Consider the following 71,270-nt stretch of genomic DNA (forward strand, 5'->3'; position numbering starts at 1 on the left):
CAGTGCTGGAATGCAGGGGGACGGAAATCTACTGCTCTGGGACCTAAATTTTGTGAGAAAAAAAATTGAACATGATAACAAAAACTCTCTTTTCAAATTAAGAGATTTCCCATCTGAGGTGAAAATCAACCTAGGTAAAGGAATTACAGCTCTAAAAGATTTTTAACAGATATTTAACAAATAAAGGACAGCACCTTAGATCTATCTCGTTCAAGGAAAGAATGGTATATAATCTGTGTTCTGAACCCTGTAAAGTAATTTGGGAACACTCTTACGCATTTTTACTAGTTCATAAAAGCCATAGCACCAGGTTCTTGTGAAGCAGGTTAGCTTTTTAGAAGATTATGAGTTCACCAAAATATATGGTAGACAACTGAAATACCGAGTTTTAAAATGTGAATGTTTAGGGCAACCCTCTGGGGTCCCCTCCCTCTTTGGGAGCTCTGTGCTATCACTTTACTAATACCCAATAAACTTGGCTTTGCTGCCCACCAAAAAAAAAAAAAAAAGTGAATGTTTGGGGTGCCTGGGTGACTCATTTGGAACAGCATATGCCTCTTGATCTTGAGGTTGTGAGTTCAAGCCTCACGTTTGGTGTAGAGATTACTTAAACCTTTAAAAAAATGTGAATGTTTAAAGTATTCAAAAGCTATATGTATTTTGCCTATGTGAAAATTTGAAATGTGGAAATACAGCTAAAAATTAATAATCTGTCATGTTTCCTCTACTGTGTATCAGTTTGAAAATGTCATTTTTACAAAGTATTCTTTAAAATGCTTGAATTTCAAAGAGCATTACCATTTCCGATGAAACTTAACATTAAAACTTTAAAAGTCTCCAAAAAAACCTAAAACAAAATATGTATTTTAGTTTTCTATATAATGAAGAGTATTCTAAGAATGTACTTTAGCAATAAAGCTGCTTGTTAAGCTGTCTTTAAACATTCCCATTGTGTTTTTACTCTCGGTTGCAACTGGACTCTTTACAATTGTCACATTTATACATGTGATAACAAGATAGTTCTATTGTAGGCTGGTGTTTTTAGGTGTACTTATTGTTTTTGAGTCACTTGTCTTTATCAGCAATCTAATTCATTCCAACTTTTACATCTATTGGCATGAAAGCAAATGAGTTTGAATCAATAGACCAGGATGATCTAAGTGTGAATGGTACTGTATGGCTTTATCTTGGGGCTCTCTGTTTAATAATAATAATACTTCCCCTGGCACTACCTGTGTTTTTCTATATGAGTAACCTGATTTGGCAAAAAAACAAAACCTCAAACCCCAAACACAATTAAATATGCTGTTCTCATTAGGAAGCTATCGTTCTGTTAAAGTTACATATTACGTTGGCTAGTCCACTGAAGCAGTTTTTAAGGTTCTACTGTATTCAAATACAATAAATACAATAGTGCTAGCTGCATTATTCTTTAGTTTTGAATGCACAAGCACTAATCATGAGGGCACATAGTTTGAATAATAGGTTGTTGAATAGCTTCATGGTACAAATGATGTTGAATTAGGCTCAGGTCCGGTACCTTCCACTTGAAAGAGTGGTCAACATCCAATGACTTCACTTCAGCTACTCCTCAAAATTCACTTCTGTGCCTCCCACTCCACTGAAATTACTCAGTGAAAAGTCACAGATAATTTCTTTTCAGGCCCTTATCATTCTCAATGGATCACTACAATAGTTTTCCAAGGGTTCCATCTGCCATGTGCTCATAGCCTTTCTTTTCCCCATCCTCATGTTTTCCTTTTTCTAAAATTCAGAACACTTCCACGATTGAAACTTTGGGACAAAAAGCCAAACCTAACATGAGCTCGGAGTTTACCAAGGATTTGCCATTTGCCAGAATCAGAACCCTCTCCCCATCCTGTTTGAGGGATTGGACGGACATCTTGATCACTTGTTCCCTCTCCGAACACCTTCCTTCTTGCATGGCTTGACATTATACTATGTCTAAGTACTAAGTACTACTTCTCCTTCTACTTCTCTGGCTGGTCCTCTTGGTTTTCTCTGCCAGCTTCTCCTCTCTGGCATTTTTCAGGTTCCTTTGCTTATATCCCTTTTCCTACAGACCTCAACATTTCCTTAATCATCATGTCTATAGGAGAGGTTCCCAAATTCATAGCTGAAAGGGCTCCAGATATCCCAATTTCCAAGGGCCTTTGGGCCCTTTTTACATGGATATTATATCAACACCTTCAACTATGCTCAAAGCAGGCTCATAGTCTACCCTCCAAACTGGGTCCTTCTATTTCTACCCATGTTCAGGATTCCAGAATTCTCCCTGTTGATTAGCTTAGTATACCCAAATCATTTGACACCTTCTTATCCCTCTTGACATTCAAGATTACCTTCTCTTCTTTCAATGCCTTTTCCCTCCCATCCATTCTGAACCCCTTAGTATTCTTAACTTTTGTAAGAGTATCCTTTACTGTGTCTTCCAAGCTTTCTATTTTCAAGACAACTGATGCCAGAATTATCTTTTAAAAACATCTTTGAGTATATTATGTCCCTGCTTAAATGGTTCCAGAATAAAGTCCAAGCTCTGATCACTTCTTGATCTTGCCCTAACCTACCTTTTCAATCTCACTAGCAGCCAGGCCCCTATGTTGGAGCCAGAAAGCCCACTCAGAGTACTCTAAACTGGCCCATTTCTGTGCCTTCTCTCCCTTGGTTCCCTTGTCTAGAATATCTGCTCTCAAAATCACTTTTTCCCAATGTCTGGAACATCTACTCTCAAAATTTATCACCAGCTTTCCCCAGAAGCCTTTCTCTCACTTAGCTGCAATCATTTTCTCCCTCTACTAGAGTCTATGCAGCATATTACTTATTTATCTGTAAACAATCCAATTATTTTGTGTAGTTGTCTTACTTCTCCTGCTGGCTTGTAAGCAAGATTTCAAGTAGCCTGTTCATCTCTAGCCTACTCCTTCCACCAGGAGGTCTAGTAAAGTGCTATTTATAAATGCTCTGAATCAAAAAGAATTTTTAAAGGATGAAAGGGAAAGTCAAGATACAGCAAAATGAAATATGGAAAAACTTAGTGAAGAAGAGTCCACAGTTCCCGAGTTTTACCTAATACTTTCCTCCAAAAGCCCACATTTCAGCTTTGCTACTTTTCCACGCAGGAAAGCTCTCTCTCTTCCTTCCTAATTTACGATTTATTAATAAACTACACTGCTGCTCACAAAATAAACTGAAGCTGGGGAAGAACGAAAGAAAAATAAAGGTCTTAATCTCATAGATCTTAACTTGGGAGTGATGTGTAATACATTATTTCATTTGTGTTACTGACTCTGAGTCCCAAGGATTTAGCATGAGAGGACTCAAAGTTCCTGATCGCTAATCTGAAGGCATTCTTGAAAGATGAGAATAGAAGTTATGTAGGTCGTACCACGTCCCCCAGTTAAAAAAAAAAAAAAATCTATTATTAAGTAGTAAAATAAAATGCGAAAACGAGGTGGAGGATTAAAGTATTGTGCGTTTCCAACATCAGTAATGCTCTCTCCAACACGGGTCCTTCATTAATAAGGACTGGGTGTGACTGCACCAACCCTTTAAATGAGGACACAGAGGCAGAGGCCACACTCCTTAAAAAAAACGACAGCACCATATTGTAACATACAAGCACTGGGGACATTTTCACGCGAGCACAAGGCTCTGTAACCTCACTAGCACTGGGCCCACCCATCCCAGCCATTAAGGAGAGCGGTGCTAAAACCTCACCCTGGGAGGCCAGTCCCCAGGCATAGCCTGGGGAACCCTCAAATAAAGTAGTGCTTTCGAGGGGGGAGTTCGGGCGAAGGCCTTCACAGGCCTCCCTTACAGCCTCTTCAGGCAGTGCACGCGTGCCGCCGCCCGTGGCCCGGACAACCCCCCGCGTCGTGGTCGCCAGAAAACCGGGCCCAACTTCCAGTGCGCAGGGGCCAGCGACAAGCGTGAGCGTAGGCGCCTAAGGGGTGGACGCGCGGGGCGACGCTGCGCTCCGACCCAGGCGCGTTCTCTTCCTTCGACCGCCCCCATCCGCGCGCCAGGAGCTCCGCGGGCAAAGCAACCGCGGCCCGCGACAAGGCGGGAAGCCACCAGGCGGTCGGCACCTGCACCCGGGGTCGCCCGTCCTGCCCCGCCCCCTTTCGCCCCCCCTCAGCCCCGTCCTAGTCTCACGCCTTTCTCTTCCGCTCCCTCCCTTGGCCCCAGGGCCGCAGTCCGGCTCCGCCCAGCTCGCGCGGCCGCCGGGCCGGCTGTGACGTCATCAGACCCCGCCCCTTACTATAAATACTGGCGTCGCCGGCGCCGCCTTCCCACACTCCGGCTTTTAGCTCGGCTGCGGTGTTTCTTTTTTTTCTCTCTCCTTCTCCTGCCTCTTCTCATCCTTTCTCGTTCTTCGGCTCTAGAGTGTGACGAGGCCGAATTCTCTCCCCACCCAGTCCTCGCCATTCTTTTACCCGCGTTGTTCTATTTCTCCCTTCGGCCGCCGCCGCCACTGCTGCACAGCTGGTGTCGGTGCCGCGCTTTTTCCCCCACGTCGTCCCCGCAGCCTATGGCCCAGGCCGCCTTGGGTATTTCTGCTCAAGGTAACCACATCCCTCTTTAAAAATTCCGCCGAAAAAGAGAAGACGCTTTACCCGACTCTTTGGGCCGTTATCTCACGTGAGTACCGACCTGAGGGGCGCTGGGGCGCGGGGCCGGCCGCGGGAAGCTGCCGGGTACCTGCCGGCTGGGCCCTGCCGCCCAGCCGGCGGCCCCGCAGCGCCCCGCAGCCAGCTGCCTCGAACATGGCGGACGGCGGTGTGTGTGGCGGTCGGTCCCTCCGCGGCGGCGGCGAGGCGGGCTGGGGTGGCGGGCGCGCTTCGGGGCCCTCAGGCGGCCGCCTGCCGCTCGACAGAGCTGGAGCCGCAGCGGTTAAAGCGAGGGGGCGTGTGCGTGGGGGGGCGCTCGCGGGGGTCTCCGCCGGGGGTCGCCGGCGTCTCCAGGCGGCGTGCGGCCCCCACCCCTCTCCCGTGGTGCATTGCTGTTTCCGGGGAGGGGGCCGGGCCGCAGTTCTGAGGGGCCCTGGTCTCGCAACCCCGGTCCGGAGCCCGGTCGCGCGGTCGCCTCCGGTATCCCCGCAGGCGGCGCGAAGGGCTGCTACGGCTGGGGCCTTATGAATGGAGTGGGGCGGGCCTGGCGGCGGCCTCCTATGACAGCTGCCGGAGGAGAACGGGTTCTTGGGGGTGCGGGGAGTGCGGTCCCCCTCTGGTGGAGGAAAGTTGACGCCACTCGGGGCCGGAGGCAGGGAAGCCCCGGTGTCAGGTAGCGAGGGAGAGGCCTTTGGCCCCTTCTGGAAGCCTCGCGGCTGCTGCTCCGCCCCCTGCGGCGCTCCTGATTGGGCCAAGTCGCCTTCACTCACCTCAGTCACCTCTTGGAGCCTGAGGATTAGTCACCATGGCTTCGTTTTCCCGTCCGCGCCACGATTCCGCGGCAGTGAGAAGGAGAACGGTAGGCTTGGGTGGCTTATCAAGTACTATTTTGACTGCCAGCCGGAATGATGGTGACGTGTTTTAACTCTGGCCCCAAATATTTCTTGAGCGTGTATGTTTCTCGGGCTACACTGCTGGCTCGGAAACCTGAGGTCGGGTACACAGTTTACACCCATGAGTTCAGATTACCTGGGTTTCTTAGTGGCACCTGGGATCTGTTAAGATGTTTTCTGTTCCGTGGTGTTTCCACCTTTAAGCCCCCAGCTTGGGTGGGAACCTGAGGACTCTTAAGGGAGAGCGAGAAGTGCTCTATGATGGGGAGGAGTTGATGGAACGAACCTGGCAGAAATATAGCCAGTGATTGTCGGGCGGGCCCTAATCTTTAATTTCTTTTACAAATGTGAGAGTGTAGGTGCTGGTCATGGAAGACAAGCCCTGAGGAGTTTACATTTAGTAGGAAAGATAGGCTCCTAATGATTAAATATGAGACATTAGGTGCAGTAATCAAGTAACCAGTGTCTTCTTTTTTTGCCACTCAGGTTTAATTTATACGTTTTCTTTCGAACATAGAAGGCAGAAGATTTATACCTTCTCCTAGATGCATTTAACAGCATTTTATTTGCCATCCTGATGTCCTTTTCATCAACTCATCTCATTTTTCCGTGTATTTCAAAGTTGGAGATGCCAGAATACGCCACCCCTCTAACTTCAGTTCATAAGCACATATCATAGTTTAATACAGTTTATTCCTTTAAAAAAAGCTTCGGATAAAATTCATGTAACTGTAAAATGCACAGATTTAAGTCTATCATTTTATGAGTTTTGACCAAAAAAAATAGAGTTGTGTGATCCAAACCTGTCCAGATAATCGAACTTTGCCCTCACCCCAGAAACTTTTGTGCCTTCAAATGCCGCACACCGTCCTTTCCAGAGGCAACCAGGATTCTGATTTTTTTTAAACCGTAAATTAGTTTTGTCTGCTTTAGAACTTCCATGTAAATGGAATTAAACTGTTAAGCATTATTTTGTGTAAAAGGCTTTAACTCAGCAGATTTTTTTTTAAGATTTTATTTATTTTTTTGACAGAGATCACAAGTAGGCAGAGAGGCAGGCAGAGAGGGGGAAGCAGGCTCCCCGCTGAGGAGAGAGCCTGATGCAGGGCTCAATCCCAGGACCCTGAGATCATGACCTGAGCCTAAGGCAGAGCCTTTAATCCACTCATCCACTCAGGCGCCCCTCAGCAGGTTTTTTAATATTCATCCATGGTACATAAATCAGTAGGTTGTTACTTTTATTTCTCAGTGGTAGTCCATTATATGAATACTTTGCCTGATCTTATAAACTATTTTGGAATAATTTTAGATTTATAGAAAAGTTGCACAGGTAGTACAGAGCTGTGTACTTCTCTCGCTGAGTTCACATTATTAGCTTCTTACTGTGGTACATCTGTGAAAACTAAAGGAGACTTTGATGAATTACTATTAACTAAACAGATTTTATTTGAATTTCATCAGTTTTTAATGTTCTTTTTCTGTTCCAGGATAACCCATGGTACCACATTATGTTCATTTGTCATGTCTTCCCCAGTTCTCTCTGATCTGTATGACTGTTTCTTAACCTTGTTTGTCCTGTCCTTGACAGCCTAGAGAAGTATTGGCCAGATATCCAGTAGAATGCCCCCCTGTTTGGCTTGTCCAATATTTTTCTCATAATTAGACTGGAGTTTGGGGGGGGTTTGGAAAGAATACCAAGTGGCAACTTTAAAAGTCATTGGTAAAGGCAATTGCTATGTGTCATTCAGAGAAATACTGATAATTTGGGGCCACTAGGCTTTGGGATAATTACTATAAAGGTGTTGGGAGGGTTTTGAGTTTTGTGTGTGTTGGAGGGGGTTAGTAACCTACTGCTGACTAGTTAAGACTAGTTCTCCCTGTGCTTGCTTATCCAGAAGTAACAAGAGACATTTTCTTCAGTTAAAGAACTAGATTGTAGTCTTGTTCATCATACAACTGATTACACATTCCATTCTAAATGAGAATAATTATCTTTTCCTATACCTCCTTTTCTCCACATCTTCATTTAATTTCTTTTTGATTTAATTATACAAATACTCTATTTATTCTCTATGTAAATGGCCCTCTTACCCTGTGTACCCCTTTTATTTTACTAAAATGTGTCTTTCATATTTTAGGGCCTTCATTTCCTTCTTTTTGTTAGATGGGAATGTTTTAGAGATCATGCTGAAGAACATTTTTGAATGTCTGAAGTTTAATATCCTTAACATCATAGTCACTGCTCTTGGGTTGCATTAAGCAAAATAGCTGTGTGGATACTTGGGGGAGGGATGGAGATGAGAGTGTCTTACCCAGGATACTTATCCTATTCCTTAGAATACTTGAAAATAAACTCTGTCTCTGTCTCCAGCATGTGTCGGCTTTTAATTTATTTTTAAAATTACCTTGGTGTGCGAAGAATCAAAAATCTTTATTTTGTTGGGAATATATTATTTGGATTCTAATCTAACCCCTGTTACATGTTGGTATGGGTTCTTGATTCATCTGGGTGTATGAGCAGATTCTCTTAGTAGGCTGAAAGAACCACAGGATGCAACTATCCTGGTGGAGATGAGAGATGCTTTATTTTTATTTTATTTTTAAAATATTTATTTTTTTGAGATGTTTTAAAGATGTCTAGAGTACTTCTGAAATTTCTCTGATCCTTAACATGCTAATTTCTAGTTTCATTTTCTGGTTTCCTCTTTACCACCCTTTCTAGCAAATTCTGTCAGGATTTATTGCTTTAAAGTAGCAACCACCTGATTATGATTAGAAGTACAGACTATAGCAGTTTAGAGGTGAGAAAGTCCATCTAAGGAAACTGTAATAGGTAATAACCATTGCTAAAACTTAGCATTTTGTAACATGCTAAGCACTTTAAACATTCGTATGTTCTAGTGATTGTAGACTTAAGTCTAGGTAGGTTAAGGTATAAGGAAGAGAGGTGTATACTTCAAGTTACTTGTCTAATGTACAAAGCAGGTATCAAGTGTTATTTCACATACATGATGTATCCAGCTAAGTCGTAGATCTTTTTGGTATGTAGTAAGATTTTACACTTTAAAAAAATTTGGAATTTGGAGAGTAAGAAATGTTCTGAGTAGATCCAAATTATAGATCATTCCAGAACATTGTACATCAGGTTAATAAGGGTACTTGGAAATTTTCAATTTTAGGTCACTTAGAAATTTGGGTTTTTAGAGGATAAATAAAAGTGACAGTGAAATTAGATGAAGGCTGGAAACTGAGTAGGTAGATATACCAAGTTGGGAAGTGGATCATGACATCTGGCTTTGTGAATTTTGTACTGTAGCAGTTTGGAAATTTTTACTACAGGGAAAAGTGCTTTGGTAAACCCTTTGAAAACATCATTTGTGCAATGTAATTAGTGAAACGCTCTTCTAAAACAAACTTATTCCTAGTTAATTTTTAAGTCAATTTAATCTGCTGAAGCACAACCTTTTTCTTTTTTAATTAGGACTATTTACTACTGCTTCTATTTCATTCTTTAGGGCGAACTTTCTGACCAAGTATACAACTACCCAGAGGGCCTAGGAGAAGTGCTGTATAGAGAGCAGTTCGACTTCAACGCTGAGCCACCTTGGGAACCTAGCTGATGATAGGGGGGTTCCATCTCCTAACTTGTCCATGTAAGTATTTTCACATCTAAGCTAGGGGTCTTGTAAGATTGAAGTAAAGGAGAGTTCTTGTTGCTCAGTTTTTTTCAAAACCTGAAAGTGTTCTTATCTCTTAAAGTGAAGTAACTTTTAAAGATCTTTTTTATAAGTTCTAAAAATAAAGGCTTGACAATTACAGGGTATACTGATTCAATTTTGTATGCATTGTTTACCAGTGATTGGATCACTTAATTTATTTTGAGTATGTAACAAGTATTACTATTCTTAAGTATATACCACAAGCCCAAGTTTTAGGAAATCCAGATTTTAATATAAGTTGGAGAGATTTTGTATTCTTGTTTGTTTTTAATTTAAGGTGTAGGCAGTGGTTTGTTCTATCATTCAACTGTTAAACTTCGTGAATTTTTAAGTATTTGGGCTTAATTGGAAAAGAGAGACATATTTAAATAGAGCAAAAGATTCTGTTCTTCATACCACTCACTGAAGCTATGTGTCCCCACAGCATGAGATATAAGAGGTGAATCTAATTGTTTTAATAGTTTGAGCATCTTGCCCCAGGTATAATGTGATTACCTGAGTTTATAATTGTTTTATAAAATGACTTTATGTAATACTCAGCTTGTGGGGAAAAATTGGTTGTTTTTAGAGGACTTACTGAGAGATGATAAATGTATGTCTCCCAGCATGTCACTTTCTGAACAGGTTTTCTTGGATAAATTTGGACTCTACTTAAAACTTGGTGCAAAATATAATACTACAGAAAAATGTTCTTTTAATTTGTGCTGCTATATTTGTATAATTTTTTAAATTTATTATAGGTCTCTTACTATTGACATTTAGGTTTTAAGGTTTGTTTCTAGGTTGTCCGGAGACTTGGAGGAAATAATTGAAGTTTTCAGTAAGCTTTAGGGTATCAATTTAGTGTTTCTGTAGTCTAATGTTAAATAGATTCTATCAAATAAAAATGTTCTATCTAATTAAGTTAAATTAGACCTTCTCAACACATATTTGCAAAGCTAAAGAGAGGGGGAAATAAACAGTTTAAATAGTAGGATTTCTTGAAAGTTCTACTGACAAAAACCTGACTGGAGGATTTCTCATACTGGCTTTCTCCTAGCTCTCTGATTTTGAGCAAACTGCTTATTTTTTAAATCATAGCTATAACTAGAACAGTTCCTTTAGCCCTAAACTGGTAACAATGATTTTTCATTTTTGAGTGTATTAAGCACCTCTTGTTAATGTAATGTGGGTTTTGGGATTATAGTATCATCTGTAACATGCAGAATCTCCACCCTACCCAAACCAGACTCAAGCTGCGTGTTAACCAGGTGGCTTGCAAGCATGGTAGAGAGAAGCGCTGTTACTGCCATCTCAGTACCAAGTCAGTTATTTCTTAATTGTTGTTAGTCATCTGTTCTGTTTCCAAAATATCTAATATTTCACCCTCATTGGCTTGGAGATTTAACTTTTCTGGGGTGGGGTCTAGTTGGCATCTAGTAGGCAGGCATTTAATTGAAGTCTCTTTAATGTAAATATAATGTATTAATATTTTTAGCTATCTTTCCTCTTAAGCTTGTATCTGTGAACTGATACAAGGTTAATAAATGATTCTGCCAAATCTAGGAAAGTAGTTTTTATTTAAAATAATTAATGTAGTATTGGGAAAGTCCATAGTTTACTCCTTTTGGGGGTGGATGAACACAGGTAGAATATACTAAAGATTTATTCTGCAGTTTCTGGCAGCCAGAGTAACTGATTTATTATGTCCAGGTACAATGTATACTATTGAACAAAACTGTATTTGAAGCTTTGCTATAAAGTTACAGGTCCATAATCCTTCATGTATATAATTCTGAAGTCTAAAAGTTACTTGAAAAATTTTTCTTTATAGCCTTCTAGAAGCAACCTAAACTGATGTGGGAACAAAACCTTGAGCTGAGCTGGTGCTGTTTTTATCTTACTCCATTTAGTGCCGATATTCCTAAATTTTGTTGTAGAAATACTGTGATTAGAGGTTGTTAGCTTGGCCTCCTGGAGAATGTGTGTGTGTGTACACGTGTACTATAGTACCATTCTAAAATCTGAGAAATTTTAAATTCAGAAAAGATGTGACTCCAAAGGTTCTTGACTAGAATTAGTAGAAATGGCAGGAGAAAATTCTGCATTCCAGAAATGTCCTTAGATAGCAGTTATACTAGACATTAAAATCCTTGGGAGCAATAGTACTGTTTGGAAAACCAGAAGTCATTAAAAGGTCTTAACACACTGGCTTTTGTGGAAAATAACTTGGCATTGCAAAGCATATAGCTATGTGAACTCTCTCTGAACAGTGTAATACTCCACTAGTTCTATACAAATGGTCTAAGCTCTAGGATTTCCCTTCAAAGTTTAATGCCTTTAAAAAAGTTCTTCAGGGCTTTATGCTGGTGTGTTTTTTTCCTGTGGGGTGATTCTCAAGTTATTTTAGCTGTCACTGTTTTATAATTAATAAAGTAGCCTAATGGAAAAATTTTAAATAGTCCTTTCCAGAAAACTAAATTCTCTTTTTTTAAGAGTTTATTTATTTATTTAACAGAGAGAGTGCGCTCGTGCACACAAGCAAGAGTAACAGCAGGCAGAGCAGGCAGAGGGAGAAGCCCAATGCAAGACTTGATCCTAGAACTCTAGGATCATGACTTGAGCTGAAGGCAGCCCCTTTGACTGAGCCACCCAGGCATACCAGAAAACTAAATTCTCTTCTAACCAGCTACTTTTATTAGCAGACGTGGTAATGAAGTCAGATTGAATTAATCATTACCACATACTTTTTAAAAGTTGTATCTAAATCTAGAAATAGGTTTCAGTTAATTGAGTGGTTTGAATGGGCTCTTAAATTGTCTAAAATATTTTACGTGGTTTTCAGTAGTTGACCATGTTCAAATAGAAACTTCATAAGAATCCTCAGCATTTTAAATACTCCCTTTTTGTCTCCTGGTGATATTTACATATGCTTTAATAAGATCTACTGTAACTAAATTGGAATTATTTTAACTATTTAACCATTTAGTTTGGGTAATTTACAGATTCTGTGATGCAAACAAATTCAGTAGAACATTCATTAATGGTTGTTGGTGCTCTTTGACAAAAAAAAAAAAAAAAGACCCTGAATAAAACTGCTATCCTTGAAACACAATTTTTTAAAGTATGTGTATCCCCTGACATACATAAGATAGTACTTGATGGTTTACTCCTGCTGGTGTAAATTAGCAGGAAAGTATTCTGTACAAGCACAATGTGAAGATACGTTAATGAATAAAACAGTGTTTGGGGAATGTGGCTTTTTTTCCTTAGGCAGATTTAGGATCTTTACTGTGAGGGCCAAAAAGACTGGAAGGCAGTATAGATCAGTTTTTAAAGGGGATAAAATGGTTTTTGCATTTATTACAAAAGACAGTTGAGCCAGGAGAATTAATAATGGCTACCAATTTTTGTGTTCCATTATGCTCCCTTTACATAGTCTTATTTCAGTGTTTTTGAGACTTCCCCTCTCCCCCTGAAATTTTGAGACACTTAATTCCAGTTAGGAGTGAATAAGGCATTTGTACCTTGTAAACTATAAAATCTAGGTAAATAGGCTATTCTGTGCTGGCCATTGTTCAGAGAACCCTAAGGAGGCTGTTGCAGGGGAGGTGCTTAGGAAACCAGTATTTTTTTGTCCTTCACCTCCATTCCAGGGTCATCCTTGCACGCTTAAGCAATTTGTCACAAGCTAACTGAAGCGCAGATTTAGCCATCCTTTCCTCTATTCCACTGAGTAACGTGAGGAACGTTATGGCATGAATAGAAAATATTTGCGCAGCATACTGAGTTACAAGGATTTGACTGATGTTCAGCCTGTCTGGGCCATACTCAGCCACCATAAGGTCTTAAATGCCTGTAACTACTTGACTTGGAGAAGGGCCCAAGATTACCAATTATTTTCAAATGCCTCCTCTCTGAACTTTTTGCCTTTTCTTCATTATCTTATGTAAACACATTTTAAATCTCTCTTCTGAACTTGCTGTGGAGTTTGTTACTTTCTGTGCCCCTACAGTTTAACTTTGTAAACTTGTGAATTGATCTTTGTTACCTTGAACAAAGTTATTTGGAGGTGGGGTGGATTTAATCTGTGATGTGTGTGGACCTGATCTAAAATTTCTTGTGAAAATAGCATCCTCTAGCACTGCTCTGTTCAGTACAGTAGCCACTAGCCAGGTGGTTATTTAAATTTTAAAAGTTAAAACTAAATAAAATATAAATTAGTTGCATGAGCCACATTGTGAGTGCTGGGGAGCTATATGGGGCTAATGCTGCTGTTTTGGGCAAAGATAAAATTTCAGTTATCACAGAAAATTCTTGGACAGTATTTCTCTAAGGTAGTGTTACTGTGAACATGAATACCTGTAATCTTAAAACATAAATTAGTAAGAATCATAAGAAAATAGATGTTCTCTTATATTTAATAAAAAACTAACTTGTAATGGCTTTTCAGTTTTATATTTTAGCTGATTTTTTTTTTTCCTAATTTGTTGAATTCTTTACCATGCTGTTAGGATAGAATTCCCTACTATGATTTATTTCCTTATGCAGACATTATTAGGTTTATGTTGAATACATGCCTCTTCTTTTCATCTATTTCTTGCTTTTTGCTGCAAGGATCCTCTGATGACAGTTTATAAAGACCTCCTAAATAAGTGTTGTATCTTCTTATCTAGGTTCAACATGGTCAGCTGGTCAACATGGTGTTCTGTTGGGCATGACCAAAAAGTAGGAAGGGGTCTTAGTATGTTCAACATGGACACTGTAAAAAAAAAAAATGATCCCTAAATAATTCTCCAAATGAGGTATTTGCTATTCTAAATTCATGAAGAGCTCCCACAAGTAAAAAGCACAAAAAAGACCTAAAAAAGGAAAAATGAGCAAGAGTCAAAGACTGTTTTTTCACTAAAAACCTAGCAGTTATATGTAGCCCTAGACCAGTGCTACCTAAGCTGCCACTCAGCAAGCTAGTGTCTTGTACCACAGTGTAAAGTAGTGTACTGCTTGGTTCTTAACTTCTGGATCAGCTAGTTTGAAGACCATAGTTTGAATAGCACTGCCTCTTAGGTACATAAAAAATAGAAATTATGTCATAAATAATATTATAAGTAACGTGGGAAATAACCCATAGACCCAGATGAGGTAAATAAATGGTATATCTACACAAAATACTACACAGCAGTGAAAATTGATAAGACTTTGGTCATATCTGTCTGCACTATAAAGTTGAACAAAAGTCAGTCGTGGTAGAAAAACAACAGGGATGCTATTTTTAGTTCAGAACCAGTAAAGCCAATGTTTTAGGGGCATATAGAACAATAAAACTATTAAAGCACAAGGAAATGATGATTAGAAAAGCATGAACATGCTTAGGGGACATGCAGCCACTGCCACCTGGGAAAGATGTATAGGCTTGTAAGGTATTCTGTTTCTTGTATTTGCTGTAGTCATTATATTGCACATGAGTTTTATATATAATCTTCTTGGAGAAATGACAGTGAGATCTGCCCTATAAGGTAATCAAAATAGTAATTAAGTACATTTGTTTAAAGAGTTATTCCCTATACTACATCAATAAAGCTCAGAAAGCTTAAGATTAATACAGCTATATATTTCCTGTTCATGTTGTATCACAGTAGTTTTCTTTAATGATACTGCATCTTAATTACCAAGAGGGATTTAAATATTTTTACTTGTGTGAGGTACATACACTTATTCAAGAAAAAATTAGCCTTCACATCAAATAGTCAAGACACATTTTTTAAAGGGAGCTTAATCTTTCAATTCCATGTGTAAAGGTATATGGGTATTAAAATCCTGTGATTTTGTTTTCTCATTAAGATGTATTTTTAGAATCTTGAGATATGTCATGGGTCAGCTTTTACCTAGACACTTGAAACTTAGCCTGTTGGGCTCATTTCTTTTGGGTTTTTTTTTCCCCCACCCTTAATGTGTCTCCTATTCTTGCTCTTTTAAAATAATTCTTCAGCAGTAACCTTTAATAATCTTCCTCTAGGGTTAGTCAGGGTTTTGTTTTGTTTTGTTTTGTTTCTTTCTTTCTTTTTAACATCATCACCTGAAGAGTAACTTTTTAAGGATGTTAATTGCCATTACTGGCTTTCCACTTACTGTTGATTGAAGCAGCCTCCGAGTACTCAGTATAGGTTATTGTTGTTATCCATCACTTACTTTCAGTCCAGTATGGCAAAAATCCACATGGTCTTAACGGTCCTCACAATTTATTGGAAGTTTGTACCATCTCCATTAGGTAGCTTCCTGTCACTGTTTCTGGTAGTTCGAACCTTCTCTAGGCCTCGCATCTGTAATGCCAAAGTCATCTTTGAGACTCCTCTTCTGATGTTCTTTTGCCCAAAGGCATTCTATGTGGTAAGTAACATCTCTCTCAGAGTTAGAATGCAGAGGTGACTTCGACAGCATTGTATCTATTGTTAAAGCTGTGAGCTGAGTTTTAAGTCCTCAAATTATATATTAAAAAACAACAAAAAAAATGCTTTTAGTCTTCTTTACAGTAGTGGTTATAATTTCAAAATATCTCAAGTTCTCATTCTTTAATGAGTAAACGTCCTTTTAGAAAAGTGGTTGATATGTTAAGGTTGGGTTTCCTGCTTACATGTATCTGAAACCGTACTCTCAACCTTTCAGCTCTCCCTGTTCTACTTCCAGGGAGGTCTTCACTTCAGAAATCCAAGACTCATATTCATCCAGCTTGGTGTCAAGTGGGCTGTTGCTGCCAGAATTATCTTGTGATTATTTGAGAGATGTATCAGTTTCTTCTGAAGTACAATCAACTATAGAAGCCTTTGTAGCAGGTGTGTAACAAGGCAAGTGCCCAGCTGCTGCAGCCACTACTCTTGGAGCTACACTCTCAGTGAACATGAGGACTCAGCGGCCTCATGGAAGGCTCTAGGGAGCAGTGCGCAATTCTTTGAAGACTTTTGTTTCTTTGGCAGCTCTTCATTAAAAAAAAAAAAAAAAAGTGTTATCAGAAAGCACCAATGTGAAGGTGTAAATAAGGAATGTTAAACACTTTTTTTCTCCTCAGCTACAGTATCTAAGAGGAAATTACTTACAAAAGTAGTATTGTGATTACAGCAATTATATTAGCGTGAAAGAAGCTGAGCTTGCTTTCACCATACATTGGTAAGGTGTTTGGTTGTGAACATGGCTTGAAGGCTTGTAAGTAGAGAATACTTCCTAGTGTTTGTTGATAAAAAATAAACTTCATAGGTTTTATGAAAAATGAATTTGCTCCATTTGGAAATCCAAGATTTACCTAGAGTAGATATTTCTGAAGTTTAATGTAAACAGTTCAGTGTCTAGCGCTGACCACATAATGTGTCCTAATGTGTTGGAGCCAGTAAATCAGTCCCATTTCTGATTTATAAGCCATAAACAATGGTGCAGTGTCTTTTGGAAATGAACACTCAGGCCTGGAGGATTAGGGTGAAGTTTGGCATTACCTGGGTTTGAGGGCGTCCTTAATGGTGAGGTGTCTGGAGATTCCCTGTGGTATTTGAAATTGAGGTGGATTAACTTGGCAGATCGGATATATAATATAAACTGCTCACCCGCTACACAGATGCACGTAAATTTGCATTCTGGTTCTGGAGGACATGCTGTATATGTCCTAGATTTTTGATTTAACATCAAGTAACTTCAAATGCCTCTTGGAAAACTAGCAAAACACTTCTTTAGTGCTTTGAGGCAGAAATGTAGAACATAAACCTTTTTAAGGTAGTGGAGCTTTAAAATATTTTTTGCTAACCTGTTAAGAAAGGTAGGCAAAGGCTCCTGGAGGTACGATTATGAACTATTTTTAGGACTCTTTCTCTCAGTGAGATTGGGGTAAATACAGGGGGTAGGAAAGAAAGAACCAGCCTTCCCTTAACCACCTATTTCAGTCTTTTTAGTTGTTAGAAATCGTGGGCTTCCAAGTGACATTTCATTTGAACAAAGGGTCTGTTAGCTCAGAATGTGTTAGACAATTTCTCACCTGAAGGTCTTTATGTTTTGCATATGCTTTAGAGGTAATAGTTTTTCCTGGGGATGACTTTCAGTTTTTAATAGTAACTGACAAATGCAAAGTTGAGCTTTGCATTTATATGTGGGTCACTTTTGTATCCTGTTTTGGGGCTCCTTTTAAGAATGTGAATGATGAAAAAAATGTGAACAATGGACCATCTTTTTCAACACTTTGAAGGAGTTCTCTGTCACAAGCCAATCCTAAGCTTAAGAACTCCCCATTCCTAAGAGTTGTGACACCTTTGTCCACCTGTTTGTGAGCACCTATTCTGAGCTGGGAATTATTGGAGCATGAAAAAAACCCTCAGGGACCATCCAAGGTAAAGGGAGATAGAGCTCACTTACATCCACTGTCTTTTATGTGTATAGGCTTTGTTGTGCTGGTTTAACAATTTTACTGCAGTGCTCAGTAAAATTAAGGAAATCAAATAATGTTACACATACTACATCTGTTTTTGTGGTTTGGGTGTGTTAGTCCCTTCATTCTTTTTAAGTACTGCCAATATAGTAAGTGAATTTTATTTTTCCATCAGAGTCCTTTTGAGTTAAGGGATTGGTGAACTAACACTATGGTTACGTTTGAAGTGAGAGTTGCATTTCAGTGATAATACAACGATTTCACAACCATTCCTCACTTAGAGCAGGGTGCTCTTTCCAATATTTTTATTCATGTCATTCATTATTTGTCACCTGTTCTGGGTTGTATTTTAAAATTACTTCACCTCTACAAAAGTTTGATCTATAGTGACAGCTCAGTGGTCAGCTAAAGTAGATTTGGGGATTCATTGCAAAAGGAACATAAGGGAACTCAAGTTCATACAAGTGGTTATGGAGGTGTATACATTTGTTAATATGGGTGCACATTGTTTCATGTAAATAGACAGTTGATAAAATGGGTTAAAAGAAAAAGTAATTTCAGAGATTTTATTTGTCAGCACAAAGCAGGAAAAGCAGGCTCCCTGCTGAACAAGGAGCCCGATGTGGGACTTGATCTGGGGACCCTGGGTTCATGATCTGAGCCAAAGGCAGAAGCTTAACCGACTGAGCCACCCAGGTGTCCCCGGAAAAAATAATTTCACTTTTGGGGTTTACCTGAGAATTAGACAAAAGATGCAGAAGGAACAACAAAGTTAAAAATCTAGAAAATATAAAGGCTAAAAGGATATGGGTAGGTGTAATAGGATATTTTCATACTGTATGTGAATTTATTTATTATTAGAACTATGGGAATTTATATATCTGAGAAATGGTTACTTGATTATGGAAATACGATAAAGCTGTATCAGACTGAGAGTTACTGTTGGGTTTCTAAAAAAAGCCTCTTTTCTAAGGGTGGGGGTGCTTGGGAGACAAATTTTTTTCCTTTTTTTTTTTTTTTTTAAGATTTTTAAATTTATTTATAACAGAGAGATAGCTTGAAGAGTGAACAGAAGCACAGGGGAGCTAGAGAGGGAGAAGCAGGCTCCTCGCTGAGCAGGGAGCCTGACACGGGGCTTGATCCCAGGATGCTGGGATCATGACCCGAGCCAGAGGCAGATGCTTAATGACTGAGCCACCCAGGCACCCCAGGTTTTTTTTGCTTTAAACATAATTTGATCATCAGCATCTCTAGAGCTAATTGTTCTGTGCATCAGTGTCTTCACTCTAAAATGGTGGTAATACCGTTATTACGGTTTTAAGGATTGAGAAAATTAATATGTATAAAGTACTTAAAACAGTGCCTGGCACGTTGCCCTAAAAAATGTTTGCTGTTAAGAATGTAGGCATTCAGCAGGTAAGTAAGACTGGATGGAAGGGGTCTGATGTTTTTAAAGTACTGAGAATCCTGATGATAGAGGAGAATCACCCTTTCTATAAGGACTGCAGCTATCGGAAATTGAGGTACATATCTTTTTGACTTTAAACTAGACTTTTTGTTTGGCAGCATTTGCCTTGGAGGTCCATGATTAATAACCTAAGGTTCCCAGTTAAATACGTAACTGAAATACTGGTCTGAAGGTCTTACGTAGTTTTTACTATTGATAATATAAATGAGAGGTGTTTGACCATAAAGATTTGTAATGCTAAACCTAACTGAAAGTTCCTGCTATACTTTCTTATACCTACCTTTGAATTTATTATTATTTTTTTTAATAAGTAACCTTTTATCTTTTCTCTCTCCCTTAGTGCATAGTTGGATATTCCCCTTAATTATTAAACGTTGTTTAAAATAAATAATGTATCCTCGGGCCTAAAATGTCTGCTTTCTGGGCACAGGTTTACATCACTCCTGATAAAACAACCTTTAGAGAAGGTCCAGGCTACAGTTTTACTTCATAAATAATAAGTCTCACTTAGATATGCCTAAGTTAACTCCTTTTGTAAAATGTCCTTAATTTTTCTGTTTCTGCTGTTGCTTGAAAGAGGTTTTGTGAGCTAAACTGAATGTAGTTGACTTTTTGGAAATGAAGTTGTTAACGTTAAAAACTAAGTATTGGTTGTCATGGAATTTGATTAATATTATGGCTTATTGAGGAGTTTGTTTTGGTGCATTCAAAAATCTGACCCTTTGAGAACCACTGGAATGGAGTATACTTTCAGAGGAGGGCCATCACCAAAGGTGAACACATACAGCAGCCTTGGAGGGAGGGAAAGGGAGAATCAAGAATGACAGGAAAGGCTGTGCAAGTTTTAGAATAGATGGCCAAGAGATGGCCTGTGCGCATTATTAATGTAGCAACCAGAAATCAGTACCAGACGTGAGTAGTACCATGTCTGGAGGACTTGTTTTGGTAATGGACTTTTTATTTATGTTAAAAGACATTCTTGCCTAAACCAGCCTTTAAGGACCAGTGAATTCAGCAAAGAAGATAGAACAGTATATGCTACCTAGAGGAGAATGGGTGATCTGGGGGAAGGGAAAGATTTCTTCATAGGAAAGACGTTAGATTTAGCCTGCCTTTTTAGAGTTCTTACTAAATGGCTTAGGATGTACCAAGTGCCTAGCTTGTACCTAGTTTTAAATTATGGTGGCATTTCTGTGTTTCTGGCAATTGGCAATTTAATTTTAGCTCTGTTCTGAAGCAACACTTAAGTATTTTTTATTCATGTGTGCTATATATATATATATAAAATATATTTACAGCAGCCTTTTGAGAAGTAGTTAATATAATTAATTGAAGTTTAGAGAAATTGAGCTAGGATCATGTAATTATCAAATGATAGAGCCACAACCATGTGAGTCTTTCTGACTTCTAGTCCAATAAGGATTTCCGCTTACTTCATAAGAAACTTTAACATTGCTAACCTGGTGTAGCTGGTACCATTTCAGCTTGAGGTGAGAGCTGCACAGTCTGTATCAAAGCTATAGTTGGTCTGCTAAAGTCACTCTACCCCCACCCATTGCTGTTACTTTACTTTCTCGCCTGCTATAGAATTTAGAAGACCTGTATCTGTAGTTACCTGTTAGCATGCCATGGGATGTGGCTGGCAGTGTACTGAAGCTTAGACCAGTATTTTATTTTATTTATTTTTTATTTCTTAAAGATTTTATTTGACAGAGATCACAAGTAGGCAGAGAGGCAGGCAGAGAGAGGAGGAAGCAGGCTCCCTGCTGAGCAGAGAGCCCAATGTGGGGCTCGATCCCAGGACCCTGAGACCATGACCAGAGCCGAAGGCAGAGGCTTTAACCCACTGAGCCACCCAGGTGCCCCATTATTTTAATTTCTTGGCTGCAGATAGGTATTTCACTAGTTTTATTTACTTAGAATGAATTTTTCCTGAAATTTCTTATGTGTTATGAAAAACAAGATAAATAATAACAGACTAGGTCTACAACTCTGCGTAAATAAGGTGACCGTATTGACTGGGAATAAACCACATGTGTGGATTATCTTAAATTATCATATTGAGCTCAGTTTTTTTAAATGTATAAAATACACATTCACTTTAAAGTGGGCACTACAAGATAATCAAATGATCCAGTGTGCAAGTGTTAAGTGATCACAGATTCCTCACTTAATTAGGCATTTAGCACACTTGCATTGACAACTATGCTAAGGTTAACTAGTGAAATAATACAGATTTTGAAAAAACTTCTATTTTGACAGTTTGTTGCATATTCTAAGGACCCAGACATAAGGCTTGGTGGCCCGTCTTCTTGTTTTTCCTGGTTTATGACTTTCGGCTTTGTGGAATACGGCTGAGATGAAAGGATTTCTTGATGATGCAAACTACTCCGTTGGCCTGTTGGATGAAGGAACAAACCTTGGAAATGTTATTGATAACTATGTTTATGAACATACCCTGGTGAGTGTGCCATATCATATTTCTCAGATAGAGTGTTTATAAATTTCTGAAATTCTAAAACATTGCTCTATTTCCAAGATGTTAGTCTGATAAAAGTACTTTTTTCAGATGTTAACTTATCCAAGTTGTCTTAATTTTATGTCCCCACTTCCCTTGAGTAGTGATGAGGTATTCTTTCTAGCCCACGTTAAAACAAAGGCTTCCTTATAGCTCTTTCTCTGCTCTGCCTTTTAGCACCCAACTCTTGTATGTTCTATTTTTTTTGTTACGTTGCTGTCCTCCTAGTCACTAATTGGCTTCTTATTTTCCTCAACTATATACTTGAGTAGATAATAATTTATATTTCAGATAACCTTGGTTGTATGTTGGATGAGAATTTGATGACTTACACAGAATGTTTACTCTCTACTACACCAAGTGTCCGCTTCCAGACACCTATTCACTGTTACTTAAGATTATTTTTGTTTTGTACTTAGTGATAGAATTATCTTTATTGCCTTACTGATAAAATTTGTTTCTTTGTTGGGGCTGATTTCCCATATTCCTCAAACTTGTTGAATTATTTTCATGTTACTGGTATTCAGTCATAGAATACCAAAAAACTTCTTAACCTTTATAGATGTGCTCAAATCTCCCCACATCTCAGCAAAATCCCTTTCTCTTTCCACTGCCATCAAAATCTGGGATGGGGCGGGGGAGTGACACTTGCCATACTGTTCAGTCTATTGTATAACCAAACCATTTTATAGTTAATTCTCTCCTGTCACTAGAGAACCTCCTAGTGGAAGTAATGCTGAGCTCTTTCTTAACCTAATTTTTGCAACATTCTTTGTGGGCCAGATAATGATCTTTTAAATACTCCTTTCATTCATTCTTGTCCCACAGTCTTGAATTATCCAACATTCAGTAGCATTTAGTAAGGGCTAGTCTGAAATCCTGTGCTCTCCTAACATTGTCATCTAATTATATGGCTCAGAAGTGATTACAGCTGAGCATCTTGTGGCTTGTTTTTAAGTCCCAGTTCTCTTGCTGGTAGCCGTAATGGCCTCCTCCTCTTCTTCTTCTTCTTTTTTTTATTAAAGTGAAAATAAATTTTCTGTCTCTAATATATTGGGAATGGCATATCTTGAAAGGATGGAGTAACTTGAGTATAACTGTCCCATATCTGCCACGTAAAAACCATGATTTCTAATCCTGTTTCCTGGTCGGTATGTTCCAATAGTGTGCATTTTCAAGTGTGTATTAAAGAATTGAAAGCAGTAATACTGTCTTCATGGCTTTTCAAACAATATTTAGGTGTTGTGTCTTATAAATAAGATTATTGTATGCCATCCAGCATTGAGTGACTTAAACTTTGCCTGACATGTTACAATCCTTTAACCCCTAGAGTAACCCTGTTAAAATCATTACTGATCTCCCCAGATCCCTAATAAAAATCTGTTTTTATTTTTGAGGGAAGAGTATCCTTACTCAGGTTTATTTGACATTCAGTGTGCTTCTGTATTTTTTAAATACAATTTTGTCATTCTCTTTGTCTTCTTTACCAACTTTGTCTCCTTAAACATTGTTTAAGTTGTGTTGCTTTGTTTTACCATCCTGTAGTTAGGTGCAATTTATAATGGAGATATATAGCTTATTTTGTTTAACATTCCTGATTCTACTCACTGTAATAGGAAATTAGATACTGAACTACCAAAGTGAATACTTTAAACAGCTTAGCAAAGTATGGAAGGAAACAGGTGGTCTCCTCCTCCTACAGTCCCCTCAAATGGAGGCAGTTATAAAGTAGAAAGTCCCTATAATTGATAACTTTTTTTAAAAAAGCAAAGTAAAGAATATTTTATGTGCCAGCTTAGCACAGCAAAAAGTCAAAGTTTAAAAAGAAAGGTGTTTGGATTTTCCTGTGTTTGCTGAATCTGTCTTAATGGCTCTTAAACCTTCAATGTGGAAGTGTATGTCAGTGTGTATCTTGGCTCATTTGTGGAGACAAAAGGGAGTTCTTTACTACTTATGGTACTTTATTTTCAATAGTTCTTTGATTTTTTTTTTTTTCCCCCACGATCACAACAGACGGGGAAAAACGCGTTTTTTGTGGGAGATCTTGGAAAGATTGTGAAGAAACACAGTCAGTGGCAGAACATAGTGGCTCAGATCAAGCCATTCTACACAGTAAAGTGCAACTCCGCTCCAGCTGTACTTGAGATTTTGGCAGCTCTTGGGACTGGATTTGCTTGCTCCAGTAAAGTAAGTATTTTTCATTATTTTGTCACTGAAATGCAACATTTTAGAACTCACTTTAACTTAGAAAAATTGCAAGGAAGTTTCACTTGCGGATGTTTTTAAGTTCTTGTGTAAATTCACAGCCTAATGGAAATGTACAAACTTTTCAGGTGTACCAATGAAAGGAAAGTTTCAGTGAGATGAGACTTTAAAAAGCTTTTTTTTTTTTTTTTTTTTAATCTTTAATCAAGAACTTTTTGTTCCTCATTCTTAGGCTGGAGCTAGCTGGACTGTTAACTTCTGATGAAAGCAAAATCATTCTAAACTATGAGATTTCTCTGATGGTAGTTATACCTTTTTGAAGGATTTTAACAAAGATAGTATAAAGTAGTAATTAAAGGAAAAGTAATAGAAATGTTGCCTTTTAGATGACACTTTAAAATGTGTTTTTATAGACTGAAATGGCTTTAGTGCAAGAACTGGGTGTGTCTCCAGAAAACATCATTTATATAAGTCCTTGCAAGCAAGTGTCTCAAATAAAGTACGCAGCAAAGATTGGAGTGAATATCATGACATGTGACAATGAAGTTGAGTTGAAGAAAATTGCACGTAATCACCCAAATGCCAAGTAAGTGTAAAACCAAGTACATGGGAATATTACCTTATGGCCTAGGGTTTGGGTTTGTCTTTGGCCTGGGAAAAGGAAATTTATGTAGAGCAGTGCTGTGTATTTTAATTATTTTTTTAAACTTATTTAAAGTTATGACATGGAAGATGCTACTGGCATTTTATTGGTGCCCACTTCTGGGTCCTTTTTATAGAGCTGGGATAAGATAAGGGCAGTTTGCAATAGGAATTTATAATCTTGAATTCAAGCAAGAAAATGTGGTTGTTGGAATAATAAAATGAGGGCCACAGATGTATTTTCATAATCACATCAACCCTACTAGTAGTTATTTGTCATGTTGGGAATAGGATTGTCAGCTTTTTTTCCTGGTTGGCTGGGGGTTTCATCTGCCTTTGGCTGTAGTTCCTAAATGTTTTTCCTTAGTGACAGTGTCTTAGGAGCCTAGTCTGTAGATGCAGGTGTTTCTTTTTTAAAGACCCACTCTTCTCTTTGAATAGGAAGTTTAATACATATTTTTTAACTTGTAACTGCATGTATCCGAAGATTTTTTTTTTTTTTAATTAAAAAGTTTACTTTTTAAAAGCAAAAAGGCAGATTTAATGTTGTCATGAACTGGTATTTCAAGATTTTAGGATCTACTAAAATTTATATTGTATTACAGTACAAAGTTGATAGCTTTTATAGGGTTAGTATGTGTGGTCCTGAAAGTATATAGGTATCATATCCATATTTTCCTTGTACATTTGTAATTTTCTTACCAACTTTGATGGTATTGTTAGGTGTCCTGACAGGATTGATTACCCTAAAAGCCTTTGGGGGGAAATTTTAGTGAACCACTTAGCTCTAGAAAAATCTTTCTGTTCTATGATCTTCTGAAGATAAGCCCTGAGCTGGGGTTACTGTATTAACTGTAAAGTGGTTGGTGCATTCTTAATAGAGCTGATTCTGCACAGAGGAAGAATAATTTGCTTCTATGAGACTTAACCCCTTCTGATCAGCAGTCATTCATCAGGACTTCTTGGGAAAACAGTTTTCCAAACATCATTTGCATATTTGTGGGTTTTAGTGGTTAGTAATTACTTGAGTATCTCCTGAGACAGTCTCATTTTGTCTTGGTTGTCATAATTTGGAAGAAAATACCAAGATTTCAATCAGTATCTAAAAGTCTACTGTTTAGACGCATTAAATAACTCCAAGCTTGCCAATTTTTTTTTGTAAGATGGAAGAGATTAATAGGAATTTTCAAAATAAGTGGTAGGTTAACCAGCTGGAATAGTTTAGGAAACTTGAAACATGTAAAAGCCCTGATAACTCTTAACTGAAAGACAGTGATGGCATTGCTATTCAATTTAGTCTTTCTAGGTGGTTTTATGGACTGATGGACTTCATTTGAAAGTAATGTCGTCTTTCATTACAGAGCCCACTGACTCTTGCTGCTACAACAGAGTCTTAACTTCCTGCATTTTCCAAATTCCCGTCCTTGTAAGCTTCATGCTTTAGGCCCTAATGGCTAGTTTTTTCTCTATACAGGATTGTTTTTCATTAGGTTCACTTGATTCAACCGTCGCTGGATTTGGGAGCACTGGCAACATAGTCAACATACTTCCTACAACTTCAGGCTTCACATGTGCTGATGATGATGTAAACCAACTCTGCCCCAATCATCTTCCCCTTCTCTTAGGGTCTTACTACATATTGCAACAGAAGATAATATTGGAGGCGAAGAGGGTAACTTGAAGTTTGGCACTACCCTGAAGAACTGTAGGCATCTCTTGGAATGTGCTAAGGAACTTGATGTCCAAATTATTGGTGTTAAGTAAGTATTTCATTTGAAACTTCCATTTTATGGTGATAAGTCTTTGTTTTTCTGATGATCTTTTAACACTTCATTTGTATGAAGTCTAATAGATTGAACTTTCAGTTTAATATATACTTTTTTAGTCTAGGAAGGACAAATACATTTTATCCTTCATATAATTTTATACACATACCTCTCCCTTCCCTAATAGGTAAAATAGTAAATAAAAATTCAGTTGGGTTAGTAATATAAAACCCCTCCTTTTAAATTGGAGGGAGAGGACGTACTAGAATTCTAATGAATACCAGAACGACATTCATCTGAGTTGTCTTTTTTTTTTTTTTTTTAAACTCCATCTTTAAATTGTATTCCTTCTCTTTTTAATCCCCTGGGCATGCCAAAAAAACGTTCTGTTACCTTCTTGATTTTTACGTGTGCAGAAATGGATACCCAGAGAGATTTAATGATTTGATCATAGTCTCAGAACTATGATCTGAGTCAAATTTGGAACACAGAGCTCCAAAGTTTTTGAGATGCCAGTCCGCTGCTAATATTACTGCAGTACTAGATCTTGCTTTTTAAATTATTCAAAAAGATGGATAAAGAATCACCCCTGATAAGTTTAATTCTGTCTTAGGTGACAGATACTGACAAGTATTTGAGAGTTTTCATATTTCTATTTTTAAAGTTAATATACAGTAAAATTGACTTTTTGGGTTTATAATTCATATAAATTTAACAGATTTGTTTAAAGATTGCCACAGTCAGGATACAGAACCGTATTTCAATTAAATTTTAGTATTCTGTTCTGAATCTCTGATAAGTATCTCTTAAGTAATACTAACAAGTGTTAGTAATACTCAGCTGAATTAATGTTCATTTGTATTTCACAGTAGACATTTTTATTTCGTCAGATGGAGTTGTACATTCAAATTAAAGATTTTATGATCTAATTATATTGTTGGTGTTTGTTACTTTACTTGTATACATAAAAGCATGTGCTTGTGTGATAGTTATAAAGCCTGTCTGAAAACTCGTTAAAAATTCTTTAAGGGGGCGCCTGGGTGGCTCAGTGGGTTAAAGCCTCTGCCTTCGGCTCAGGTCGTGGTCCCAGTGTCCTGGGATCGAGACCCACATCGGGCTCTCTGTTCAGCGGGGAACCTGCCTCCTCCTCCTCTCTCTCTCTGCCTGCCTTTCTGCCTACTTGTGATCTCTGTCTGTCAAATAAATAAATAGAATCTTAAAAAAAAAAAATTCTTTAAGAAGTTACAGTATTAACTCAAACATTGTCTTTTCTGAAATCCTGTATTATAACTTGGATAATTAGAGGCTTGTGCCTCCAATTCTTTAAATATTTGATAAGATTACTGTGAATACTGTGTCAGTATGGTGAATGAGAACTGAAAAGAATAACAGGAAGGGCTTCTAAAATTTACTGTTGCTTTAAATTTATTAATCTTTCTTCCAGATTTCATGTTTCAAGTGCTTGCAAAGAATCTCAAGTATATGTACATGCTCTGTCTGATGCTCGATGTGTGTTTGACATGGCTGTAAGTTTTTTCTTTAAATTACTTTGATATTTTTAGCCAGGATCTTATCTTTGCTTTTTTCTTCATCTTTTTTCTCTTCAATGATTTATCCATTTATTTGAGAGAAGAGAGAACATGTGTGCGCAAATGCACAGGCCTGAGAGGAAGGCGGGGGATAAGCAGACTCTATGCAGCAAGAGTTCCATACAGTCTTATTTTTTAAGTAGGTAAAGGGATGAAAATAGTAATTTACTTGCATATGTCTGCAAGACAGTACAGACATCATCAGGAAGACAGTATATACATACACAATATACATACACAACACTGAATAAATCTGTTTCTGTTGGTAGAGACCAAAGCCATTGCCATAAAGGATTAGTAACAGTTATTATTTACCTCCTTGGGAAGGGGTGTTTGAAATGTTCCTGTAGCCATAACAATTTGGATAAGCATTTAAAGTATTTTTTTCCATCTCTAGGGAGAATTTGGCTTCACGATGAACATGTTAGATATTGGCGGAGGCTTCACAGGAACTGAATTTCAGTTGGAAGAGGTAAATTTAATTCAGCCAGGAGTAATCTCATTACTTTGCCACTTAACTAGTATATATAGACGAGGGTGTATTTTTTAATTTATTATTTATTTTTAAAATTTTTTTAAGATTTTATTTATTTATTTGACAGAAAGATCACAGGTAGGCAGAGAGAGAGGCTGAAGCAGTCCGCCTCCTGAGAAGAGATTCCAATGTGGGGCTCAATCCCAGGACCCTGAGATCATGAGCTGAGTGGGGGGCAGAGACTTTAACCCACTGAGCCACCCAGGCACCCCATAGACAAGGGTTTAACAATGGCAAGAGATAACCTATAAGAAACATCTGTTTAAAATTTGATTCCAAGAAGATGAAGAGGCAGTGAGAAGACCTACCTAACTTTGAAAAGCTTAATAAAATTCATTGAAGTCTATAGTGTAACTTACAAAAGTCTGTATTCAGTTGTTTCTGTTCTAATGGAGTACTAGATGGTACAAATGAATTTATAACAGTTTAAGCTGTTTTATCTGATGTACATTACTACTCACCTTCCTGCTGTCCCTTCCATCCCTCATTCTGTAATATCTAGAAACTGATTTGATGAATTGCTCCTTCATTGCTAGTGTTAAGGAGTATAGAAACATGATTTTAAACAATCACCAGTAGCTGTTTGCCATGGGAATTACAAAATTTTTAAAATTAATGCCATTCTGATAATGTAAACTTAGATGTCTCAAAGCCTGCTTAATTGCTTGAAGATAATTGTTAAATAGCTAAGCTTTCTGGTCTGTAATTGGAGCTACTTTGGTTTTAAGCTGTCTAGGAAGCCAGTCAGTCTCTTAATATGAATTATCTAATTCAGTATTGAAATCATAATGGGTTTAAAATTCATAGGTTAATCATGTTATCAGCCCTTTGTTGGATGTCTACTTTCCTGAAGGATCTGGCATTAAGATAATCTCAGAACCTGGAAGCTACTATGTGTCTTCTGCATTTACACTTGCAGTTAATATCATTGCAAAGAAAGTGGTTGAGAATGATAAATTTTCCTCTGGAGGTAAGTTACAAAGTTTATAATTTTGTTTCTGTTAGATAAATTCATCTTCAAACTAACTGAAATTGTCTGATACTAGTCAAGTATAAAATACTGTAGGACATGGACATTTATGGATCATGAGGTTGTGGGCGATCTTCCATCAGCTGTAGGCAGCTAGGGAGCTTTTTAAAATGCCCTAGTGAAATTATCACTCCGTAAGACTTCTGAAATCTTATTCTTGGTTTTGATGTTTAGATATGCATTTTTATTTATTATTATTTTTTTTAGATACCCCACATGCATGTAGGGTGGGCTGGGGGGAGGGAACATCTTAAGCACTCCTTGCCCAGTGCAGAGACCGAGGCAGGGCTCAATCTCATGACCTTGAGATCATGACTGCAGCCAATATCTGGAGTCAGAGTCAGTTGCTAACCGACAAGAGCCACCCAGATGCCCCTAGTCAGTCATGTTGTAGATAAACTTCCCCCAGGTGATTGATTCTCCTATCTTTAAGAGCCAGTGTTTTATTATAATGTCTTTCATTATGTTCCTCTTAGTCAGATGGGTCACAGGGAGGATCTGCTTTATATTTTTTTACATAACAAGGGCTAGCAGAGTCCAAATCTGTCTCTAGTCAAACCAACAGGGACACTACTAGACAGTCTGTCTTGCTGACAAATAACCACTTAAAAAAATGTAGAAAGTACTCTTCTACATTAAGAAGATTTATTCCTATGGTTTTTTTTCCCCCTTAAGCTAGCAGGAAGAATAAATTTTTTCTTCTGAGTTTTTTAAATATCTCAAAGTTGAAGAGCTGCAGTAAGAATAGAAGGGACTTCCCATTTTGATCACCCAGTTAAGGTGGTGTCAGGTGGGTTTCTCCATTATGAAGTGGAAAGATAGTTTGTAAATAACCTTTTTCTTTTGGTACTTTACCCAATTAGTTTTAATAACATCAGTGAATTTCTGACTCTTACTTAATCTAAGAGTTTTCCCTGCTATTTATTTATAGTAGTTTAGACTCCTAGATACTTATTCAGCAGATGATGCAATCAATTATTTTTATTTGCTGTCCAAAATTGGGGTCCTTTTGACATGTCCTCATCGTTCCCCGAGTGCTTTTTACTTCATGGTACATTCAGATGTTCCAGGTTCTTTACCTGCCTCAGTCCAAGAATTGGTGATTTTTCCAAGGAGCCTCTAGTTCATTTTAATGGAGAGTGGTAGTTTAAAAACCAAGAAAGGAGTGAGTATTGGTTGTATTCACTACTACTGACAGATCATTTCATCTGGGCTTTCTCACTGAACAGAACCAGAAAATGGGTGTGTGTGTGTACGTGTGCATATATATATATATATATATATATATACATACACACACACACACACACACACACACAGCAGACATAAGTGTTTATCATCAAAAGCTGCGCATGTAGTATACTACATGGTGCTTTCTGTTTTTTCTCCTTACATATTGCAACTCCCTTAACTAACGGTGAAAAACTAGCTCCCATTATCCCACACATACACATATTTCCTGAAGTATGGCAGACGCAGAAGGTGTTCCCGAATAGCTAATTCATAACCACCACAAACAGCCAAACCACTGAACCTGAAGTTTGCTATCCATTTCAGGTTGGTTTTTGATAAAAGATTATACTCCCTATATAAAAACTTGAGTATATAATTGGACAAGTTAATAGAAAGCATATACTGACATCACTATAAAAACAGAAATGTCATATCAAAGTTTTCTCTTCCTAGGTTTGTTCCTTTGCCAGACAGTCACTGATGGTTTTTGCATCAATGAGTAGTTTGGGCTGCCCTCAAACTTAATATAAATGGAATCATCTAGCATGTATTTTAGGATAGCTCAATATAATGCCTGATCGAACTACTTTGTTTCATGTTTATTGCTAATATTCCACTGAACAGATGATTTATTATCTTTGCTGATGAATATTTGGTTGTTTCCAGTTATGGGCTATTAAAAATAAAACTTGTATTTTTGTGTAAGTCTTGTGGACATTTTTCATTGCATTGGAGAAATGACCAAGAATAGAATTGCTGGGTCACAGAGTGGATGTTTTAAAAGATTACAGATGTTTTAAAAGATTACACCACTGGTGGTGGTGTATATGTGCAAGTTCTGATTTTTCCCCACTTTTACTGATTTTTTTTTTTTTTTCTTTTTTGGTATTGTCACTTTAATTTTACCCATTCAGTATGTATGTGGTGTAGTGGAAGCTCATTGTAGTTTTGATTTGCATTTACCTGGTGACTTCTGTAGAGCACCTTTTTCATGTGTACATCGATCATCTTCCTTTGTGAAGTATGTTTTCAATTTTTTTAGGCTAACAGTTTTAAGGTATATCAGTATCAGGTTTTTTTAAAGTTAATTTTAAATAGTTTGGGAAATGTGAAAACAAAGTATTCTATAAATTTTCAGTCTGCTATGCTTTGCATAGTTTTTAACTATATTAGACATTTTAATGTAAATTCATCTTCATTTTTTCTGCTTTATTTCAGTAGAAAAAACCGGAAGTGATGAACCAGCCTTCATGTATTATATGAATGATGGTGTTTATGGTTCTTTTGCAAGTAAACTGTCTGAGGACTTAAATACCATTCCAGAGGTTCACAAGGCAAGTTGTATTACAAATAACAGAACTACTTATTTGGCAGTTTATTAACTGACCTTTTTCTTTTTTTTTTTTTTTGATGGTACATCCCAATTTTTGGAGGAATACTTTAGGATAGGGAATATTGCCCTTTGCTGAGGGTTTGCCTTCCTTAGATAGAGTTCAGAAGGAGCATCATTGCCCTTGCTTCTAGGCCTGCCTTTCATAGGGATATTGAATCTGATCTACTGAAAAATGCTCTCAGACACCCTCAAATTCAATACCTGCATGAACATGAGTAAAAATGTAAAAAGTTTCTTTCCTCCTGACAGAAATACAAGGAAGATGAGCCTCTGTTTACAAGCAGCCTTTGGGGTCCATCCTGTGATGAGCTTGATCAAATTGTGGAAAGCTGTCTTCTTCCTGAGCTGAATGTGGGAGATTGGCTTATCTTTGATAACATGGGAGCAGATTCTCTTCATGAACCATCTGCTTTTAATGATTTTCAGAGGCCAGCTATTTACTACATGATGTCATTTAGTGATTGGTAAGGAAATATTTTCATTTTTAAAAAGGTGATTGGATATTTGATAATTCTGTAACAAATGCCTAACTTACAAGTCATAGCAAAATGCTCCGTTGTTAAGGGTTATTGGAAGATTCGTTATTTTATAATCTTACTTCTTTGTCCATTTGTTTTGTGTTAGTGTATTCTTTGTGCTTAAACTTAGAATTACGGTTTTGTGTTTGGTTTTTTGAAAGGTATGAGATGCAAGATGCTGGAATTACTTCAGACACAATGATGAAGAACTTCTTCTTTGTGCCTTCTTGCATTCAGCTGAGCCAAGAAGATAGCTTTTCTTCTGAAGCTTAAACAGGCGTTAATGCTTCTTTAGATCTGAAGTTGCAGGTTAAGCTTGTCTGGTCTACATTCCGTGTGAAACAAATTCAAACAATCTTACTCTGTTAATTCTCTTGGAAACAAAATCTATTAGTAATAGCTATTTGGGACCAGACAAAATCAGCTCTCATCTATAATTCATTGGGGGGTAATTGGGAGATTTAGATAATGTACCCAGATTTAAACTTACCAGTTTGTCCTACCCCTTAAGCGTTTAAAATAAAATATGCAACAAAATGGATGACTTAGTGGAGATGGAAGCCCATTAATTGGGTTCCCCATTAAATCGTTTACATACAAGTACACAGTTTTTATACTAAGGATTCATGTTAAAAAGTCTTGTAAAGTTAAATGTCTTTCACCCAGATATATCAAATGTCAGTGGAAGACCAGTGTGACTTCATTAGATATGTTTAGTGTATTTAGAATGTGTAAATTTGTGCTTTGAACTGTAGTTTAATAAATGTAAAATTGCATCATAGTATTTGTTGTATTTGACCTAATGTAACCCTTGTATGATTGCAATAAAATTTTGTGTAGATTTTACTGTTTTTTCAGGCTAAAACTTTGGGAAAGGGGCTAGCTAGTAAAGGTAGTTTTAAAATAGATGTGTATATGGACTGTTTTGAAGGTTTCCCCCCCCCCTTTATAGCCCATTTAAGTTTAGTTTGGCTCAGTACATTTTTTTCAGTTATTTAAATAGTAATTTAAGTAAAATGTTTGGTAAATCATTGTGAAGTTCAGATTCATTATGGAGAGTTGATGTGCAGTAAGCATGATGTTTAACAATTTTAACACCAAAAATGTTAATTCTGCATAAATCAATTGTAACAATAGGTGTTTCTGTATAGATAGAATGCATAGAATGAATACCTTAGTAAATCTTTGAATTACAAATCTTTCGGCTGAAATGGAAGATTCTATTAAATACTTTGAGTAAACCTGTGGGGGGAGGGAAATAAAATCTCAGAAAACTCTGCAGCGCACTAAAACATAAAGAAGGGCTACATCTATATCCAGAAACCTGATGCTCTTTTGCACGGAATATTATTTAAATTCAGAGTTGTAAGGGGTGGGGTGAAGCACACCTGTTCTCAATTTCTTAATTGCAGTGATTTCAGACTTTAGTAGGAGTTTGTTTTAGTTACGCTTAGTTTCTTGCTTCCCATTTGTTCAGCTTAGTAATTTTAATTCTTTTCATACTAAAATTTTGTGACCGGGGGAAGGGAGTTAGTGTTACTGACCGGACGGTCGTCGCCAGGAGTTTGCGTTGTTCACTGCTAGTGTATTAGTAATCCTAGATCTCAGAATCACAATAGTAATAAAATAAACAACAGGGGTCATTTTTTCCTAACTTACTCTATGTTCAGATGTGGAATTTCTGTCTCCCAAGAGGAAATGTGACTTCACTTTGGTGCCAATGGACAGAAAATTCTACCTGTGCTACATAGGAGAAGTTTGGAATGCACTTAATAGCTGGTTTTTACACCTTGATTTCAAGGTGGAAAGTAATTGATCATGAATCTCTAATAAATTTCAATCTAAACCAGTAGGTGCTTAATATTTTTTGATTTGATTGATGCCCATTTGAATTTCATGGGTTCTAATAATTAAATTTAAGACCCTAATCCATTGTCATCTATAATTATCCTTGGACTTTACCAAGGTATAATATGGGGTTTTATGCAAAGTTACAAGCTACATGGAATTTTTTTTAACCGTAATAAAGAGGAGGAATTATTCCCAGCCTTCTTTACATGTTGTGTTTTGTGGTCCAGACGTGGCAGACCTTTTAGAAGATGGTACGACTTTGAGTCCTTGGCTTGACTATACAGCTTTGAGCTTCAGGGCATGTCAGCTCTGCCATATTCATAGGAGAGTTGTTCTATGTATAACAGCTCAGAGTTGCAAATTTCACATGTGAATGAGATGGTAACCTTAAGAAATGTCTGTATTGTATTTGAAGACTGTTCACATAAATCTGAAGTTTGAACTTATGTATTTCAATTTGGTATGCTAAAAAGTATTGAATTAATGTAATAATCCTTTTCTTTTTTTTATAATATTGTAATCTCAGTTCAGAATTTAACTGAAAATATAAAACCCGAATGATTTCTATATAGTAAATTGAACTGTAAAGGTAATTTGTGTGTGATTCTGAATACACAAGATAAAATGTTTTTATTCCTCCTTATGTTTTACTTTGGCTTCTATCGTGAAAGAGTTAATTCTGCATATCAACTTTGTATATGTTTTAACTTAAAAGCATTCTTTTGGAATCTTTTATAAAGTAGCAAATCTGGTAAAATAATGCTGGGTATTACATAGGAAAGATTTTGATAAAGTTCAGTACATGTGAGCATGAAGATGATCTCTCTTTCCAGGGCCATGTTTTCTAGACCCATTAATTTTACCAGCCTCTTAAATTTTAAACTTAAGACTAAATAAAACTGATTTATATAAGTTAAAGTAGGTATTCCAAGAAATTGTGGACACTGTAACATTTGATGCAAATACTGTGTTTAAAAAGCCACTGTCAAATCTTTTTTGTCCCTTGTTGGGGACTTTGTATTTTCACACTGTAGATATTAGCAACTTGACCAACAATATAGTAAAAATACTTGCTTAGTTGGCTTTAGAGTATAAGATCAGAAAAGAATTAGTCGTCTTCCACCTTCAAGTTGTGAATAAATCCTCCAAATACTTCAATTCCTGTCTTATCCATCCTGAAGGCAAAATAAGAGAGTGGTATATTTGCAGATTCAAGGCTTCATAATGGGAATAAACCTAACCTAGGAATAAGAAGCAAAAACCAGTTCTGGTCTTCCCTGGCACTGCTGGAGGCTAATCTATACCTACTTAATAAGCTGCTAACTCTAAGGTGGCTGTGTTTTGATGACAAGTTATGATTTCCGGAACCTTTTACTCTGCTGGGACTGCAGTCAAATTCGAATCAAGGATAGTGTGGGTTTGATTTTTTGTTCTTTTTTTACTTTTTCCTCCTAGCTCTTTGTTGCTAATTCAGGACAGGAGAAAGTATTGAAATAGGAAAGCAGTTTTAGTTTTAAAGAAATTCTGATAATGGGTGATCATCCATTTCAGCCAGTTGACGTTAACCTGAAAAGTAGCAGTGCCTGACCTTAAAGGTTACTGGAGAAATTTGTGGGTACTACATGTATCTTAATCATAGTTGAGATCTTCACCTAGAATGGAGTATAGATCGGGGAACACAGGTCAGCTCCAGGCACACTCTGTCCAGTGTTACATGGTTGAAGGATTTGGGTTTTATCTGTTGAAAACAGACTGGGCAAACTTCTTAAAAATGGCTGTGATTAGAAGGCTTAATTACCCAATGTGCTCGTCTTGTGCTCCTGAATTCCTTGACCTAACTACAGCTTCAAAAGCAATTCCATTTTTGAGTGGTCTTTCAAATCCTGATCCTATCATAATACTGCTTATGCCTATCAAAACCCTGTGCAGCTGATGGCCTAGTTTGAGATTGCCACTGGATCAATTTATAGAAATCTGAAAAGTTAAGAATCTGCAATTGACAGATGATCATGCAATGCCTCCCCTCCCCCCAGCGTTGTACAAGAGTGCAAAAGGAAATCTTGCAGTAATTGCAGTAAACTAGTAGGATATTACTCAGATTAAATTTAGGCCCAGGGAAATTAAAGCTTTTCCTAAATGGTGGTGCCAGACTATCTGGTGTGTGCCTGTGCCTACAACTTTGCCACCACTCAGTTTTTAGCAGCAGTGTGTAGAAGAGGGGTCACTTGACTAAAGGTTAGGAATTTTCTATGGATTTCATTGATTTCCATCTATCCTGTGTCTTAAATTGCTTTCTAGGGGTTTCTCCACTCTGTATTCCAAGTCTGTTTTTCACTGGTGGCAACTCAATTTCCAAGCTTAAGGGCGCAGTGTCTTATCTCTGAGACTGTCCCTCAGCATTAATTCTTCATGACTTAAACCTACCCTCTTAAGATACTCTTCCTTACGCTTCTCGACAGAAATGAAGCAAGAGTATTTTTCAAGTTTGATTTTTCTTCTTTTCTAATTCTGCAAGGATGCAACAACTTGCCGGGAGAGGGAGGGGCACTTTTTTGGTTCCCCAAAGAAAAGAATCATTTAAAGATGTACGAATGTTGCCTTCATGTTGCCTGGATAAGAACTGGGTTTAGAGTTAGACTGAAGGGATAGGGCATTGGAGCAGAACGTGAGAAGTTCACATTGGGAAGGAAAATATCCCCAAGTAACATGATGTTCTGTCCCCTGCCTTTTATGTACAGTGTTGCTATTTTGCTAATTGTTGCTAATTGGACCTGCTTCCTTAAAAATGCTTAAACTTTGAAATTGCACCATAGGCTCTTGGGGAAAATGTTGGGTTCAGAGCACAGCACTGTCAGTGCAACATTGTAATATGGATAGTAACCAATTAAAATCTCAGTACAGTTTTACACATTAAATACACAAGTAGAACAAATTAGCACTTGGAGAAAGACCCAAGGTTTGTGTGAGCGGGAGGATTGCAAACTTGTGAAGTAATGGAAGAAGGGTTATCTGAAATTGGAAAGTTGTAATACCAGTTGAAGTGTTAGTAGCTCTTAACACTTGGTGAGCCGAGGTGGCTGCTAGATAGATGTTTGGGAATGTGCATTTTTGTATAACCCTAAGCCTGATTCAACTGGGTGTCACATTCTGCTTTCACTAGCGTTTCTAGAAGACAAATACTAAGTACCACGAAGTTCATGTTATGTTAACATTGGTGTCAAATAAAACCAATCACCTTGGAACAAAGTGGTTCCAGAACATAGTAGAGCTTACGTCCCTCTGTCAGGAGGGAGTAGGGTTGAAAAGTGCCAGTAATAAAAAGGATTTCATTCAAGCCTTCACTATCAGCAACCCCACTCTCCAGTGATAGCCATTTGGTGGCAGTTGAGCAAATTAAACGGGACACAGACATTGGAAATAAAGCCTAGCCTTAAGCCACGTCACTTCTTCACTTCTCCACAGCCTCACGGCACTGCTGTGACTCAAAAATGAGGTATAAGTGTCCCAGAGCTTCTTTTCTAATTTCCTTGTTTGGCATTCAATGAAATGGACAACTGGATAAGTTAAGGAATTTGCCCAAGAATTGATGGCTAGAACAGGTCATAGCAGGGATTCGAGGGCAACACTGGATAAGCCTGTGTCCATTGTCTTCGCTTGGGTTTCCTGGACGCAGCTGCATGCAGAATGTTGGTTGGATGTGCTCAGCCCTGCAGGAAACCTTGCAAGAGTACCCCAGCGCCCAGTCCTGGAAAGAAAAAGGGTTTACTATGTTTTTATTTTTAAGGCTATACCGTGTTGAATGTCAGGTCAGAGCCACAGATTTTGCTAAAATGTTAGTTGCTAGGGCTGCGGTAACAAAAGTACCACAGACCAGAGCTTCAGCAGTTTATGGTCTCCCAGAAGCGAGAAATCCAAGATCAAGGTGTTAATAAGGGTTAGTTAAGTGAGGGCTGTGAGGGCAGGATCTTTTCCTTCTCGCCTTGCCTTGTAGATGGCCATTTTCATGGACGCATGGGGTTCTCCCTGTATGTGTCTGTGCCCAAATCTCCCCTTTTATAAGGACACCAGTTCTATTGGATTAGGCTGCACCCTAATGACCTCATGTTAGCTTTAATTCATCGGCAATGACCCTATTTAAAAATAAGGTCATATTCTGAGGTACCGAGCATTAGGACTTCAGTATGAACTTGGGTGGGACAAAGCCCGTAACGACATGTACGCTGCCATTCAGATGGGGCAAGGTCTTGACCCTGGACCCCTGGCCTGACCACCTCGCTGGTTCCTGCCTGTCCACTCCTTCCCTCTCAGTGGCTGCTCCTTTCTGCCCCCTCCCCTTCTTTGCTTATTACATGCTCCAGCTTTCCTTCTTTTTCTTCCTTTTTACCCACAGAGAGATCTTTGTTTTTTCCTATTATGAAATTATTTTGTTATAAAGATTCCAGTAACAGAAAAGTTATAAAGAAGGCAGTTTTTAAAAATCACCTGAAAACTTTCCACAGGGGCTTTTAATATTCTGTAGCACTGCCTTCTAGACACCTCTGTTTTCATTCCAACATTCCAACCTGGAGAAATCTGACTTCATTAACATGAGTGCCAGCCTTTTACTTCTGCCACTTCCCATTTTTTTCTCACCTAGAGCAAGGAACTGCCTTTGAGTAATACAGGCGGACTGTGACTCAAGGAAACCCAGGGAGACCATCTGAGGTCAGCCCCCCCTCAGGTGAGTTGCCAGGTACACCTGCATGGTGATTCAGGAGTCTGGAAGCAGTCGATTCAAATTGTACCAAAGGAGCGTCGCTACTTTGCAACTCTCCAGATGGTTCTCTAGGGGAGAGTGAAGCCCAGGACTCCGACTTCCATGGCCTATCCCAGAGGGCAACTGAGGACATGAGAGCATGTCCAAGAACTAGTTTCCTCAATCTGAGCAGCCCCTTCTTATTCTCAACATGTTAAACCTTCCTCTCCCCATAACTCAGGCCCCAGACCAGCGGCTGAGAAGGCCCTCCCCCATTTCCTTGCACCTCACTCACCACTCCCAGCTTCAGCCTGCAAACAGCCACGCGCACGACCCAGAGTATACACAGCATCAAACCTACCTAGACACGGACAAAGGGCACACCAGAAGTCATGCCTGGGTCTAGAGACTTGCCAGTTTGGAGGCACCTGGGTGGCTCGGTTGAGCGTCCGACTCTTGATTCTGGCCCGGGTCATGATCTTACCCTCGAGAAATCTAGCCCGGGGTCAGGCTCTGCACTGGGTGTGGAGCCTGCTTAGGATTCTCTCTCTACCCTTCCCTGCCCCTCTTAAAAAAAAAAAAAGAGACTTGCCAGTTTGACTTCCTGTTCTCCCTCTTTAAAGATTTTATTTATTCATGAGAGACAGAGAAGGAGACAGGAGAAGCAGGCTCCCCACAGAGCAGGGAGCCCAATGCGTGACTGGGACCCTGGGATCATGACCCAAGCTGAAGGCAGATGCTCAACCGACTGAGTCACCCGGGAGCCCTTGACATACTGTCTCTTAACTGGACTATTTCAATAGTTTCTAACTGGTCTCTTTGCTACCAGGAAGCCCCCCTCAGGCCACCATCCTTATGGCTGCAAAGTGAGCTGCTGAAACTGTTCTGATTGAATGAAGAATCTACAGTTCTGCGGTTCCGTTTGGAGTCTGCTTTCTAGGCAGGCCTGGGCTGGCCTCAGGCGCTGGTTTGCTGCCGTCCTGTGCGATTCCTCAGCACCTCTCAGCTCGGTTCCTTCACAGCAAAGCCCCAGGGCGGGCTCAACTTTCTCACGTATTCATTCGTTGGATTGTTCACTCTCCAAGTGTCTTTTGATATTAGAGGCCAGGCACTATTTTAACAGTAGGACAGTAAACAAAATAGCCCTAAGTCTCCGCCCACATGGCACTTCATTCCCGGGAGCTAACTAGACCCTTTCGGCTGACTTCCAGATAACGTCTGACTTCCAGATAACGCCTGACAGACACACCAGCTCCCCCTTGATCTTTAGACCGGGCATAGGAAGTGGTCGAGCCTGTGCATGCCCACATCGCTCATCCAGGACGCTGGGCTCCACACGAGTCAGCTGTCTTGCCGCCACAACCCCAGTCATGTAACAGGCAAATGCGGGTGATTCACACAGCTCCTCTGCGGGCAACTTCCTCTTCCAGCCTGTGACCCTGAAACTTGGAGCCCTGCTTTTCCCACTCTGGCTTTGGCTGATGCCAGACTCAGAGCTCATGAAAACTCAGTAGTGATTAAGAACATGGACTTGGGGCATCCTAACTCCATTTCTACCACTTACTAGCTGTGTGACCTTGGGTGAATCACTTAAGCTCTCTGCGCCTCAGCCACCTCTTCCATACAAGTACATATTAGTTATTGGTGTATAGAAAGTTGCCCCAAGCCTCTGGGCTTTATTTCCTCACGTATAGAAATTGGATTGTAAGAATGCAATGCATTTTACATTTAGAGCAAAGGAAGTGTCCAGCATATAGGAAAGGTTCAATACGTGATAGACAATATGTCTCCCAGGTTCCTGCTCACTGGAGTTTAGCTTGCTGCATCCTGAGGCTCTGAACCCTCTCACTCCTGAAGACTCCTGGATAAGATATTTAGGAAGCTAATGGAGACCCCATGTGAAGTAACTGATGACTCCACCTTTCCCTCAAATTTGGAAAAATGGGTTTCATATAAGATAGAAACTAGAATGGGGGCAACCGGGGGGAGGGGCTTTAAAAATTATATAAAACGTAGGTGAGGTTAGTGCAAAAATGATCATTATAAGGTCCTGTTAAATATTGCCCCCCGCCCCATTTTAGCACTGAGGCTCCTAGCGGCCAGGTTAAAGGGAAACACGTTGAATTCAAGTTTTTAAAAAATTTCATAAAAATCGAAACATCTATAGGTTATGAGAGATTTTCTTGGCTTTCTTTTGACAGCTCAGAGCACCGCAGGAGGGGTAATTAAGCTCAAAAAGTTGTCTCGGACAAGGGCACAGGCGGCCCGCTCTTGGGGTAGCTCACGCTGTGCGCGGCAGTTTAAGGAAGAACTCAGGGTGTGGGCGGCAGTGACATGTTCCCACTAGATGGCGCCCGTGGATTACCTTTATGCTTAGTGCCTCGGAAGTTACCGCAAACCGTCTTTTCTGGGATGCTTAAGCTGATTTCACTTAGCATTAAATTCTCAGGTTCTCATGTTTCTGAACCTCACAAGTGCCCCCGCCTCTCTGTCCTTTGCACGGCTACAGTGGCTTTTGAAGTGGGGAGGAGCTAGGAGGGAGGGGGGATTCCTGACTCACTTGCCTGGCGCCCCCTTTTGCCACTACAAATCCCAAACAAGGCACAGCTTCCACGTGCTGTGACAACTTCTGGAACCCTGAGCCCGATGTGAACCGCTGTTTCCAGGTGTGAGACGAAGTCATGAAAGGCTAGAAAACCTGGGTATTTAAGAAATGTGTGGTGGTTACACTTGGAGTGTGGGTTTTTCCAGGTGGGGTATGAGCTCCTTTGGGACTGTCAGGCCCATCCAGGACATGCTTGTGGCCACACAAAGCCAAGTTTACTTAGCTTGATGCATTTGAGGAACTCCCACACCATGTGAGCCTCCAGAGACTCTCAATCTGAGAGGGTTTCGATGGGGTTTTGAAGGGTCAGGTGGTTGAGGCCCTCACAAAGCAGGGAGCCATAAGGTCTGGTTGGTTGAGAGAAAGGGGATTTTTGCTGCTTGGTTCAGACTCCAAGATGGGACCTTTTACCTGTAGGGAAAAGGTCCCTGTGCGGTTGTGGCTTTGCTAGATGCATGGGTTAATTTTTGTGATTTTAAACATGAAGATCTTGAAGGCAGTCAGTGAATTGGTTCCTCAGGCTGCCTTTTTTCAGTAGCTCCTGAGGACAGGGCTGCATCTTTTCCCGTCCCCAGATCCCTGCACGGAACAGATGCTCTTTGTTGGAACTCGCAAACACCCCCTCCTTTCTCTGCTTCTGGTTAACTTCCTGGACCTGTCCTGAGATGGGTGAACCGAGGCGAGCAGACATTCCTTCACTCGCACGTTGATGAAGCACGTTCTCCAGGCTCTGGGCCAGGGGCTGGCAACACCGCTGTAGGCAACCCAGACGCGACAGTATCCTGAGGGAGACAGGCATGGGTCGGACCAGCAGATACAGCTAAGACTACTGGAGTCACACAGGCGCCTGGGTGGCTCAGTCTGTCAAGCATCTGCCTTGGGCTCACGTCATGATCCCAGGGTCCTGGGATCGAGCCCCGCATCAGGCTCCCTGCTCCTCAGGGAGTTGGCTTCTCCCTCTGCCCCACCTCCCTCTCATTCATTCTCTCTCTCTCAAATAAATAAGTTCTTTTTTTTCTTTTAAAGATTTTATTTATTTAACAGAGATCACAAGTAGGCAGAGAGGTAGTGGGGGAAAGAGGGGGGAAGCAGGCTCCCCGCTGAGCAGGAAGCCCTATGCGGGGCTCAATCCTAGGACCCTGGGATCACACCCTGAGCCAAAGGCAGAGGCTTTAACCCACTGAGCCATGCAGGCACCCCTCAAATAAATAATTTTTTTTAAAGATTTATTTATTTATTTGACAGAGAGATCACAGGTAGGCAGAGCGGCAGGCAGAGGGAGAGGGAGAAGCAGGCTCCCTGTGAGCAGGGAGCCCAATGTGGGGCTCACTCCCAGGACCCTGGAATCATGACCTGAGCTGAAGACAGAGGCTTAACCCACTGAGCCATCCAGGCGCCCCTCAAATAAATTCTTAAAACAAAACATGAGAGTCACAGCTGTGGAGTAGCAGCACATGGTGCTGAAGGGCCTAGGATGGGGCATTTGGCTTGACCTGGAAGATTTCCTGGGGAAAGAACAGTTGCGCTGAGATGTGACTGGACAGCGGGAGTTAAATAGGTGAAAAGATGGAGGGAGAATGGTCCACGTAAGGGGCACAACATGTGCAGAGAAAGGCCCTGGGATGGAAACTCAAGGGTCTGAGGAAGAAGGCCAGTGTCCCCTGGAACACAGAGGCTCGTAATGCAAGGACCATGCAGGACAGAGCCACACCAGGCAGAGCTCTGCAGGCCTTTCCATGGATTTCCATTTTTATCCTCGGAGAAATGGAAAATTACCATCTTTACAGCTAAGAGTGTGTGGTGGGGGGAGGTGTTTTAGAGCTGTCAAATGACTTTGCAGGTCACGCACCGCAGAATCCTAGGTGAGGTCATAAACCTGGGCAGCTGCTCCTGGTGGCCCGGGGATGTGTGTCTGTGTGGCATAACTGAGTCTCTGTTTCAAAGGGATTCATCCAACTTCGTTGTGGAAAAAGGACCTGAGTAGAGCACGAGTTGGAAGTGGAGGCCGGTTAGGCTCTTGCATCGGTGGCAGTGGGGGTGAAGAGCAGGGAAGGGTTAGAGGGCTGTTTCAGAGGTAACTGGGCAAGACATGGGATGAGTCGGATAAGGACGGAGGAGGAGGAGGTGGAAGGTGCCTGAGTTGAGCTCCTGTAACTACGTGGATGACGGGCTCGAGCACTGACATGGGTCACAACAGAAGAGGACTAGGTTTTGAGGGGAAGTTTGCAAGTGTGGTCTCGGATATGTTGCATTTGAGGTAAATTTGGAGTAGGAATTGAGTGGGGATATCAGGAGGAGGTTGGATACTCAGTCTGGAGCTCAGAGAGAGACCCAGCACAAAGACTACATATATGAATGTCGTGGTTCCCATACCCTTCTTGAGAAGTTAAGGTAGTGTCCCTTTTGTCATGGTAGTTAGTGCTCTGAGAGAGTAGGGGGAGTGTTTCTGGGACATTTGGCTCCTCATTTTCAAAATCCCCAGTGGGGTCCCTGGGGACAAGCTGGGTCCCGGAAGAGAGTCCAGGAAGAAGATGCAAACACCAGGTGCTCAAGTCTACTGGCCTGAAGGTGGCAGCTGGGAGTAGGGAAGGAGGTACGACCACATCCAAGGATCTAACCCAACGAAATCCTACCCCTTCACACCCCACACCCCACATTCAATCACATCAAATCAGTTGGCACCTCAGTTACTGGAGTTACTGTGCATACCAAGTGTGCAAGAGACAGGCAAATAGGGGAGCATAGCAGAGGGTCACACCCTCAGGTGTGACCGGAAGTTAGTGCAAGTCCAGTCACTACAAATTCAGAATTCAAAATTCTCTGGAAACCCAAGTTTCGAGTTTAGTTTGGTGAAAACTTTGACCTCAAAAGTTGACTACACTGACCTGCTGCTGTTTACGGTGTTTGTTTGTCCTACTTGGTGTGAAGAGCCACGTGCTTTGCTGCAGGAATCTGGTGTGTTCGATTACAGTGTGCTGTCCAGACTCTGGGTGTGTGTGTGGGGGTAGCTTATAGGTGAACTGTGAATTATTCTGAATCCCAAACACACCTGCTTTCAGATTCTAGCTAAGGGAGCTAGTGGACCATTTTACCACCCATCTCTTACATACATCTTTGGGGTCAACGGATCATAAGAGAAAATTTAAGCGTGAGAACAGTCACGATCCCATGGAGACAGAAACAAAGGGTTTCTGATTATCTAGAATACTGCCAGTGTTCTAGACACCGAGGAGCGAGCAATGAATAAGGCCTCAGCATTCACAAAGCGGACAATATAGTATTTTTATTTTTTTTTTTAAGATTTTATTTATTTGACAGAGTAAGAGAGCATAAGCAGGGGGAGCAGTAGAGGGAGAGGGAGAAGCAGGCTCCCCGACCCTGGGATCATGACCTGAGCCACCCAGGCACCCTTGTATTTTTTATTCTATAAATTATAAACTCACACAAATTTGTCGATATGAAGCACTGGAAGGGTAGATACTAAAACTCTTAACAGTGTTCGTTTCCAGATACAGGCACGCTGATTTTTTTCCTTCCATTTCCACATTTTCCTGCACTGTCCAGGACTCGCTTTTGAAATTTTTTTCCTTTGAAAAAGAATGATGATTTTTAAGTTACCAGTAGTTTCTACTGACCAGACTCCGCTCGTCGCTCTAAGGGCAGACGGGGTCCGCGTGCAGTTACGAGGCCAGACCAGCAGGGGGAGCAGCGCCCGCGGGGTCTGGGCGGGGCCGCGGCGGCGCTTTTCTCCCCAGCAACACCGGCCGGCGCGCAGCTGGAGAAGCGCGGCCTCGCGGCTTCCCCGGCCGGGCCTCCCCAGCCCCGCCCCGCCCCCGCCCCCGCCCCCGCCCCCGCTCGCTGAGCGGCCAGCTAGGGCGGCGGCCGCGCTGCTGCTGCCTCGCCCGCGCCTCGCCCTGTGGGCCGGGGCCGACTGGGGCGCGGCGGGCGGGGTCCGGCCCCTGCAGAAGCGCCCCGCGCCGAGCGGGAGGGAGAGCGGGGCGGGGGCCCGCGCAGGAACCCGCCCGCTCCGGCCTCTCCCCTCCCCCGGTCCCTCCCGCCCCCGCCTCGGCGGGGTCGACCGGGCAGCGGCTGACTCGCACTTTGGATCCGATTGGGGAGACGTGACCGGCGAGACGCGGGCCGCGCCGGGAACAGGCGTGGGGGCGGGAGGGGGAGGCCGGGTTTCTGCGCACCTGGCGGCCGCTCCGGGTGGGGAGGGCAGCGGCCGCCCCCTTCCCCGGCGGCGGCTTCCCAGGGGAGGAGGAAGGGAAGTGGGCTCCTCCCAGGCGCTCGGGGGCCCGGCGCTGGGCTCGGGCGTGTGCGCGCGCGCACCGGAACGGTGCCTCCTGTGTGCCCCGCCGCGGCGCGGACCGCCCTGCAGGCGGGGGAGGGGTGGCCTGGGAGTGCGGGTTACCGCTCCGGTCCGCACTGGGTGGTCAGGCCTGCCTCTGCGACGCGGCGGGGGAGAGAACTTAGGGAGTCCGTTCCAGACACAGTGGTTTCCCAGTGAGTGAGACTTCTGTCCAGCCTCAAGTTCCTAGTCTAAAACGTAGCTTTCATGCCGGGAATCTGGTGACAGTCCAAGGAGAGGTGCCGGGAGAATCCCAAGGGAGAATTGTCCATGCCTAAAGGCAAGAAAGGGCCATCTCGGGGCACCTCTCCCTCTGCTGTATTTCTTGAGACCTTGGGCAGTCTCTAGCCTGCCCTGATTTGGGCCAGGAAAGACCTTGCAGTAAACACTGGTTACCTTCGTAGAGTTTCCTCTAACATGATGGGGATTCAAAGGAAGAAGAATGCACAGCATTTCAAGGACACTTTCCCCTTGGGTTTAATGTCCAAACTCTAGGATTAAGTGTGGCTTCTCTAAGGTTCTGGTTGCAAGTCTTAAGATAAAAAACACAAAATCTGGGGCGCCTGGGTGGCTCAGTGGGTTAAGCCGCTGCCTTCAGCTCAGGTCATGATCTCAGGGTCCGGGGATCGAGTCCTGCATCGGGTTCTCTGCTCAGTGGGGAGCCTGCTTCCCTCTCTCTCTCTGCCTGCCTCTCTGCCTACTTCTGATCTCTACCTGTCAAATAAATAAATAAAATCTTAAAAAAAAAAAAACAAAACACAAAATCTTAGGATGTTAGAGTCAAAAGGCCGGGAGGCATTGCCCACTGCTTTTAACTGCTGATCTTTCAAATTCCAACCCTGGCCCTGCCTCGATGTGACCGCTTCACCAAGTTACTGAATGTCTCTAAGCCTCAGTTTTCTCATCTGTCAAATGGGAACAACGCTGCTGGTGGTGACAGGGTCAGGTGCCCAGGACGAATCTTCACCTTTCACAGACTCCCATGAGTCCTTTAGGCAACACTGTCATTTGTCAGGAAATTCTTCCTATCCTCCCTGGGCTCAAGGCCATATTTCTTCTTTCTAGTCAGTCCCAGGGAAGGTTGGCTGGTTACCCTCTTGTTAATCCACGTCATTTCCCTTGCAGCAGGGAGGCCACTGCCAAGTTCTTCAGCCTGACCTTCCTAAGGCAGGGCCTCAGATATGGCTTCAAGGACCTCCCCCAAAGCCCTGGATTAGGGAGGTGGCGGTGGACAGACAGGGAGGGAGTTGTAAGGCAAAGATTTGGAGATGTCCCCTAAATTTGTGAAAGTTACTAGCAAAACAGGAGGAGGCCAGAATCCTCACCTCCATTTTGCAGGTAAAAGAGGACCTGGAGGCCAGGTCCCCAATCTGTCCTAGCACGGCCCTCCTCCACTTCTGAGGGCCAGGGATGCAGGAGCTGGTGCCATCTCCACCGAGGCCCCCTGCCAGGCACGTGCAGTCCGTGGGAAATGCCTGTAGTTCTCACCGACTCCTGTTCTCCTGCCGGTGGGGCTTATGGTGGCTATCACTGGCTTGAAAGGCCAGTTGGCTCTTGGGAAGCAAACAGAAGCCTCACCCTCCCTTCCTGTTGGAAACTTTGGCCTCTGCTACAGAGTGGATGCCTGGGAAACACATTTCAGCTCCAGCCTCAGGGAGTCCAACTGCTCCTGGAGATCTGCCAAGGCCGTGCTCAGGGTTTGCTGGAGTTAGAGAGTCTGAAGGCCAGGAGGCCCCACTCTGAGTGTGGGCCTGACCTGGACGCACTCAGCGGTGACATCTGCATGAGGGCTTCTCATCCCTGGCAGTCCAGTGAAAGAATGCTGATGCCTGGGCTCCACCCTAGGCGGAAGAAGTCAGATTTAAGGGAGGGGGCCCACGCACCAAAATTTGTGTTTTGTAAAGCACCTCCAGGTAATTCTGCCCTGCTGCTGGGGTTGAGAAACCCTGAGGGAGACCTAATAGATAATGAACAAAGGACAGAGGAGGAAAGTACTTGAAATCTGAACAAAAGAGGATTTGCATTAGACACCGACTAATAAAAGCCATCCAAGGCAGGGAGGCTCCAGCAGCTGTGACAGCAGGACTGCGGAATTCTTGGAAGGAATCCATCTGTCTGGGAACTGGCATGACGCAGTGCCCTGGGGCAGAGGGCGGAACCCTGTGGCTCCAGGTCCCTCTGGGCCACTGTGCCTGCTTCTGAGATCCACATCTGTCTGCTAGGCCAAGCTGCTGCTGCTCTTGGGAGCCTCAGCTTTTCCGGTCCGACTGGATTGCTTGCCATTCCCAGAACTCACCTCGCTCTTCCCGCCTCTAGGTTTTGGTTCCAGGCATTTGTTTCTGTCTGGAATGTCCTTTCCCCATCTGTTCAAATCATTCCTCTTTAAGGTCCCTACCCTAATGCCAGCTCCACCAGGACCTCTGTACGTGCTTGTTACCCTTGTCCTCCTCCTGCATAAGGTGTGCCCATGGTTGCTTCCCTGGCTGGCTTGTATCTGCAGCGTGAGGACCAATAGACTCTTCTGGGCCTCCTCCTCCCCCACCTGTCACTGGGGATGGGGAGCACCTGGGATAGAAGAGTCTCACATATTTCTTGAATGCTAAAGAATTCGTCCCTGTTGCAGGACAGGGTGGACAGTCACGCAGAGAAATTCTCTCTGCTCATGCGCCTTCCTGAAGCTCTCTGATCCCTGTTGCATCTCTGAGAGCACAGGGCCTTGTGGTTAGCCAGCAGTGACAGGAAAGCGCCTGGGCCAGGCCTTGACCCAGCACGTGGGAGCGACAGCACCAGGGCAGAGGCCGCTAGAGAGGGGGGCGGATACCAAGAGTGAGACGGGGACTGCGGGCGTCCTGGCCCTGGAAGCTGGTGCGGTCTCTTCCCAGACACACCGCAAGTCTTAAAGGGAGGGGGAAGAGCCCCGCGACCTCGGGCGCCCCCGAGGCCAGTGCCGGTGTCTGGGTCCCGTCCTCTCCGGATAGCTGGGCGCGTGGGTGTGTGCGACACGGGCCGGGTGGGGGGAGCCTCCCGCGGCCCTCGCCCCCACCTCACCCCGGCGGGGGCCCGCGAGGCACAGCACGACTGCGGAAGGGGGGCGGGTAGGCCCCTGACGCGGCGCGCCGGCTGCTGGGGGGGGGGGCGGTTCCCTCCCCTGTCGCCTGTCGTCGGCCCCGCGCTTCAGGCGACCCCGGCAGCTGCCAGCCGGCCCCAGCGCCCCCTCCGCGGCCGCCTTTTTGGGGTTTTCCGGCTGCGCGCGCCTCAGACGACCTCGGCCGCCGCCCGCCAAGGGCCTCTCCGGCCCCCCGCCCCCGCCGCCTCCCGGGCCGCGCGGCAGGACTTTGTGATGAGTCAGCGGGAGCCCGGGAGCCTCCGGCCGCCCAGGGCATCTGCTCCGGTGACGCACCGTGACTCACGGGCGCCCGGACCGCCGCAGCCGCCGCCGCCGAGCGCGCCGCACAGCCCCCCGCCGCGGCCGGGCGCCCCCGGGCCGGCTGCCCCGCGCCTCCCCTCCCCGCCGCGCGCTCCCCCTCCCCGCGCTCCCGCCCGCTCTCCCCTGGCCCGGCTCCAAGCTGACATCAGACGCTGGCCGCCCGGCCACCCTCTGAGTCAACAGTTTCCGAAGCGGAGCCCGCTGCCAGGGGCGGAGAAAGCGCTGCCTCCGGGGGAGGCGGTGGGGGGGCCGGCCCCGGTCTGGCAGTCGCGGGAGGGCGGAGGTGGGTGGGGACGGGCGCAGCTCTTTACAAGAAGTCACGGTGGTGGGGGGTGGGTAGGGGCGAAAGAGGGTGAAAACCACCCTGCGGTGCTGCGGGGGCGGGGAGGAAGCCTCGCCCCAGAGCCACGTGCTGAAGCCGGCGCTGGGTGGGTGGCGGCCGGCCCCGAGCCGCTCCCGGAAGGGGGGCTTGCTGAGAAAGGCCGCCGGGCAACTTGCGGGGGGGGGGACCCCGAGTGGACACCCTCGGCCCCGGGGCACGGTGTATCTTAAGTAGGAGGGCCAGTTCCCTTCGATGGGGGCAGCTCTGGCCCAGCCTGAAGAAATGCACTGCCTTAACCTAATTTCCTCCCCTGACCGCGGTGGGATGGAATGGAGGCTGCAGACCACCGACCACCCTCCTCCCCATCCCGCACTCTTCAAAGGGGATGTAGGTCCCAGGGTTTCCAGAACCTCTGTAACCAGAGGGTGGGTGGCGGCTGAGTGAAGGGGATGGTGGTAGGAAGATGGAAGGAAGCTGCATAAAAAGTGGAAAGAAGTAGTTTAAGAGCAGGTGATTTCTTACGACCTGAGAATTTAGGCCGAAGCCTCCTGAGGACAGATGATGGGCTTTTTGCAGGCAGTAATGAGACACGTGAAGGAGTCTGGGCCCTGTTCAGTAACCACTTGGAGAGGCTGCATCCTGTGGTTCTAGGACGCTCAAGGAGGGCAAAAGCACCCTTTAAAAAGCACCACCTGCAGTGGCCTAAGAGGCACCCGGAAGTTGCTTTGGCCCTGATAGGCTTCCCCGCCCCGTGGCTGACAGGAAGGAAGGCAGAGGAGCCAGGACAGCAGGGCAGCAGACAGTTTCTTCCACTCCCACCCCGTCCCACCTCACCCCGCCGTCCTGGGCCTTGTGTGGTGGTCATTCCCAGAAGTTGGTGGGCGGCATCAGTGACAGTTATCCTGGGAGCGAAGGCCAGGTGCTGGAGGGGGGCTGCGGCCCGCCAGGATGAGCAAGACACAACTGTCCTTGGTGGGCCTCCAGCTGGATTTCATTCTCGGGCTCTTTCCGGGATTTAACTCGCTGTTCTTTCCAAAGCCACGGCTCAACAAGTGATGCCAGCCCTGGGAGGGGGGTGTCCGTGTCTCATCTTGCAGGCAGAAGTAGCACAACAGCTGGGTGAACAAAACCCGCCTGGGTCTGTCCAGAGCTATTTGTCAGCACAGCCTCGACAGGGACCATGTGAGCTGCTTCTCGCCCCATATGACCCTCATTCCAGCTCACGTAGAGCGGGAGCTCCTGGCCCCCTTCTCCTTGGGCAGCCTTCTCCCGAATGTGCGGGTGGGCGGCTCATCTCTGCCAATCCAGTCCAACTCAAAATAGCACTGAACCAGACTTCTGGGAAGCTCTGGGCTACAGGCCTCTGTAGAAAAGAGTTAAAAATGATCCTCTTGGGAAATCAAGGGGTGTAATTTGCTGAGATGGGTCAGGATGCAGAGGCCCGTGACATCGGGGGACAGAAAGAATGACCAGGGATTGGCAAGGAAAGTGTTGGTGGTGGAAGGTCCTGGGCCCCGTGTGGTTGCCCTTTGGGTAAGCTGGGGGGCTGGACCAGTGGAGATTATCTTGGGAGCCAAGGCCAGGTGCAGGAGGAGGGCTGTGACCGGATATTTAAGCCACAAACGCTCCCACCCCCAACTTCCACATTTGTTGTTTTTTTTTTTTTTTTTTTCAGGCTGAGAACTGCCTTGGTAAGGGTTACCTTCTCCAGCATTTCACATTCTGATTTCTCATGTTTCTGGTTTGGGCCCAGTTCAGTTGCCATCTTCTTTGGGAAGCTCCTTTCTCCTGCCCCACTATCTGAGTGCACCCAGCCCATGCATCCAAGGAACTCTTAATTCGCTTTGTATGGCCTCAGAGGTTTTGCTGAATTCAACTTCCCTCTCCACCCAGAGGCCCACTAGGAGGCCCAGAGTTTCATCTTTGCAGCTCCCGCCTTGGTGGAGCTCCTGAGGAAATGAATTAGCTGTCAACTCTGCCCTCCTCTGCCCCCCTTTGCCCCATGCGTGGCCTCATAGTCTTCCTTTGTGTCTGACTGGGCTTCCTGCTTGCTGTCTCTACTTCCATGAGAGCCTCATCTCGGGTATTGACCCAGCCTGCTCCTTGCTTGATGGTTTAGCCCAGCCCCAGGGCCCCAGGTTCATCTTCCTCGCTGATTCCAGAGGCCACTCAGCAGAAAGTCTTTGCTCCTTCCCTTAGCAGTTGGAAGGAGGGCAGAGGGTCAATGGAATTTAAGTGCAACTCACTAAAACTAGCCCATTGTGTGTACATCCACACTCAAGAAGACAGATGGACTTCATTAAAGCTAACATGTCATGTGTAAATACATTCATACAAAATACAAAAAATATTAGGGGCTGTCTCTCTCTCTCTCTCTTTTCTTTTTTCCCCCTGAGGGGCTAGACTTCTTTACAAAATTTTTTCAAAGACCATTAAATGTAAGATTCCTCGTATGCATTTAGAGGGGTAACTTTTTTTTTTTTCAACTTTGGGGGAAAAGATACGTTGAAAGTAGGTATAAGATCAAGAGATGAATTAGCAGAGCTTAGACTATTTTCAGGGATCATGTAACAAAATTCTCTGTTACTGCAGATACCAGAAAATTTGGACATGAAACTGAGCTAACTTAGAAATATCTGCCTCCAAAAGTTTGGCATAACTCCTCAAAACATCCGGCATCCTGGATAAATGATGGCATTTATCACTCCACTGAGAAGTGAAGCTCTTCTAAGCCATCCTTGGGCACGTAATAGAACAGAGAGCCCAGGTCACTGTAGGAAAATCTTGGTTCTACCTCTGGCTAAGCCACAGTTGAGCTCTGCGACCTTGGGACACCTGCTGATCTGCCTGAGCCTGGGTTTTACCTCTCTGTAAAATAGAGATCACTGCATCCACATCTTAGTGCCCTTGTGAGGACCAGAAGAAGGAAGAGCCACTCAGTAAAGGGCGCTCAATAAGGAGCAGCTTCAAGTGTTTTAGACTTTCTAACTGTAGGGGTAAAACCCTCCTGATATAATTTTCTTCCTGTGTATGATTTTCTCCATTGGGGATTTTTTAGGCCCAGGTTCTGTCCACGGTCATGAAGGCCTGCTTAAGGGAGAAATGAGCTCTTTTTCAGAAGCCACTGGAGGAAAGACCAACAATTCTAGGAGAGGTAAAGAATGTACTAGCGGTGTAATCTACCAACCAATCCTGGGTTAAGGATCTGAGAGAAACCTGATCACGACTCAGTTTGAGGCCTATCAGTGACAAAGATGACCTTTGCCCAGACACTAGGCATGACTGAGCTGCTGAACAAGGTTTTAATCCAGGAAGTGTTGAAAGAGCCTAATAAATAACTTACTCCATTCAGTCAAATCCAAGAATTTGAAGAAAAATGCAAAGTTTGTTTTCTTTGCCCCTCTACTATGTGAGATGTGACTGAGGGAAAACAGTAAGGTAGACCCGCCAACAGATGCTCCGATGGTTGATGGTCCCCAGGGTCCCAGCTGGGCCCTGGACACTTGCTCCCCTGTACGGGAGCAGGAAATGCTCCCAGGAAGGACAGATTAACTGGCTGCACAGAGTACCCTTCGGAAAGGGAGCAGGAACTGTCCTTCGCACCTCAGCCATTTCTGGCCCAGCAGACACCAATCCGGAGAACGTATGTATATTCATTTCCTAGGAATGCATAACCAAGCACCACAGAAATTTATTAGCTCCAAGTTCTGGAGGCTAGAGATCTGAAATCAAGGTGTCAGCAGGGTCATGCTCCCTCTGAGACTCTAGGTAGAAGCCTTCCTCTGCTTCCTAGTTCAGGTGTCATTCCTTGGCATGCAGCCAACGTCACTCCAGTATCTGCCTTCATGGGCACGTGTCATTCTCCCCGTGTGTCTGTGTCTTCTCATGGCACTCTCCTCTTAATAAGGACATCCATCATATCAGACAAAGGCCCACCCTGATTACCTCCTCTTAACTTGATTACACCCGCAGAGACCGTTTCCCAATAAGGTCACAGGTACTGGGGGTTAGGATTCTGCAATCTTTTTTAGGGAAAATAATTCAATGCATAACATACAGTTAAGAGTGTGTTGCTATCAGGCTGTAGCTCAGGCTGAGCGGGTGGTCAGCCCAGGGGCATTCTTCTGTATGCCAGCAAGGGGACAAGTTGGAACGGCAAGTTGGTAGTCTTTTTATCAATTAAAATGTTCCTATCCTTGGGTGCCTGGGTGGCTCAGTGGGTTGGAGCCTCTGCCTTCGGCTTAGGACATGGTCCCGGGGTCCTGGGATCGAGCCCCGCATCGGGGTCCCTGCTTGGGAGCCTGCTTTGCCCCGCTCTCTCTGCCTGCCTCTCTGCCTACTTGTGATCTCTCTCTGTCAAATAAGTAAATAAAATCTTAAAAAAAAATGTTCCTATCCTTTAATCCAGTGATTTACTTCTAGGAATCCAGCTACTGAAGTCAGCCAAAATTTTGATAAACTTTATGCATAGAGATATCCATCTCAACATTGTTTATAATAATTAATTACTGGAAACAACTTCAACATCTAACACTTAAGGATGGATATTAAGATAAGTCACATCCACACGAGGGGGACATTATATAGCCTTAGAAATAATAATTCAGAAAAGAAATAGTAACATGCAGGGAGTGAAAATGGCATGATATATTCAGTATGTTGTCAGCTTTATAAAAACTATACAGAGGGGAAGAACACAACATAATGTTAATAGTGCCACCCCTTATGGAGGGATTATGAGTGACTTATTGTTTAATTATGGCGTTATATAAGTTCTCTGCAATAGCTTTATTTGAGATTTTATTTATTTATTTGAGAGAGAGAGAATGAGCATGAGCAGGAGGGAGAGGGAGAAGCAGACTCCCTGAGGAGCAGGGAGCAGGATGTGGGGCTCGATCCCTGGACCCTCGGATCATGACCTGAGCTGAAGGCAGAGGCTTAACCCACTGAGCCACCCAGGCACCCCTCTGCAATACCTTTATAATCAAGGTGAAAAAATGATGTTATTTAAAAAATAGATATATAAATAGTTTCCTGGAATATACGTTCCAGGAAAGTTATGGCTGGGAGAGGAACAGCAGCTGCTGGCTGTCTGGCTGATTGTTACACTTATAAGCCGCAGCTATAACCCCTCTGGAGTTTTTCAATATGAAGTTGGGGGGCTACTTGCATCAGAATTACCCATGATGCTTAGTTAAAAATGCAGAATTCTAGGGGCGCCTGGGTGGCTCAGTGGGTTGGGCCTCTCTCTCTGCCTGCCTCTCCTGTGTTTCTGTCAAATAAATAAACAAATAAATAAATCTTTAAAAAAATGAAGAATTCTAGGCCCCACCCCAGACCTATTAAATCAGGATGTCTGGGCGCAGGGCCTGGGAATTAGCATTCTCACAGGCTCTACACATTTGAGCTGAATTCCCTTCCCCCCCCCACCCCCAACTGCCTTAGAGGCCATGGACAACCCGCTCGTCAGTAATCCAGTGTGGTTTGTCACACCAGTCAGTTATGCCCTCTGGGCCTACACTGTGCTTTGAAGAATCAAGCCAAATACACAGAGGAGTTATTTGTTTATTTATTTATCTGTTTATTTATTTATTTCGAGTCCACTCTTGGTTGTCCCTAAGACGGGCAGCTGTAAAACACGATATCCAAAAGAGTAGAAAAATTCATATTCGTATTTTATTTTGGAATCCAGGAGCAGCAGATTGTGTTTCTTAAAGTAGGCTAGGCTAATAATTAAAATGAATTAACATTCCCAGACTCTGCCCTAATTTGGAATTAGGAAGGGTATAGTTGCAGGAGGACAGCGGCCCACAATGAAAGGTTTGCCCCATTAAAAAGCGGTTAATCTGTATGCAGTTAGTTGAGAATCGTAATTATAGACCTGATTACTTTTAACTCACAACCTTGAGGCTTCCTTTATTGCTGGTTTACTGGAGCGATATTGGAGGATGGTAGAAGGTTCTCCACTTTAAGGTGTGTCTTGGCTTGGGGCAGTGGTTGGCTAAGAGGGCCCTGGCCCTTGGGTGCTGTGACTTGTCAAGCCCAGGGGAGCTGTAGCTTGCCAGAGAGGGCCCCACAGTTGTGCTGGGAGCCTTCTCATCAGGAGGTGAAATTCAACACCTCAAAGAGGCAGTAATTCAAGGTATTAGTCCACACTTGTTGCTTCTGGAGTTGGTCATCGCCTCTTAAGAGAAAAGATGAGCCATCTCAGGAATGAACTACTGGGCTACAGGTGGGAACAATCAGTAAAAGGAACTAAGAACATAGGCTGTGAAACTCTGCATCAGGCCTCCTGGAAGGGGTCCTGTTCCCTTTCCGTGCCTTCCCTCAGACTTCGGGATGCTGTTCTCACACTGCCTTCCGCCCTTCGCCCTGTTGGTGAGGGAAGGAGAGGAAAAGGAGAGAGATCGAGGAGGGGAGGGGCCAAGGGCTGGGTCCCTAAATTAACACCTTCCATCTGCGCTCCGTCATGATCGCGGGCGCACAGGATCTCCCTGTCGCGGAGCATGACACCTAGATGGGTTGGGCTGTCCCTGAGCCATCTGCAGCTGGGAGCCAGGTGCCGAGGGATGCAGGAGGGCACCCCTGCTGGGCCTCCTGGATGGCAGGCCTGCTCCTCCTCCTCCCTCCGTGCCCCTCCTCCCTGCAGCACAGGGAGGAGGCAGAGGCAGGCAGCTGAAAGGGTTAGGACCCATCAAGGAGGAAAAAAAAAATGTAAAAGGAAGCCCTGTATCTTTCACACAACATGTAATTAACTCTCTGCGGAAGATGCCTCGGATTCATAATGGGAGCCGACAGCGGGGGAGGAAGGCTCCGACAAGCCCATGAGATTTCTTGTGGGGTTTTTTAAAATTTAATATTTTAAAGGAACATGAACAGTTGCCATTGTAATCATGGACCTTCAGTGATGGTGTCTCCCCAGCAGCAAACCAGATGATGCTGTATCTCACCCTTATCGGGGCTGGACGAGAGCAGGAAGGGCTTTTCTGCCTCAGAGCTCTCTCCTCCACCCCACGGCTGGCTCTCTCTTGCCCCTGGCTCCCCAGGTGAGCCTGTCATCAGCACCTGCTCCATCCGCCTGCTGCAGCATGAGGGCAGCAGTCCTTGGAGTCGCCCTGGTTTCTAGCCAGGGGCTCCCAGGGTTACGCTTCTGGAAAAGCCCAGGCCTCCTCCCCAGTGTTCTGCCCTCAGTAAGGTGGCGGCTGCACTCTGTGAGGAAGGGAGGCCTAGCTGGAGAGGAAAGGTGGGGAGCTCCGGGGCGGGGCGGGGCGGGGCGGCTGCAGGTGGGTCGTGCCTGGAAGTCTGCCAGTCCTTTCTCAGGCACAAAGGGCTCTCTGTGAGGGACAGGCCCAGCCCCTATGCAGTTGCAGTGGGGAGACTCACGTTTCTTACCACAGGGAGGCCCACTCCCAGACAGGCCCGGGTGTGGCCCAGAGGTTGAACCCTCCTAGGCAGGGCCCTGTGGACTCCCCGTGAGCCATCTGGGTGACTTTAGTCCTCATTATGATCTGGTTCACAAATGAAGATGGAGAGAGGGCTGGCCAGGCAGCTTGGCATCACAGGACATGGGACAGCCGCTCTTGTTCCTCTGGGAAAGGGCCTTCCTAGGTCCATCTCCCCCCAAACCACCCAACTCTTTTTCATACAGACACAGTCCTATGCACTCACTCATACACTCAGTCCAAATGAGAGGTCTCCAGTCATACTCAGACTAGTCCGCTATGCTGTGCAGATCTTTGCCCCGATCCCCAAGCCATTGTCGCAGAGGTATTAGCTTAGGTTCAAAGAAATCAGAAGAAATCAGACTAGGAAATATGCAGCAGGAACCACTGTACTGGCCGCAGGCAAGATTATCATTTTCCCCTGGAACTCAGAGTCTCTCCCTGCCACGAAGTGACTTCTCATTATGACCTTGCTATGCATGAAAAAAAGAAAAGCAAAGAAAAGAAAGAAGAAAGGAAGGAAGGGAGGGAGGAAGGAAGGAAACTTTGGGGAGAGCAAAATAGCATGGAAGACAGATTGATTGAAAGGGTCCATGTTGATGTGTGTTCTGGCTGACCTTGAGGATTCTCTGAGTTGCAGTGCCACGACATGGAAAGTCGGGTCGGGAAGTCACTTAGAGCCTCCTTGGGCTTTGTGGGTTTTAAAATGAGAGAGTTCAAATGGGATTTCTAAGGTCTCTCCGGTGAAGCTGCAAGGCCCTGTGGCCGCCCACACAGGCCGGAGACCCCGTTGCATCAGGGGGCTCTTCAGATATCTGGCAGGTACTTTCCCTCCCGGACCACAGCTGAGCTGGATGGTAATAGATAAGAACACGCCCCCCACCCCCGCCCTGTGACTGTCGGACCTTTCCCTGTCCTGTAGGCCCTGTGCTGTGAACTGTGAAGAAGACACTCATTTACTGAACATGTATTTCTTCGGGGCCCTCTATGTGCTAGTAAGTAAAACAAATGAAATTGCCTGTTCTTAGGAGTTTCCACTTGACACAGAAGCACTGGAACTTCCCCTCTGTATTCATTTTCTAGGGCTGCTATCCCAAATCATCACAAACTGGGAGGCTTAAACAACAGAAATGTATCCTCCCACAGTTCTGGAAGCTAGAAATCTGTGATCAAGGTCTCAGCAGCGTGGTTCCTCCTGGTGGCTTCTGTGCCTCCATGCCTCTCCCCAGCTGCTGGACGGTCGCTGGCCATCTTTGGCCTTCCTTGGCCTAGAGAGGCAGCACCCCGTCTCTGCCTTCAGCTTCCTATGGCCTTCTCCCTGTGTGCATGTTTCTGGGTCCAAATTCCCCCCTTTTCATAAGGACATCAGTCATATTGGATTAGAGCTCACCCTAATGACCTCATTAACTTGATTATCTCGGAAAAGATTCCATCTCCCAAAAAGCCCACATTCTGAGGAACCGAGGGTTTAGAATTCTAACATATCTTTGGGCGGTGGACACCATTCAGTTTATAATACCCCCTACAGAAAAGCAGAGGAAAGCATGGAGGAGAGTTGTCTGCCCTTGAGGGGCCCAAGGTCTCCTGCTTCCGCAAGGTCTCATGTGAACACATCTGATTGGTGGAGCCTGTTCTCCCCTGCAAAGGATGCTGGGAGATCGAGTTTCTGGCTTCTGCCTTGAGAGGGGCAGGGACCTGGACTGCGGGATTTTCCCCAAACACAGGTAGAACATTCGAAGGATTTGTATAAATGTGGTCACAAAGCATGACAGAAATCTACCAGGCAGGTGCTCTCAGGTTTTCTCCAAGGGCACACCGGAGCTGAGAATGGAGACCACAGCTTTCCTTCTGTATGCCTTCCCTTCAGTGCCTAGCGTTGTGTGCCCACTGCTCACCATGCCGATGACTATGGAGGACACCTGCCAAGTCTCGATAATGGCCAATAAGTAATATTTAGCCAATGTTCACAACGTGCCAGGCATTTCTCTAAGCTCTTTTTATGCATTGCCTCATTTAATCCTTACGACAGCTTTACGAGGCAGGGATCATGATTGGCCACCTTTTGCAGATGAGGAAACTGAGGCACAGAGAGGTTAAGTGACCTAACCTAGAAAGTGGTAAAGCCAGGATTTGAACCCAGCAATTTCAGTCTGTGACTGAGTGCTTAACCATGGTGCTTCCTACCAAGTGGAAGGAGATGAGAGGCAGGAGAAAGACCTCCCCAGCCAGTGCTCCGGGAAGGCGGGTATGTGCTATGAGCTCTGAGTGGCATGTATATTGTCTCACGGGCTCTGAGTCAGGGTGGGTGTGATGTTGGCGTGAGGCACACTGACAAAGTCCTCGGGAATCCTGGGAGGGAGGCGTGGGAAGGGGAGGGAGGGAGGAGGAGGGGGGAACCTGCAGCTGGAGCCCTGCGGGTTCAACCCAGGAGGCCCTGCATGGTGTGGCTGAGGAAGGCCTGCATCTCAGGTCTGACTGCTAGCTTCTAGACTCGGCGGGGCTGGGTAGCTGGAAGCCTGGCTCCCCTGCCAGGGTAGGGAGGGACCAAGCTGGTCCCCTGCCAGGGTACTGCCTGGAGAGGGCCAGCGTATTTCCAAGAATTCTTCCCCAGTGACCTGGAGTTGGACCTCGGAGGGGCGTAGTGGCTGCCAGGTCAGACCCTCCAAGCTGAGGGGCGCTAGAACACCTCAGACATGGCAAATGTAGCTCAGGTAGTTGCCACGTGCCCTGAGGCTGAGAGCAGGGAGCTCTGTGCCTGTCCTGGAGGAGCCCTTGCTACTCCCTACTCTTGTGAGCCTGGACGTTGGAACATTGCTATTTCAGTTACCTTTTTGCAGAAGGCAGCAAACCTAGAAGGAGACATTCTTATAACCCCAAGCATGCCCAAAGGGAGACTCCCCTGTGGCCCTGGCCATTTGCATTGGGCCTCGGGTCTCACATACTCCAAGTCCAGAGCACAATTTCAAGAATGCGCATATACCAGGAGTGTTTGCCATTCACCAGTTAGCACCCCTTCGAGAAAGCTGGGACCCACCTGGTAGCCTCCCCTTCCAAAGGGAAACAGGGCACATGGTGGCTGGGATTTTCTTAAAAAGAACTGAAGAGGGGTGCCTGGCTGGCACAGTGGGTTAAGCGCCCGACTTTTGGTCTTGGCTCTGGTTGTGGTCTCAGGTTCATGAAATCGAGCCCTGCGTCGGGCTCTGTGCTCAGTGTAGACTCTGCTTGGGTTTCTCTCTCCCTGTGTGCACATCCCCCTGCCCTTACTCTCTCTCTCTCTCAAACAAATAAATAAAACTAAAAAAAAAAAAAAAAAAAAAACAGAAGAAAGGTAAAATAGTATTTTCTTTTAAAAACATTGAGAATAGGGTAAGAATAGGTTAATAAGGTAAGATAATAGGGTAAGAATGGTTTCCTATGTACTAGCAGGGCATATCCAAAACACATATGGGTAACAAAAATAAGAAAAACAAAGGAAAAAAATTATCCACTGGAAATTTTTATTTTAATAAGTGACTACAAAATATGTAGTTAATAAAAAGTTCAGTTTAAGAAGTGTTAGCAAACATCAGTAGAGTTCCAGAGTTTTAAGACCAGATTAGTATCTGTAATAACATGAAAAACACTAATGCCTTGCACGTACCCTACTGTCCAGTTGTCTCCCCACAGATAAAGTACAGAGAAAAAGGACATTCTTAGAATTTAAAGAATGAGGTAGGGCCAGGGTTATAAGATAAAATACAAGATGACCTATTAAATCGGAAGCCAGATACAACAACAAATATTTCGTTAGGAGAGATATGTTCCAAATATTGGATAGTACATATCTATACTACAGTAAATATTCATTGTTTCTCTGAAATTCAGATTTAACTATTCATTGTGTATTTTTATTTGCTCCATCTGGCAACCTTGGGTAGGCCTCCAAGGGGAAGAGAGAGGGGGTAGTTCTGGAAGGGAGGCTGGTAAGACTAGGCCAGGTCATGGGGACTCTGGGGAGGCCAGGCGTCTGGCTCTATGGCGGCCACAGTGGGCGGGGGGCAGGGGGGTGTTGGGAAGAAACTCTGGACCTCTTCTCGGAGCTCTGCGTCCCTAGAGGGAAGAGGCAGGGCCCAGCAGCTGCAGAAGGAAGCCTTGAAGTCAACCTGAAAGCAATTCGGGCTTCTCTGGGCAGCTGCCAACGGAGAAGATGGGCTCAGGGTGGCAATGGGTAACATGTAAGTGCAGCAGGTTGCTTTGTCTCCCATGGGCTTGAGGGGTCACCCTGACTCCCAGGGGTATAGAAACAGGGCCCCACACCTCAGCTGACCCTGTAAACTCCGTAGCCTGCCAGGACCTTCCCTTCAGGTCTGGCTGTGTTGGCTCTGCCTCATGCTGAATTCCCCCACATTCTCTGGGGCTGAGGTCACTGAATCTCCCCAGGACTTTTCTGCAAGGTTGGAGTGCCAATCCGGGGCATTAGCCGGGTGAGTTATTTGTGTACTGCCCAAAGGTAGCCTGGGAAAGGGAAGTGTGGGCACCTGTGCCTAAGGGCCCTGGAGAAACCACTGGGTGAGAATCTAGCTGTCTCTTCCAGAGGCCAGTGGGGCTCTCCGGCCTGAGAGCTGCAGCCCAGCCCCTCCCAGCCCCCCTGCTAGGGTAGCAGGGATGAAGCGCAGGCCCTCCTCAGGGCCTTCCTCCCAGGGCTGTGTGGGAGCTGCTCTTGTGTCCTTTCCCAGTAAACAGGACGGGAGAGGGAGGGAGAAGGGGCAGGCCTGCCCTGGGAAGTTTCAGTTTGTATGTTGGACCAGAACATTCACTGGAGGGCTGAGAAAGGAAGGAAGGACAGGCTAGGAGCAGAACATCTCTCTGATAACCTGGCGACGTGCTTTTAATCCCATTTTTACAGAAGATGAAGCAAGCCAGGAGAGGTTATGGAACTTTCCCTAGGTCACACAATTGATAAGTGGTGGGGTCAGAAATCCTACCCAGACCACTCTGGCTCTAAAACCTGGGCTGTCCTAGTCCACTTTGCTGCCCAAGAAAATTCTAGCTCGGGAGGAAATACCTACCAGCAACTCTGTTACTCTGCTTTTACAGCTTTCTGCCTGCCCTGTCACCTTCAACAGTTGGCTGTAATTGAAAATTGCACTAGAAAATAATGCCTAAAGGAAACATCTGTGCTTCTGTGCACACACCAGGAACTCCATCTCCTGGGCTCTTGGCCGTCCTCCCGCAGAGCCCAGTGGGTGCTCAGGGCTAGGCTGTGGTGGTCACAGCATGCAGGGAATTGTCCCCAGCCCCTGCCCTTGTACACCTTACCTAGTGATTCTGAGACGGGAAACCATGCTCCCTGGTGATCAAATTCATAAATCTAGCCTGTGTGGTTGGTTGAGTTCAGTCAGACTGTGGACATAGGCCCCCATGGTGTTCCCCCCCACCCCTGCCACCAAGGGATGCTAGGTGCTGTCTCTGCCATCAGCCCTCCTCAGATCTCTCTGCACACAGGGGGTCAAGCCTTCCTTGTCTTCCCCTTCTGGCTTTGAGTGTTTCTAGTGCTCTCGGACACTCCTGCCACCTGGCATCACTATCCCTCCCTGTCAGCCCCTCACAGCAGTAAGACGGTGAAGACTTCCTGTTCTGAGTGCTGTGGGGAGAGAGTGGGGGAGGCTCTAGGAGGGTGAGCTGGGATTCTCCCAATCATGAACTTCACTCGTGTGTTCATTTTTTTGCCCCTGCCCATATGTCGGCTGGGTGGGGAAACACTGCAGGAGTTGGAGGCTGGGCATGAAAATCCTAGCCAGGGCCCACACAGCCTAGCTCTCTGCTCACAGTCTGCTCAAAGAGGCTCACCGTCTGTCGACGTAAAGTCATGAAAATGGACTTGCAAGCTCTCCTTGTGCCTCTTCCCCTAAGGCTCAACTCTTCTTTCACATTTGCAGCTCTTCCACGTTTCTAGAAACATCCAGCCTACACCATGTCTTCTCTTGGTTGCAGTGTAGATTTTGGAACCAGACTGCCTGAGTTCTAATTCTGGCACTGAGACTTCTCAGACTGGGGCACGTGACTTAATCCCTCTCTGCCCAAGATCCCTTATCTCTGATATGCGATAAGAGCATTGACTGCTTAGGCTTGTTGTGAGGATTATTGTGGTAACAGTCGTCAAAGACCAGAAGTCGTCTTGGTCCATGGCTGGCGCCATGTAAGAGTTGGTGGCTTCCTTATTGTTACTATTAGGAATTTTCTCTCTCCCTTTCCCTTTTGTCCCACACCCCTTTATTAACCCACTGTCCTCCTGAAGCCTTGGCAGGCTGGCTGAGCGGGAGCCTTCCTCAGAGGCTGGTGTGGGGGCGTTGGAAACCTGCAGACGCTCCCAGGGCAGTGAACCTGGGCCTGGTGTTTAAGCAGGTGTGGGGAACCCTGCAGATGACCCTGAGGTGGAAAGGCCCGCCGGCCTCCTCTGCGCTGGAAACATGAGGGGCCAGGGGCATGCACGGAAGGTGTGTCTCCTGGCCATGAGAGACAACTTCCACTTTAGGTCCAGGCTGGTTTAGAGGAAAACTCATCAGGCAGAAGCCTGCCGAGTATGACCAGAGGGTGCAATCAAGCCACTCACGCCACAGGACTTGTGTGGGTTGATTAGTGGCTTCCCAGAAGATATGTGCAAGGCCCAATGCCCCAAACCTGTGAGTGAATATGACCTTATTTTGAAAAACCATCTTTGCGGATGTGATTAGGGATCCTGAGCTGAGAGCATCTTGGATTGCCCAGGGGTGTACTAAGTCCAAGAACCAAGTGTCCTTTGAGCAGAATAGAAGGATTCACAGACACAGATGAGAAGACCGTGTGGAGGTGGGACCGGAGATTGGAGTGATGTGGCTGCAAGCCAAAGAGAGCCTGGAACCACCAGAAGCTAGAAGAGGCCAGGAAGGAAGAGTTTGGAGGGAGTGTAGCCCTAGTGACACCCGCGCTTTGAATTTCTTCGAGAGAATACATTTCTGTTGTTTTAAGCCACCCCATTTGTGGTAATTTGTTACTACAGCTCTAGGGCATGAATACAGAAGCCAACTGAAAAAAGCTTCCAGAAGGGAAAAGATAAGAGGCCATGGTCTGAAGTGGGAAAGACAGAGACTAGTGAAACTCAAAAGATCAGTGAAGGACTTTCATCAAGGTGGCTGCATGTGGTGGTGCAGGTTGTACACTGCACAACAGTGGGGGTGCCATTTATAGTACGGTTGTAGTTTGAATATTTATTGCTCTCTTGTTCCTGCAAGGGTCAGTGAGGTGTCTTGAGGAAGGGGTACCTTTTTCTAAACCACACAAAGGCACCCTACGGCCTTGTCAGATGTTGGTGAGAAAATCTAGAAAGCACTGTATATCTGTACCATTCAATACAGTAGCCACTAGTCACACATGGCTCTTGAGAACTTAGAATGTGGCTTGTGCAACTGAGGAGCTGAATATTAAAGTTTATTTAATTTTAATTAATACAAAAATAATTGCTCACATGTTGCTGACAGCTACCATGTTGGACACACAGCTCTAGGACAGGAAACTGGAAACTGAGCACAGCTTGATGCAGAATTTGGTCACCAAACACATTGCCACTATCCACTGATATTGTTCAGAGGCCCCTCCACAAATGCACTCCTTGTTGAATAGGGGTGAGGGTGTCAAGCAGAGACCAAGGGGATGGTGGAGAGGGGGTGGTAGGCATCAAGGCATGCCAGAGAGCATGAGAATTGCTCAGCCCTGCATGGGTGCAAGGACCCAAAAGCAGAAGGAGGGAGAGAGAAAGGGTTGCTTGAGGGGGTAAGAGTCACCTCTCCAATTTTCTGACTCCCTGTATCCCTTAGTACCATTTATGAATCTGTCAGTCATGAAGTAAGCTAAGCTCTTGAACCTATTTTTATTTTCAACCCTCAATTTGGGATAATGAACTTTTTTTAAGTTTTTATTTACTTAAGTCATCTCTATACCCAATGTGGGGCTCAAACTCACGACCCCGAAATCAAAAGTCGCATGCTTTTCTGATTAAGCCAGGTAGATGCCCCGAGGACTGATGAAATTTCATATGGGAATAATCATAGAGATGGACAGGGGGTGCCAGTTTAGGGGTTCCTGGGCCTCAGGGTCATTCCTATTTTTGAAAGCAGGCTCTTTGGAAGCAGGTCAGTTTAAGCTCCCAGCTACATCTGCGGTGGGAAGGTTAGGAGCCCACCCCAGCCATGCCACCCGGTTGTTGCCCACGTGCAGCCGCGTGTGGGCAGGACATGGTGTCAAAACTTGTGGCTTAGCTGCCGTAGAGCAGGACATATACCCGGCCGTGGCTTCATCCCTCGGAGGGATGTGGAGACTTCTCAGAGGTGGGCAGAGAGGTCTAATGGGCCCCTTGGTGGTCATCGCATTCCTTTGCATGTTGGTAAGCAACAGGCTTACCGGGTTTTTAGGGCTCAGTCCCAGCATGACAGTGGGGACCTGGCTACTCTGGCAGCCTCAGGATCACCCGGGAGCTCCTCAGAAAGGCAGGCTCTTAGTCCTGGCCCCAGACCTGTGAACTCCAGATTGGGTTGTAAGGATCGGCAGGTGATTGGAGGTGATTGGAGAGCACAGCAAAACTAGAGAAGCATTGAGCTAGAACAAGACCTGTTTCCTGGCATTGATTTAATGGGGTTGCCTTAAATTAGTTCAGAGCTGAACTGACGTTGCTGTTTAAGAATTTTGTTGGCTTCGCCGCCCTGGAGAAACTTCCTCTGAAACATAAGTTTACCAAAATGGCATCCAAGCTTGAGTATCCCAAATGGACTCCTTCTAAAGGAAGTCTAAAGGAGAATCCCTTCTAAAGGAGAAGTTCTGAAAGCTGAGGGTCAAACGTGTTCTGTGTCCCTGATCTTCGGGCAAGTGACATTTGGAGTAGGGTAGGGAGCAAGAACCTCCTTCTGAGGTCAACTCTCAAGCTTGGCTCTGCCTCTGTGGCCACTTTTCTGTCTCACCTGGGAGGACCTGTGCTCTGCCCCCTGGAGACTGGTTGTGCCAACTCTATCCTCACCTGTGGCTTCCCCACACCAACGTCTGGAGAAGAGGTGACTCCTCTCAGGATTTTTGGAGAGAGCCAGCATGGCTGATGTTAAAAAAAAGCATATGAGGGGCGCCTGGACAGCTCCAGTCCATTAGGCGTTTGCCTTTGGCTCAGATCATGATCCTGGGGTCCTGGGATTGAGCCCTGAGTGCCTTGTGTGCTGGGCTCCCTGCTTAGTGGGGAGTCTGCTTCTTCCTCTCCCCTTGCCCTTCCCCCAAGCTTGTGCTCTCTTTCTCTCTCAAATAAATGAATAAAATCTTAAAAAAAAAAAAAGAAGCATACGAGCCTACTCTCATAGGCTTAAAGAGACACAGAATCACACGATTAGAGTGGTATTAGCAAGTCTACAACATCCATACAGTAAGATGCAGCAGTTTAAAATGATTTTCTTAAGATGTTGCTGATTTAACAAAAGGTAGAGTGCAAATTAGAATTATAGTGTCTTCTCATTTTTAAAGTAAAATTATAACTATATGCATAGGAAAATGCTATCTGGAAGGATATATTCCAAAATCTACCATTTCAATGCTCTTTGCTGAGGGCCGCCGGGAATACGTTTGTGGTTGGGTCTCTCTGCTGTTGTAGCGAGGGAGAGCGCACAGCATGGGCAACACCGGGCATCTCAGAGCGGGGATGCTAAGAGCCAATTAGTACCAAGTTTGCCATTGTGTTCGGTGCTTTGGGGAGATGGTTCGAGCACGCTGGGCTTTGTTCTGGGTCTGATGCTGAGAAGAGGGGTAATTTTATGAGAGAGCTTAATAATTCTTGTCAATGGAGCAATAAGAATGAAGAAAGAAATGGAACTAGGCTATCATTGGTGAAAACAAAAACACCAGTCATCCATTAGCCAGGATGGAGGGGATGGTGTGTTATTTTTGCGGTTTGTACAATGCTCTTGTTTTTGTCTCCTTCAGACGTGATTGCAGAATGGCCTTGTTTTTGTCTTGACCTTCACAATCCAGTAGTTTGGCTGATGTTCTGTGACGCTGGCCATTCCCAGCAGGAGCAGACCGAGGCTTGGCTGTACTGGTAGGCGAGCTCCCGGCTGTCAGGGGCTTTGCTCTTTCTCCAACAGGGCACCTCCAGGGGTTGGAATTAAGGGTGATTTTCACTTTCTACTTCATACTCTGGGGGGAAAATATTTCCTTTACAACAATCAGGTATTATATTTGTCTTAGGAAAAAGAGCTATTTCCTTTCTGGGAAAAACAAATCACCTATGTAAGAAAATGCTAAACTGGATAAGCCAGAGGCCAGCGCATTTGGGGGGCAGGGCAGACAGCCCAGAATGCTGAGCTCCCTGCCCTCGGGGGAACAAGAGTCCTAAACAGCTGTCCAGCTCCACATCTGCAGAGCTACCCCACTCAGACATTCTCCCAGGAGGCAGGCTGGGCGTGTCAGGGTGAGAGTTTAGATTGGATAGAAACTCGAGTTGCTCAAGACCTCAGTCCAGGGTCCAGACGGCAAGAAGCCCTGTCAACAATGGGTGGCGGCCACCTGGACACCTGGGACACCTGCTTGGTGGGGTTCCCAAGGCAAGAGGCTGTGGCGTGGCCCAGAGCTCCGGCTGTCAACCTGGGCTGCCATTAGAATCACCTGGGCGAGGGGCACCTGGGTGCTAAAGCCTCTGCCTTCGGCTCAGGTCATGGTCCCGGGGTCCAGGGATCGAGCCCCGCATCGGGCTCTCTGCTCGGCAGGGAGCCTGCTTCCCCCTTTCTCTGCCTGCCTCTCTACCTACTGTGATCTCTGTTAAATAAATACATAAAATCTTAAAAAAAAAAAAAAAAAAAAAAAAAGAATCACCTGGGCGTCTTTGACACCCACCCGGTCCCGACAAGGGCCACGTTCAGCAACTTGGACCAATCAAATCAGGATCCCTGGGGGTGGGGCCCAGGTACTGGCATTTCTTGGCTCCTCCCCTCGGGTGACTCCTCCAACCCGCCCCGCCCCCTCACAACCCACCCCCTTCTCAGCTTCAAGCCCGCTGGCCCTTGCCCGTTCTGCTTCTGTGATCTCTACCCTCTTCTTTCCATTCCTGTCCCCTCTGGTCCAGGTCAGGCCCTCACTTCTCTCCCCTGAATCATCTCTGTCCTCCACACTCCCTGACTGATCTTTGTAAATAAAAATCGAGGTCAGTGGTTCTCAGCCCTTGGGAGCATATCCGAATCACCGGCCAGATTGGAAAAGCACTCCCAGTGCTTGGGCCCCGCCCTCTGAGTTTCTGATTCCATTGGTCTGGGGTGGGGCCCAGAAGCTGGTGTTTTATTTATTTATTTATTTTTTAGTTTCCCACGGGATGCTACTGGGCAGCCAGGGCTCAGAACCGCAGCTTCCCAGGCTTTTATTCCCTAACCCAGCAAGGGCCAAATAAAGAGCTAACCCTGGAAACTGAGGCACAGGAGTTCTTGAGGGCTCCTCTAGGGGAGTGCGTCACAAAGGAGAGGGTTTTTTTTTGCCAGAAAAGACCACATAGCTCTGTTCCCTGGCAGGCAGCCAGGTGTTGCGGTAGGGGAGGAATTCAGCAGCTCCAGGGGTGGTAACTGGTGATGACAGAGAGGCATTTAGAGGAGAAGTTAGGAACGATGTTCTAGGCGATGTCCTGGAACGTTTTAGGGAAACTCTGCTGAGGGCTGGTTCTCTAACGGGGTGTAGCTCTACGAACACTGGGCTGCAAAGAGCTCTGAGCCCAGGAGGCTGGCAGTGGGTGTCCTGGGGCCCTGCCCAGATCCCCCTTAGAACCCGGCACCCCACCCCCAGTCACTCCCCAGGATGTGCACTCCACCCCCCTGCCCCGCTGAAGGGAGGGAGATGTTACGTTCAAGACTCTGCCTCTTCCTGGAGCGCAGCCTGCATCCAATGACTGTCCGGTCCATGGGGGACCAAAGACTGGGCCCTTTGCCTTATTTAGGACACTCCAGCTTCAGAGCTTTCTGTGGGATGGGCCGAAGTGTCTGTTGCAAATGCACCCCAGTTCAGCCTCTGCCTCTACCCAGTCTCGCTTCCTTTACTCCCCTCTGGGTGTTACTCTACCTCCCCCCAGTAGGCCACCCCACATACAAACCGCTCACCCAGAGTCTCTGTTTCCAGGGCACCTGACCTATGAGAAAACCCCTTAACATATGTGTGAGTGAAAAATGAACAAGGTCCAAGGGGTGTGAAGGGGAAATTGCATCAGAGCTGCTTTTGGGGTCTCATGGAACATCCTTAGGTTCAAGCACACGCCAACGGCAAATCTGATTGTGTCACTCCCCTTCTTGAAATTCTTCAGCGACTCCCGGCTGCCTATGGGATAACATCGGAGCTCCTTGCTTGGGTGCCTGAGCTCTTCTGTAATCTGGCCTGACCACCACTGCAGGAACCCCTTCCTCTCCCTTGCTCTCCAGGCAACCCAACAACCTGTCAGCTGTTTCCAAACCACCAAGCTATCTCCCACCCCTGCCTCCACGAAAGCTGCTCACTGTTTCTGAAAACCCTTTCTCCACCTGGGTCATTTGCTTTCCCTCTGCATTGAAATCATAGGTCTCCTTGCTCACCTTCTGGCCTGAATATTCAGTGAGGCTCAGCCCAGGACGGAGTTGTCTGCCTCGGGGTGGGGGGGGGTAGGCAGCGCTGTAATACCACGGCCATGGCTGATTCCTTCCTTCCTTCGTTTTTGTTTATTGTGGTAAGACACATGTAACATAAAATTTACCATCGTAACCATTTAAAAGTGTACAATTCAGTGGCATTTGATATATTCACAATGTTGTACAACCGTCATTACTGTCTAGTTCCAGAACATTTTCATCCCTCCCAAAGGGAACCCCCCCTCCATTCGTACATAGTTACTCTTCATTCCTTCTCCCGGCTGCTGGCAACCATTGATTTACTTCCTGTCTCTAAGGATTTGCCTATTCTGGATATTTTACATAAATGGAATCATACAACGTGTGGCCTTTTTGGTCTGGCTTTTTTTTTTTTAATTTACTTATTTATAATTTTTTGAGAGAGAGAGAGAATCCCAAGCAGATTCCTAGCTGATCATGGAGTCCAAGTTGGGGCTCGATCTCACAGCCCCGCAATCACGACCTGCACCGAAACCAACCCGGGTTGGATGCCCTGGTGGCCCTGAGTCTGGCTTCTTTAGCCAATAATGTTAACCCATGTCCTAGCATGTATCAGTACTACAGCCCTTTTGGTGGCTGAATAATATTCCGTTGTATGACTGTATGGCATTTCATTTACCCATTCATCACTTGATGGACATTTGGGTTGTTTATACCTTTTGGTTATTGCGAATACTGTTATGAGCATCTGTGTCCAAGTTTTTGTCTAAATACCTACATTCAGTTCTCTAGGACATATACCTACAAGTGGAATTGCTAGGTTATATGGTAACTCTGTGTTTAACTTTCTGAGGCACTGCTAGACAGTTTCCCACAGTGGCTCCCCGGGTTCGTGTTCCCATCAGCAATGGACGAGGGCTCCAGTGTCTTCATATCCTTGCCAACACTTGTTAGTTTCCATTTTTTAGTGAGAGCCGTGCCCATGGGTGTGAAGTGTATCTCATTGAGGTTTTGATTTGCTGGTAGGTGTTTCTGACCCCCTTCTGTGTGCCAGCCACTGTGCTAAGCGCTGGGGACAGTACAGAGAGCACACCAGAACAAGGCTCTGCTTTTGTGGAAATTCCATCTGAGCAGGGAGACGACACAGGAGAACGGAGTCAGGAGACAGAACTCCACGAGGCAGCGAAGACATTATGATCACTTGGTTGTAGCTGGGGAAGGAGAAACACTAGCTCTCTGGACTTCCTCTACCCCTGGTCCCGCCAGCAGGATGGAGCAGAGGCTGCAGAGTCAAAGGTCAGATGGAGCAGAGGCTGCAGAGTCAAAGGTCAGAGGGGAGAGACCAAATGTGAGTGCACAATCATCTGTGGGTATACTGGGGGTGGGGCGCTAAGGTGAACGTAGGGAAGGGGCAGCGG

At 44.3% G+C, this 71,270-nt stretch overlaps 1 protein-coding gene across 4 annotated transcripts; it reads left to right on the forward strand.

Annotated features, from left to right (window-relative positions):
- The first annotated feature begins 4,302 nt into the window (after positions 1 to 4,302).
- AZIN1 (antizyme inhibitor 1) lies at positions 4,303 to 35,011 on the forward strand. 4 transcript variants are annotated; one of them, XM_032858555.1, is made up of 13 exons: positions 4,303 to 4,662; positions 9,040 to 9,177; positions 15,886 to 16,052; positions 21,354 to 21,552; positions 23,623 to 23,796; positions 24,228 to 24,400; positions 26,082 to 26,216; positions 27,667 to 27,748; positions 28,209 to 28,283; positions 29,154 to 29,316; positions 31,828 to 31,943; positions 32,252 to 32,466; positions 32,682 to 35,011. In XM_032858555.1, exons 4-13 carry the CDS (start codon positions 21,451 to 21,453, stop codon positions 32,791 to 32,793), a joined length of 1,347 nt encoding a protein of 448 aa, XP_032714446.1. In that variant the 5' UTR covers positions 4,303 to 4,662; positions 9,040 to 9,177; positions 15,886 to 16,052; positions 21,354 to 21,450; the 3' UTR covers positions 32,794 to 35,011. The 4 variants fall into 4 exon arrangements, with proteins under 4 accessions (XP_032714446.1, XP_032714445.1, XP_032714444.1 ...); XM_032858554.1 differs by having other exon boundaries at positions 15,907 to 16,052; XM_032858553.1 differs by lacking the exon at positions 15,886 to 16,052.
- Positions 35,012 to 71,270: the final 36,259 nt, after the last annotated feature.

Source organism: Lontra canadensis, unplaced genomic scaffold (assembly GCF_010015895.1).
Source record: "Lontra canadensis isolate GAN:19392208 unplaced genomic scaffold, GSC_riverotter_1.0 scaffold15, whole genome shotgun sequence".
NCBI lineage: Eukaryota > Metazoa > Chordata > Mammalia > Carnivora > Mustelidae > Lontra > Lontra canadensis.

Excerpts from the sequence above, each read along its gene's own strand:
- AZIN1 (XM_032858555.1), top strand. The coding sequence starts at position 21,451 with ATGAAAGGATTTCTTGATGATGCAAACTACTCCGTTGGCCTGTTGGAT. Across the intron at positions 27,749-28,208 it reads GATGTGTGTTTGACATGGCT|GGAGAATTTGGCTTCACGAT; the intron begins GTAAGTTTTTTC and ends TTCCATCTCTAG. Across the intron at positions 28,284-29,153 it reads CTGAATTTCAGTTGGAAGAG|GTTAATCATGTTATCAGCCC; the intron begins GTAAATTTAATT and ends TAAAATTCATAG.